This window comes from Micromys minutus (assembly GCF_963924665.1).
Source record: "Micromys minutus genome assembly, chromosome: 1".
NCBI lineage: Eukaryota > Metazoa > Chordata > Mammalia > Rodentia > Muridae > Micromys > Micromys minutus.
Window position 1 is genome coordinate 141,173,572 of NC_137969.1, and position 72,089 is coordinate 141,245,660.

General features: G+C 35.7%; 2 protein-coding genes across 2 annotated transcripts; both read right to left on the reverse strand.

Annotated features, from left to right (window-relative positions):
- Nucleotides 1-7,052: 7,052 nt before the first annotated feature.
- Nucleotides 7,053-19,413, reverse strand: SULT1B1 (sulfotransferase family 1B member 1; the record flags this gene model as incomplete). The annotated part of the gene is made up of 7 exons (XM_080919182.1): nt 7,053-7,174; nt 9,470-9,650; nt 11,986-12,080; nt 12,632-12,758; nt 15,636-15,733; nt 18,903-19,031; nt 19,266-19,413. 7 exons carry the CDS (start codon nt 19,411-19,413, stop codon nt 7,053-7,055), a joined length of 900 nt encoding a protein of 299 aa, XP_080775308.1.
- Nucleotides 19,414-33,301: 13,888 nt separating this feature from the next.
- On the reverse strand, nt 33,302-54,838 carry LOC308422534 (sulfotransferase 1 family member D1; the record flags this gene model as incomplete). Its single annotated transcript, XM_080919172.1, has 7 exons — nt 33,302-33,414; nt 35,303-35,483; nt 37,780-37,874; nt 39,144-39,270; nt 43,646-43,743; nt 45,096-45,221; nt 54,691-54,838. The coding sequence occupies 7 exons, from the start codon at nt 54,836-54,838 to the stop codon at nt 33,302-33,304; spliced, it is 888 nt and encodes a 295-aa protein (XP_080775298.1).
- Nucleotides 54,839-72,089: the final 17,251 nt, after the last annotated feature.

A 72,089-nucleotide genomic window follows, 5' to 3' on the forward strand; every position in this document is an offset into this window, starting at 1 on the left:
TCCTCTTGGTGTGTGTATGTTGCATATTAGGATGTGTGAATGAAGACACTGGCAAAGAATTTTGAGAATTTGAATTTTGAAAAAAAAATTGCCTCTCATGTTATTTGAACTGTATATCATAATGCTTTAAATATGCTTTGTTTATCTACTAAGTTAGTTACTTTTGCTTTCCTGTTTGCATTTCTTACATGGAAGAGAACACACTGCAATTCAAATTTACAGCCTAAAGTCAGATTGTAAAAACAATTCACAGCAAACATCTTGTAAGTACAGCTTTTATGTATACTAATCTCAACAGAAACTTAGTTTCTATACAATGAAAGGATTAATTTCTAGGGAAATAATAAAAGAAATCTTCAAAGAAACCCAATAGGTCCTAATTATCTCAGCTAAATAATGGGTCACACAGTGAGCAGGCTGTAGTGAGAAACTCACCCTTTGTTGTCTTTTGAAATGCACTGATCATTTGGTAAAAAGAACCAGCACTGAGCTTGAATTCACCAAGTCACTTTATCTTTTAAATTACATTAAGTAATTGGTTTCATGTTTTGCCTACTTTTCTCATTTTACTGTTTTTGTTTACAAATATGAATGCAATCAACAAAGCATGACATCTCAGTAGCTGTTCTCACCTGCCTAACAGTCATGTGAAACACGGTAGTTCACGTTTATCACATGGAAATATCATTTAGGAAATCCTGCCACTCAGCCTCTTAAAGTGATTATATAAAACAGAGTGTGTGGCCTCCTTTAGAGTTTCTGAATCAAAACCTCCGGAAAGGATGAGATTTTCATTTTCTTTACTGAGCTCCTAAAATGCAGAGCAGTTTTCATCTAAAATAATGAATAAAGGAATGTAAAGTGTGAAAATCTATTTTTTCTCTTTATACTTTTTATGTTTCCTGTATTTCAACTTACAAAAGAAGTTGCTTCATAAAATTTATGACAGTTTATTATTTTCTGCATAAATAAAGGAGAACAGGATAGAGGAGAGTCAGTAACTAATAAATATGCCTCATTGCAAAATTACCTTCTTAACCTTCTGTTGGGATAGTGTAAATTTTATCAGAAACATTCATTTCAAATAAATAATTTTTCAGATAGACACTATGAACTTGAATTAGCTTATACAAGTTTGAACAAACTTTAAAAAGAAACCAACTGTTGATGAGATATTTTACTATTGATAAAAACTGACTTTTCCTCCCAGTTTGCATTTGCTTCTAGAGCTGCGATTGTCCCACAGCCCTCTAGACCCAAAACCTGCCCACAGAGAACTGGTCTGCCAGGAATGTAATTACTTCTAAGCCCACAAGTGAGACCTCACTTTCTTTCCACTGAATTTTTAAAGAGCTACCAGCCAGGAGTGCACAGGGAACAGGAAGGTGATAGCAGCCAGGGATGGAACCCTTCTGACCTCCATCTGCACCCAGCGCTAAGGCTTTCTCACCGCCCTCCAGTTACACAACCTGCCAACAGAGAGCTGGTCACACAGGAGCTCTGTCAGTCCTAAGATAACAGGCTCACAGGCCCACAGGAGGGACAAGCTACAGTTAGAGACAACAAGACCAACTAATAACAGAGATAACCAGACGGCAAGAGGCAAGCACAAGAATCTAAGCAATAGAAACCAAGACTAATTGGCATCATCAGAACCCAGTTCTCCCACCACAGAAAGTACTGGATATCCCAACACACCAGAAAAATCAAGATTTGCATTTAAAAATCATATATCATGATGATGATTGACAATATTAAGAAGGGCATACATAGCTCCATTAAAGAAATACAGAGGAGAATGGGTAAACAAGTAGAAACCCTTAAAGAGGAAACACAAAAATGCCTTAAAGAGTTACAGAAAAACACAACCAAGCAGATAAAGGACTAAATGAAAACATCCAATATCTAAAATGGAAATAGAAACAATAAGTAAATCACAAGGATAGAAAACATTAGAGATAGAAAACCAAGAAAAGAGATCAGGAGGCATAGACTGAAGCATCACCAACAGAATACAAGAGACATACGGGAAAATATCAGGGGCAGAAAATACCATAGAAATTGCCACAATAGTCAAAGAAATGTAAAAAGCAAATAATTCCTAACGAAAAAAAACATTCAGGAAACAAGGAGAAGACCAAACTTAAGGATAATATTTATAGAAGAGAGAGAAAATTTCCAACTTAAAGGGCCAGTAAGTATCTTCAGCAAAATTATATTTAAAAAAAAAAAAACAACCTTACTCAACCTACAAAATAGATACCTATTAACATACAAGAAGTCTACAGAACTCAAAATAGATTGGAACAGAAAAGAAATTCTTCCCATCACATAATAGTCCAACAAACCAAAACCCCACAAATACACCAAAGAAAGGAAGAATATTAAAAAGGAATAAGGGAAAACGGTCAAGCACCATATAAAGGCAGACCTATCAGAATTACACCAGACTTATCAACAGAGAATATGAAATCAAGAAGATTCTGGGAAGATGTCATATTGACCCTAAGAGAACACAAATACAAGCTCAGGTTACTATATCCAGCAAAACTTTCAATTAACATTGATGGAGAAACCATGATATTCCATGACAAAACCAAATTTACATAATATCTTTCCAAAGTACAGACCTTTTAAGGATAATAGATAAAACACTCCAACAAAATAAAAGAAAATATTACCCTCCCCCAAAAAAACACAGAAAAATAATCCTCTTGCAACAAACCCAAAAGAAGATAGACACACAAACATAATTATACTTCTAACAACAAGAAATATCAGTCGCTTTTCTTTAGTATTTTTTAGGACTAGTAGATTCAATTTCCCAATAAAAAGAAATAGACTAACAGCCTAGATACATAAACAGGACCCAGCATTTTGCTGCATAAAAGAAACATACCTGAATGACAAAGACAGATGAGAGACACTACCTCAGAGTAAAAGGCTAGAAAAAATTTGCCAAGTAAATGATTATAAGAAACCAGCCTGGATTACATATTCTAATATGTAATAAAATTGCCTTTCGACAAAATTTACCAAAAAAATAAGGAAGGACATTACATACTCCCAAGAAATAAATCTACCAAGATGAACTCTCAATTCTGAACATCTATGTTTCAAATTTAAGGTCACTTACATTCATAAAATTAACTTTACTAAAGGTCACAGTATACACTAATAGTTGGAAACTTAATACCATTCTCAGCTATATTTTGAAAACAGAAACTAAGCGAGAAACAGTGAAACTAACAGAAGTTATGAACCACTTGATATCTATAGAATATTTCATCCTAAAACAAAAGAATATACCTTCTTTTTAGTACCTCATTGTACTTTCTAGAAAACTACTATATAATTGGTCACAAAACAGGCATCAACAGATACAAGATTCAAATAATCCTATGCGTCCTATCAGATCATCATGGACTTTTCTTCAACAATAACAATAAAAACAACAACAACAAAAAACCCACATATGCATAAAAACTGGAAAAATCTTTATCCAGTGACAACTTGGTCAAGGAAGAAAGAAAGAATGAAATTAAAGACATTTTAGAAGTTAGTGAAAATGAAGGCTCAACACATCCAAACTTGTGAGAAACAATGAAAGTAGTGCTAAGAAGAAAACTCATAGCTCTGAGTGTCTCCAAAAAGAAACTGGAGAGAGTATACACTAACTGCTTGACATAACACCAGAAAGCTCTAGAACAAAAAGAAGCAAATACACCCAAGAAGGCTAGACAGCAAGTAATGATCAAACTCACAGCTAAAATCACCCAAGTAGAAACAAGAGGAACTATACAATGAATCAACATAACCCGAGCTGTTTTTTTTGAAAAAACAACAACATAGATAAACCATTAGCCAGACTAACCAGAGGGCACAGAGACAATATCCAATTTAAGAAAATCAGAAATGAAAAAGGAGACATAACAACAGAAACAGGAAATTCAAAAAAACTATTATACTCTAGTACAAAAGCCTATACTCAACAAAACTGGAAAATCTGGATGAAAGGGACAATTTTATAGACAAATATTATGTACCAAAGTTAAATCAGAATCAGATAAGCCATCTAAACTGTTTCATAACCCCTAACAAAAGAGAAGCAGGCATTAAGTTTCCCAACCAAAATAAAAGCCCAGGACCAAATGGGTTTATTGCCGAATTCTCTCAGTGCTTCAAAGAAGACCTAATACTAATACACAATAATAATATTTCACAAAATAGGAACAGAAGAAACACTACCTAATTTGCTCTTTGAAGCCACAGTTACGTTTATACCTAAACAACAGGAAGACCTTACATAGAAAGAGAACTTCAGACCAACTTCCTTCATGAATATCAATGCAAAATTATTCAATAAAATTCTTACAAAGGGAATTCAAGAACAGATCAAAATGATCATTGACCATGATCAAGTAGGCATCATCCCAGAGATGGTTCAATATCCAGAATTCTATCAATGTAATCCACTATATAAACAAACCTGAAGGGGGGAAAATACATGATGATCATCTAAATTGATGCTGAGAAAAACATTTGACAAAATTTAATACCTATTCATAATAAAAGTCTTGGAAATATCAGAAACTCAAGGAATACCAGGAACCCATACCTAAACTTAGTAAACACAATATACGGCAAACCAGTAATAAACATCAATGAAAATGGAGAAAATTCTGAATCAAGAACCTCCGCATAAAACTAGATACACTGAAACTAATGGAAGAGAAAGACAAAGAGGAAAAAAGACTGGAATACATGGACACAGAGGAAAATTTCCTGAAGAGAACACCATTGGCTTACACTCTAAGATGAAGCTTAGACAAATGAGACCTCATAATTTTGCAAAACTTCTGTAAGGCAAAGGACACTGAATATTTCTTCAGGTTCCTCTCAGCCATAAGATATTTTCCTCAGCTGAGAATTCTTTGTAAAAGTGAAGGTAGATGATTCAGGCAACCCATTACAACAAAATTGCTCCCGGTCACAGATACTTACTATTTTTCCAGTAATTTGATGTAACAGATTCTGGGTCACTTTAACTTAGTAAAGATAATAAGTTAAATAGGCATATGCCTGCCTTAACTTACACTTTCCGTGAAAAGAATATTCTCCAAGGTAATGTATATTTTCATACCTGCAAATATTTTATATTAACTTCTATGAGATATTTCTAAGCACTAGAACACGTTTTATAATTAGAAAAAGTATAAAGCATGTTATGAAACAGCTTACTACTTAAGCAGAGATGTGTCTTTGATAGAAGATTGCACTTATACTGTACAACCGTCTTTAGTTTCATTAAAACAGGGCCCTGTTTTAGCTAATACTCACTTGTAAAAACACAAATTATTTAACCACTTACTATTTCACTTATGGTTGATGGATTTACATTGTAAATGAGGCCTCCATCCCTTGAACAGGTAAAGGCAAAATCTAGAGCTTATCAACCAGTGTTAGTTTGGAGACAGTTTTAGATGCAATTTTCCATAGGTTGACATGATATGACCTACAGGCAGAAAACCTTTTCATATAAGGAGATATGAATAGCCATGTCCAAGACAAAATTAGACAAGTATTGGGACAGGGATTCAGTAAGCTTCAGAGATAAGCTTCCTACTCAAAGAAAGAGTTCTAAACAAAATTATGTAACACTGTCATTTCTCAGAGACTTATAAATGAGATAAAATATAGAAAATACTTCTAACATTTCTGCTACAAAATTTGGAACAAATTATCCATAAAACATCTATTCATGTGGCCCTTCTGAATATTCCCCACTGCTTTCTGTGAATGGGACTGATGGTCCTCAGTCTAAAATTTCTTTCTTGGCCACAAGTTAGGAACATTTCAGCTGCAGTGATAATTTCACCTCGTGAAATGAACACACTTAAGCACAAGTAAATTGAGCAGCACACACAGTTCGGTCCCTGAAATTCAAAAGGATCAGTTTAGAGCACCCTCCATGGAGGCAGGTGGGGCAGGAATTGATTACTGCCCCTGAGCAGTCTCTCAGAGATAAGCTCCCATCTCAAGGAAAGAATTTTAAACCAAATTGTAAATCTTTTGATCTTTAGAGACGTAGAATAGATGAGATAAAATATAGAAATATTTCCACCTCTCAGCTACTCAACCAGGGATATGAAATACATTATTGAAGAACCATGGCAGAAGAATGATTGATCAATCACAGACTAGCATGAAAACCCGTAGATAGCCAGGGTGCACAGTATTCTAGATCAGATATTCAGGAGAGGGAAACCAAGGCAAGTGCAGAAGAGGCAACCAGACCCCCCAGAGCTCCGAGGGACTAAACCACCAAACAATAAGAACACAAGGTAGGGGGCACGGCTTCAGCCCCATATGTAGCATAGGATGGCATTGTCTGGCATCAACAGGAAGAGAAGCCCTTGATTCTGTGAAGGCTCCTTTCCTCAGTGTAGGGGAATGCCAGGGCATTAAGATGGGAGTGGAGGGGTGGAAATGGGAGCATCTTCATAGAAGCAGGGTGAGTGAGGAGGGGGAATGGATGACATTTGAAATGTAAATACATAAAATATCCAATAAAAAGTGGGGAAAAATGCAGACCACATGTGACCTTGCAGACTGTTCCAACAGCAAAGGGAACATAACTTTAAGAAGTATTTACTGTTCTCTAAATGCTTTCTCTAAGTACTACTACCTGAGAAACAGAGTGGGAAAGTACAGTCTCCTGTGAAATTTTCTCAAGAAGACAAGTGCAAGTTGCGTGTCCTGAAACAAGTTATAGAGGATGTTATGATAAACTCAGACCAACTTCTATTTTTTCAAAAATCACAAAATTATTTATTTAATTTAGTAGTCACCTAGGAATCTCCAGATATACCCCATTGAAAACTAAGATAACAAAAGGTGGTAGCTCTAGATAATTTGGAATGTTACCTATTGAGGAATGTGTAGGACAAATTTAATCAGTGTTTTAAAAGCACATCCATTTCTCCTTTCCAAATCTTTTTGATTTCCCTGTCAAATTACAATTTCAAGAAATCATATATTCAAGTTGCAGATTAGGCACTCTGACTGTCTGTACAGAACACAAGTGTTGTTCCCGACATTTTCTTCTTATAGACATCATCAAATTTCTCACTTTGGGCTTCTGTGAAGTAATTTTTCCAGTCACCAACAACACCTAAAAATAATAACGCATGAAAGAATAAAACTAATATACAACAATGGAAAGACTGGATACTTAAGGAATGAAGTTGAAATATACTGCATTTGGCTTCAAAGGTAATTGCTAATATGAAAGAACAAAGAAAAGTGCTATTATCTTTATTCTAATTTGGAACTTTGGTGATATAATATATGAAGTTACATTTATATTGATATAAAGGTGTCTGATGAAACTTTAAAATAAACTCATATTGAATAAAAATGACTGCTTTAAAACATTATTTAAAAATAAACATTATCATTTAAAAACAGGCTGACAGCTAAGCTCAGAGTTCACAGTTCAAAGGTGATTTTGAGAGACCTGATTTTCTTCTGTAAGTTTTCATGGGAGAGATGTTATATTTTTCTCACTGCCTTTGGTCATGGAGTTACAGCTCATTGTTCAGGGTTAAGAAGACATTTTATTTTTCAGTTATAAAGCCTGAAAAGAATGTGGACTGTTTATTGTCTAGTAGAGCTATCAAATGGGAAACAGATAGGTTTAATATTTTGTAATTTACAATTGAGAATTCCTTTTTCATTGGAAGGTATTTATCCCCTAATTCACAAGATTTCTACGTCAATTATAATTTAGATGAAAAAAAAACATTAAAACCAAACATATAAATAAGACTTCTAGGCCACCATGAGAAAAATATATGACTTTGAATATTTCAAAGAACAAGTGCCTCATGAAGGTATTCAAGAGGAGCCTGTAGTATACATGAATTATATGTGTATATATATATAAACACTCATCCTACTGAATAAGTAGATGAACAAATGAATCTAGACAATTGCCACAAATATTCTATATTTATGCATAATTTCTGTTTAAAATATAAATTCTTATATATCATTCCATGTAGCATTTTTCCAAACTTTATACCATAGTTGTTACGTTTTACATATTTTGTCAGTGTTGCAAGTAGAACATTGGCTGGATAATTGATGTATTTGATGCTATTGATTTAGAAAGTACTATAATCTAGATAAATTTTGGATCAGTCTAACCACAGGACATGCCATTTTCTTACTCTACAGGATATGTAAAGACAATATTTTTTAGGTCAGCAAGTTTTCCTTAATGATAAAATGTCACAGCACAGAACATAATATATAGACACGGAACTCATCAGTATTTGAATTATCATGAGACTATATCCATTTTCATATGACTGGAGTTAAACTCTTTGGAAAATTACATCCATGACATGAGTGATTTGAACTATTTAAACAAAAGAATTACTTGTTGTCTCTATTAAACAAAATGTATATATAAATAAATGTATATGCATATATATCAGTTCTTCCAAATTAGAAAAATACTAATAACACTTCTTATTTTGTTATATTATAAATTATCTTTGAATACAAATACACTGTTTTTCAAATAAATTTAAACTTTATAGTTTAATAAGATTAAAAGTCTTATTAAAATACCATAATATAATGCATTTCCAAATTATTTTGATTATATGTCTATATCTGCACAGATACTTGGGTTTATTTTTGAACAGCACTAAATGGGATTATATCTATCACTATTCTAATGATATTTTATTAAAAATAATCAAATATTATTGTCACTATTCTAATAAATAATAATCAAAACAGAGGGTGACATTATTAAGAAGAAAACTTTTAATTATTTAAGTTACTAATCTATGAAAAGTGTTGATTTATTATTACTGAAATGGACTATGAGGAAGGAGTCACAATAGATGTGATTTACTTCAGTGTAAACAAATAACTTCAACAGTAAATTCCTAGTCTTTTAACTTAAATTTTGACTTTGCTTACAGTAATTCAGATAGTACCTTGAAGTAGAAGAACTTTTCTGTGAGATAAAAAGACAAACAAACTTCTTTTTGGTGAATTATCTTTATAAAAATCACAATTATTTTTTAAATAATATGAGGATTTAAAGAAGTTACATTTTACTAGGTAGACTGTCATTTGAAAGAAGAGGGTCTAGGACAATTTGTAAAATGGAAGAGAATGATGAACGTGAAATTGCATGTTAATTGTGAAAGTCAGCTATATTTAGAGTAGCAAATGAAGAAGGTGTTTATCGAACCCTTAGGAACTATGTAGCTCACCCTTCTTTGTTAGATTGAATCTCATAAAGTTTTAACTGTAAGAATGTTTAGTTTTCATTGAGTTCCTATGAAGAACAGAAGCTTTACAAAGTTAAATAAAATAGTAGACATTATAGAACTGTTTCTTCACAACAAAGTAAAGGTGGGAGCTACAGCCAGAAGAGTCTTACCTTTTCTCATGAATGGGGACTTGCTGTGATCCATCATCACTGTGGGAATGTGGGTATAGTTGACCAGGGGATTTTCTTTCATCATTTCAAAGGAAGTGTGGTGGACAATCCTGTCCAAGGTTTCTTCATCCAAGGTCTTGTCCAGGAAGCTGGCAATCTTCTTGATTTCCTTCTTTGGGTTCTGTCAGGGGGTTAAATGGTAAATGCAAGAGAATAGAAAATATGTAAAGCACTCACATAATTTACGAAATGACACAATGTAAACAGCTCTGTTCTTACGGTTGAATCTTATGCTATTCAGAAGGTTGAGAAAGGGAGATGATGGACTCAAGGTCATCCATGCTACACAGAAAGGCAATAATTTAACTAAGAAAACAATGAGCTGGGGAGAGAATTCAGTGGTTGAAAAAATACAGTTCTCTTCCAGAAGACTCAAGTTTGATTCCCAGGCCCCTGCATTGCATAGCTCACTTCTCAGGACCCGGCTCCAATGATCTCTCTGAGCTTGTGCATTCAAGTACACAGACACATTCAAGCATAACTACAAAAAAATAACCAAAATTCATCTTTCTTCAGTTTATAGCATAACACGACTTAATATTTGTAATGTTAAGGTATTAAATTAAATCTTTATCGATATATCAAAATATTTTGAAAAGGAAACAATATTGAAACTAAACTTGAGAGATATGATTTAGAATTTAATAAACTGTACTAATTATTGAGATGTTGATGTTAATTCCAAAGAGAAGAAACAGCTTAAATTCTTAGTATAGAAATTTTAAATGTTCTCCAAAGTGATTTTTTAAAAAGTGGATATAGGGCAGAATTAGGTTTGAATAGTTTATATAAATGATAAAAAATTAAAACATGTAAAGAAAAATGTTTTGGGGAAAAATTATAACATTCTAGGACATTTATGAAGAAATTGGACTGTACTTATATTAAATAGGAAAAAATAACATTGTAAAATATTATTAGTTATGTGTGCACACATAAACACGTGTATGTATTGTCAAGACATCTCACATTAAGAGAAGTTTTACTAACATTTTCAGGAAGTGGAGAATGCAGTATCTGCAAAATTATAAAGAAAGAAGAGCTAATGGAATCTTCCCCTGCAACTCATTCTCCATAAACAAGACTAAAACTCTCTCTGTGTGTCTCTCTCTGTCTCTGTCTGTCTCTCTTTCTCTGTCTCTCTCTCTCTTTCTCTCTTTGTGTGTGTGTGTGTGAATGTATAACATTTTTTACGTGACTATATATAACCAAGCAAACTACATCCTACTTAAGAGTAATATATGTGACAGGTTTTAGGGAGATTGAAAAATATTTGGATATTCTTTAAGAACTTCTTGGGATAGTCCATGCATCAATCTGAACATGTTCCTTTAAATAAATCACATCAGCTTCATGAGGAAATTAACCAGTTTAACTCTTCCAAGGATAACATAGTGCCTCACCCAGGATTGGGGTTAGGGTTAGGGTTTCGATTCTCTTTGGAGCTGCAAGCTAACTACAACTTGGGTATAGTCAGAATTTTCAGTTCATTTGAGATAAAATATGAAATATGCTCTGAGTTCTCCCAAAGTAGATTCAGAGAATATTACCACAAAAAGGAGCATATTGCCACTAAGATTTTGGTTACTAAGTGAAGCAGTCAGAAAGCAATCATATTATCAGAGGTTCATTCCATGGATGACTACTGAAGCTTAATATCTGAGTTGAGCACCATATCAATTACTGTAAGCATGGTTCCACAACTGACAGAGTTTTACTTTCCAGGAGAGATTTGAAATTTGAAAGGTGTTCTAAGTTGTATATCTGGATTTTTTTCATGGAAACATTTCCATGTATTTTTCAGTGTTTTGTGAGGGTAGGTGTGATTGTCCAGTTTTGATAGAAAAGCCCAGAATAATGGCAAAAGATATTGCAGTAATATTGAGCCAAGTTACATCACACAAGACTAGCTAAATTCATGAACTAAAATGATTGAGTGAAAAAGTTCAAAAGAATCATAAGAGATATACAACAGAAAACATGATGGCTTGATCCAAGTCCAGAGATAGGAAGAGTATACTTTGTACTATATTCACAACCTAACCAAAATCTTGAAAAACAAAAAGGGAAGATAAAGTCAACATTGAAGGAAGAACATAAGAGTGGTAAAAAATGACATGTTGAAGAACAGAAGAGAAACAACTGGGGGAGCACTCAGATACCAAGCATGTGATCATGAATGAGACATCCTGATAAGTCCAGGACAGAATTTTTGGATGAAAGGAGGGTTGAAAAAAATCACCTAAAAGCTAAAAGAAGAAAAGAGCAAATATTGATAAATTATTTCAGAATTGCAAAGTAGCTACTGATCTGATAGACTTGCAGATAAGGGGCAATGGGTCACAGGAAAACCAATATTTCATGTTGGATTCCAATTTTAACTTGAAAAATAAAACTTAATGATTTTCCTATAACAGAGTGTACATATTATTCAGAATAAATATCTAATATGTTACCTGTTTCAAGTCTTCATAGTATAAAAAAAGTAATGGATGCCCTTCCCTCTTTTCCCACCAACTCTTAACATGATTGAACCATGAACCATAGGCCACTAAAAGAGAAAAGTAATAGTACATTCATGAGTGTTCATCAGATCAAACATTTTCTGGTGGTAAAAATAATGTGAATTTTGATAATCAAATAAACTGAGAACTAAGAATAAGCTTCCAAGAAGGTAAAATTAGCCAATAATAGATGTACAATCAACTTTAAAAACATACAATATTCTAAGTAAGAATAGATTGGTTTCCACTGAGTCATGCCAATACCCATGGAAGATATATTACATAACAGAGTTAGAATCTAAATATCAGAGGTATGGCATGTATATGAGACCTGTGTAATGATGAGCAAAGCATGAAGATGAACTTTTAACACTTGAAATGTGCTTATATGACAGTGATAATTATCATACTTTCAAGTTGAATTTTATGGCAAAAATTTAAATATATTCACTTGCTTACAATGAAATTGAACTTACTAAATTGTATCAAACTTGAACATTCTGACATAAAAATTATGAAAGGAAAATTCAATTATTTAAACTTAGCAATATTTTAAATAAAAACTATTTAATCTTTTAAAGCTAAGACTTAAGCCTACCATTTCCAGCTAGAAATTTCTCCAGATATTCTTCCCAGGTTCCAGGAAAAGGTTGAACATTATTCATTAGGTCAAAATGATAATAGGAGACAGCAACATCCTTGGCATTTCGAGCAAGATAAATCATCTACATAACAAAGGATGAAGAAAAGCAAATGGTGCTGGATTAGTAATAAAGAAATATAGTTGTAAGTTAATAAATCAGCAAAGGGCTTTTTCTTCTAAGAGTTGTGGCTGATAGTGAACTTCTACCACCACCTCTTTCTCATCCTTCTCCTCCTCCTCCTCCACCTCCTCCTCCCTCTCCCCCTTTTCCTCCTTCTTCTCCACCACCAATACTACTACCACCTCTTCCTCCTTCTCCTCCTCCCCCTCCTTCTTTTGGAGGAATGGGTTTATTTGACTTATATGTTATAGTTCATAATCAGAGAACACCAAGGCAGGAAGTAAAACAAAGGTGACAAAGGAACACTGCACATTGCTTATTGGCTTGCTTCCCTCAGCCTCTACCCCCATTTTTTTCTAGGTATCTCTTCTCTCTCATTCTTCTATTGCATTCCCCCTTCTCTCCTCCTAATTTATTCCCCCATACCTCCCTTCTCAACCCACCATGAACTATTAAGTCTCATCAGGACTCAGCACATGCTTTTCCACTGAAGCCAGACAACGCAGCCCAGCTTTAGGAAAGGGATCCAAAGGCAGGGAGCAAAATCCAATTCTAAGTCAGCTCCTGCTCCAATTGTTAGAGGACCCACATTAAGACTAAGCTGCACAGATGGGGTGAGGGCTAGATACAGTCCATTCTTGCTCTTTGGTTGGTTATTAAGCCTCTGTGAGCCCCAATGTGCCCAAGTGAGTAGGTGCTCTATAGATTTTCCTTTAGGGACCCTTTTGACTCTCTCAGTTCTTCCTATGATTCTTCCATAAGATGCCCTAAACTCTGCTTAATGTTTATCTGTGGGTTTCTGCCTCTGTTTCCATCAACTTCTAAGAGCACTGCTAACATAGAATCTCTTCTCATGAACTTACTAAGGTTTTGGTTAGCATACAAAGATAATGCTTTCATATACAAGCATGATTACACTTTGTTTTTACCTTATGCAGCCCAAATTCTTTATATAAACTCAAGTAAGAAGAACTAGATAATTGGCATAGTAGAGTTACCACCAAAGACACCGTGAATTTTTCAGGCAAATACATGGAATTTGAGAATAGAATTCTGAGGGAAGTAACCCAGATCCAAAAGAACATACATGGGATATACTCACATGGTGTGTAATATAAGTGGAGATTAGCTATAAAATACAAGATACCTACACTACATTCCACAAACCAAAATAAATAAATAAGAGAGAAGGTCCAATAGAGGATGCTGAATCTCAATTAAGGAGGGAAAATAAAATAGTTGTAGGATGAAAATGGAAGGGGAGAGAACCGTGGGAAAGGGGATGGGGAAGAAAAAAAGGAGGAGTTCAAGATCAGGTGTGGGGAAGGACAGGAGAAATGTCAAGATTGCAATGAGACTGAATGGAGATTTGTAACTGTCAGGTGGGAAGGTCAGAAGCATGCCAAGACCTGGGATAGGGGAGGAGCCCAAGAATCAGTGAGGGTGACCATAGCTGGGACACACATCATTGAGGTTATGGGATCTGAAGAGGCCACCTCCTTTAGCTATACAAAAATCCTATTGGAGTGATAGGGACACCAACCTACCCACAATGCTTTCTACCTCAACTTTATTCTGTTTACAAGAAATGTAGGGAAGGGAAGAGGAACAGAGACTGAGAGGATGGTCAACAAATAAGTATCTCAACTAGAGACACATTTTGCACGGAAGCTCCAATGTCTAACATTATTAACTCTGCTATGCTTGCAGACAGGAGTCTAGCATGTGTGTCCTGTGAGAGGCACCACCCAGCAGGTGACTCAGACACTAACAGTCAAACAGTGGATGGAGCTTAGGGACTCTTATGTAAGAAAGAACAGCAGGAAGGATTGCAGCCCTGAAGGGGATAGGATCTCCACAGGAAGACCAACAGAATTAACCAACCTAGACCCTTGGGTCTCTCAGAGAATGAACCACCAACCAAAGAGCATACAGGACTAGATGTAGGCCCTCTGCACATATGTGGCAGCTTTATACCTTGGTCTCCGTGTCAGTCCTGAACCACTGGAACTGGACTATCCCAAAATCTGTTGCTTGTATGTGGGGTATGGTTTTCTATCTGGGCTGCCTTGTCTGGCCTCAGTGGGAGAGGATGTGCCTAGCCTTGCTAAAAAGACTTGATATGACAGCTTGGGAGGATACAGGGGCAAGCCTACCTTCTCAAAGGAGGAGAGGAGGGGTGGAGATGAATTGTGGGGGGAGTTGACAGGAAGTGGGGCAGTGACAGATGGAAAGTAAATAAGCAAAAAGAAAGAAAAACAAATGATTAACTTTTGAACAACTTGAAATTTCTTGCTGAGTAAACAGTCAGTCACAAATACTTCACTAAATAATGTCAACAGACGTCAGGGAAAACATACACATTCTTTTCTTAATACTTTTTGTAGAATAAACATTACCATGGGGCAGAAAGGGGATAAAAGTGGAAATATGGTGCTGTTACATTAAGTTTAGAAACTTTATATATATAAAATGAAATTAATTTTAAAAATTTTAACCGTTGATGGTGGCAAGCACCTACTATTGTAGAATTTGGAGGCTTGGAGAAGGAAGATTAAGAAAGTGAGGCAACTCTGGAACATGTAGTGATAGCTTGTCTCAAAAAAACAAAACAGAACCAAAAGAAAAAAAGAGGAGTCAAGGAAAGGGACCAGAAGAGGGGAGGAGATGAAAAACAATAGATGAGAGAAACACTGCCAGCAGAGAGAAGAGAAAAAATGGAGCACTTTCTAGTGTAGTTTAGTTTGCTGTATCAAAAAGCATGCTACTACTTCTCATAACATGAGTAGATAAATGGAGAGGTTCAACTGGAAGCTTGGCCTGTAGTCCACCATGTACCTTGCACTTGTTCTCCCAGAAGGATTTGGGGAGTAGATCAATTGGAAGATGTGTCTTTATAACCCGAGGTGATGGAGCTTTCTTCAAGAGTTCAATACCTGGAAATTTCATGTTAGAACGTAGAAAGATCAGAGTATCAAAGAACCTAAGATTTCTTCATCTTCCCTACAAATATTTGTCAATGCTATTTTACTGTGTGCATGAACATGTGTGCTTGTGTGAGTGCATGAATGTGTGTGTGCTTGTTCATGTGCATGTGCGTGTGTGTGTGTGTGTGTGTGTGTGTGTGTGTGTGTGTGTGTGTATGCGTGGTTTAGATGTGTATATCTGTCACAGCACTCTTGTGGAAGTCAAAGAACAACTTTCAAGAGTCCAACCTTTCCTTGTGAGTTCCAGATTCCTGTATGTATGCAGCAATCACTGTTCCCTACTGGGTCATCTCACTGTCCTTCAACACACTTTTTCATTTTTGAGCAATATTAAGTACAGGTGAATTTTAAATCTACTACAGTCAGTTTTCAGAATTCCAGAAGGTAGTATCACTCAACAGGTAACAGTGTATGGTTTGACATTTACCTCACTGTGTTTTAATGTCTACTATCATTTTTCTCCTTGTGAGATATTTTAAAATTATTTGTGAGTCTTGTTCTTTTGTTCTGTTGCAAGAATTTGGTATAAAACACTTAGTAACTTAAAATTTTTCGGATCTATTTCTTCAGAATTTTATTACATCTATTTCTATTATGTCTTTCATATAAATCTTAAAGTCATACAAATACTTTAATTTCTGTATTACTTAAAACTACTCTAATCTTTAAAATAACTGTTAAGAAAACATACTCTTGATATTTTAAATATGAGTGCATTTTTTTCTGAAAAGAAAACACATATCTTATTAATCAACTCTAAACGATTACTTGTTTTAATCATTTATGATTTATAATAGGATGTACAGATGCAGTGTTCTGGATAACACTTACTTGATTGCAATACTGCATACACCTTGTCATCATGGCTCAAAGATTTTATCCCAATGCTCAAGACACTGAGGCATGAGAACCTTACATTCAAGATCAGCTTAGACTATTTAGAGATGTCCTTGATAGCCTATTCTTTATAGGGAACATTTTGCAAAAGAAATGCACTCTTTCCTGTGTTCTCATGCTTAGTGCCTATGTCCATTCTATTATATACATGATAATATAATAGACAACATATAATTATAATAGAATTAAAATTCAGAACAAGCATGTGATTTATGTTATTTACCAATGAACATCTTGTTGACTGAACTTCATGGTCACAACGAATACTAAATACAACCCTATTATAACAGTAGAAATAAGGTCATGAAAATCAAATAAAAAATCTAAGATGACCAGTTAAATTTGAATTTTAGATAAATGACATATTTTTCATGTGTGTCTTTCTAAAAATTATTTGAGATGGGATTCTTCTAAATTAAATGTTTTATTGTATGAATTTTAAATGTAATTGGAAGTTGGATGCCCTGAATTTATCTAAATATATTAACTAAAAACTTTAAAAGTTCCACGTCAGATCTCAAGTCTCCAAACCAGTAGTGACAGCCATGTTTGCCAGTACAGGGAAATCCAAGCTGTATCTCCTATAAGCATGAGTTCCCCACTGTAATTCTTAGGCTGTCTTTCCCATGCCTGTTTTCCTTGTTTCTCCCTCAAATTTCATAAAGGATTTGTCATTTTCCATTGTCTCAGAGCCATTTTTCAAATGAGGTGGTTTAAACAAGCCTTTTATATTATGAGTATGATGTCTTAGAGTTTATGAATGTGTCACAGGTATCCACAATTGACTCTAGAGTAAATCCAAACTACCACCTTCATCTCTCCATTAAACTTCAACAGACCTCTCTGTGGCAATTGACTTCACCCTTAACCCTGCCTTCAGCAGCAATCCCAGACGATCATGTCTACAATATTTGGTTTTATAATTTTCTGTGGTATTAAAGTGATTGTTATTTTTCAAGCTTTTATTTTCCCTTCTACTTTAGACAGCAACTACCAGCAACAGATCCCTTTCTTTGGGAGTTACAAACCTTGTTATGAGCCATCTCCAGGGTAGTAAGAAATTTAGATGTTTAAATTGAAGTATGGGGAGGAGTATTTCCATTCTTCTGTGTTCTTTTCTAGGTTCTCAGCAGGTTTACTTACAAAGACCAGGGTTTCCCAGTCCCTCCTAGCTTTTAGATCTTCTTTTCTCCACTATGGAAATAAACCTCTTCATGATGGCAGTTTTATGGATGACTATTATATTGTAATTCTATATTACACAGTTGTTGGTCCGCAGCCTTGCTTCCAAGGGTGAATTGTGCTAAAAGTTGCCAAATGAATATCCTCCAACTGATTATTTAAAACATCCAATACCCGAAATCTAACATTTTACAAAGAATTGTTAATAACCTTGCCCATATATCTTCTTCCAAAGTTCCAAAAACCCCTGGCTTCATAGTACACTTGGCAACCTAAATAAAAAAAAAACTTCTGGATTCCACCTTCATTCTTCATTTTCCTCATTCTTCTTAGGTTATCTGTCAGTCAACCAATCTAAAGTATATCTCTAAAATTATAAATTTAATCTTACATAGCCACTAGACTGGACTTTGTATTATAAACACCAAAAATGCTACTCAATGACTCCTACATGCCTAAAGCCATTAAATATCTTTCCTATCATGTTTAGAATAAAATTAAAGAAACTTTTAAGCATTTCCCATTTCTATATTTAATCCTGCATGGTATGATTTTAAGTTGCTTCCCACCCTGCTCCTTCCTTTAATTGCTACAATTTCTTTAGGCCACGTGTTACCCTAAGGGTTTTTATGCATCAGTCCATCAACATGTGGATGGTTCATGTTCCTGCATTATGTTTGCCCAAAATACCTGTAAAATTTTGGGCCTTCACAATGTGTAGATCAAACTGAATGTGCCATCTAAAACAATTTGTCCAGTGGTTATACCTCACACAGTTTTATTCTTCGGCTCTGTGCGAGTAGTAAAATTGATAAGATAATTTACTTTCAAATGTTACACTATTTCTTTACATCCCTTATAGATGCATATTTTACTAATAATTCTATAAACTACAGTGATTCATTCTTTATAACTATGCAAATGTCTGTTCTTGGTTTATTTTTTTACTCTTCCTTTTACGGAGTTGAAATTACAAATAGGAGAGTGTTGGTGAGAAAACTCTTGTAAGAATTATCATCACCAGAGGATCTGATCTTACCTGACACTCTTATTCCAGGGACACTCAATTCCAGCATTGGAACTTTAGAGGTGATAAAATCTCGCTTACATTTTTCAACATTTCCATCATTTAGAACCATGTCTACAATTTCACCAAGCCAAGTAGTACCTGTAACAGAAGGCATGATCAGTCTCTTTGCCTTAAAGGTTTGGTTTAATTATTTAATGACTTACTCTGTAAGAAACTCACACATGTAAACATGAAATGTTTATTTCTTCCTTCTAAATTCTAACATATTCCTTCACCAGTCCCCATACCAGCTCTGAACAGACACATGAAGGGAAAAAAATGTAAGACAAAAAAGGCAGGTTAGGCCTGCATGATTCAGGATACAGAACTCACCTGATTTAGGATAAGTGGCTATTACAATGTCATCTGGTTTGCTCTGGAACTCTTCAATCTTTTCCCAATTGAGCGCAAAAGCATAGACCATGGGGTAACCATGGATGATCGTCAGATCTTTTCTCCAAACATCTTCGGCGGTACTCATTTTTATAGCAGACTGTACAGATGTTGAAGAGGCTCCCTGTTAACAGTTAAGCTGAGGAGAAACAGAAGGCATAGAAGGAGCAAAAATCAGATCTATGTAACAAGTGTTATACTTAAGACACCACAGTATGATACAAAGTGAACTTTGACTTTATCACAGTGCACACAGAAAACACAATGGGTATCTTGTGGCAAGGGCAGTAGTTGACTCTCTGACAGGAGGACAAAGGTCTTCAGTAGAACCTTTTAAAGAAAGAGGACTATGTGTCTGTAAACTAAGTCTTTTTTTTATAAATGCAGAAAGTTCTCCATTTATAGTAAAATATCAGCAAGTTAGCTGTCCTCATTTTTCATTTATTGCCATTCTGATTTTTAAACTGAAAACCCTGTGTACATTTTGTCCTCTTCTCGGACCTGTTTCTTTGTCACTAGTCTTAAGGAAATGATTCAGGATGCTACAAATCTGTGTGCATGTCCACACATGTAAATGTAGACTTCAGCTATATTGAGCATCTTGGAAATGTGGATATTTTGATTTCTATTAAATTTGATTAAATCACCCATAAAGTCTTAATTTTTTAATTTAGTTTCTAGTACTGTTTTTTATAATTATAATGTAAAATAACATGTCAGATACAAGTTCTGGTCTGTGAATAAATACCTGGGCTATTGGTCTTTTCTGAGATCTCATTAGAAATCCAGGACACCCAGGTCCCAATGTAGACTTAGCATCTACAGTTTAACAATATTCTGAAATTCCCTAAAATAAGCAATTCCTGAAAATTTAAGAAGGATGATTACTCAGTTACTTTAGTTGTTAATCTCTAACAATATAGGTCATAGATATGTAATTGATTAAAATGGATTCAATGTCTTCAAGAAAATACGTTGCTTTACTGTTGCTTTACTTATGTTTGTTACCCATTATCACCATTCCTTATCCAGTCTTTTTAAAAGTTATTTTATTTATTAACATTTCAAATGTTGCCCCCTTCCCAGTTTCTCCTCCAAGAGTTATTCACCCCTGTCACCTCTCTAAGCAGTCTTAAGGCATACCTTTCATTTTGTATTCAGAATGCTGAAGCAGCTTTAACCTCTTTGATCCGAGGCTTACCAAAAAGGAGTGGCCAACAGGAATGGACTTTGGCCTGCTCACTGACTCATTGTGTGTTTACTCTGGGCCCAGCCCTGTGTTTTAAGAGGGCTGTGACTTAACTCACCCAAATAAAAGTCCTTGCAATTTGAAAGGGGATTTCTTTTCAGCCAAGGATTTAATTCTTCTCCACCTAAACCTCAAGTTCCTCTCACAGGAAAACACTGACTGAAGGGAATGGAGTGTGCAGTGTAAGAACAATGTATCCATTTGTGAGCCCAGCATCATCCCAGGGAAGGCATCCCATGAGCAGTTCTGCAGCCTGCCTGTTACCAGGCTGAGTGAACAGAGAGAATGGTTACTTCTGAGTTCAGTATTGTACAGGAAAAGGAGGACAGAGGACATAGGACAGAAAAGGTACCAGATGATCAGTATTGTTGAGCCAGACATGCCGATACATGGTGTTCCCTGTAAAATATGAAACCTACTCACAAAAAGCCTTTAAATCATGCAAGAAAAGAGATGGGGAATTTTTTCAGTTATAAATTACACAACATAGAACATCTTCCTTTAATTAAAGTACCTAAAATTCATTCTAGGAACAACCAAGAGATTAAAATAGGATTAAACAATGTATCTTAGGAGACAGTAACCCAGTCATCTGAGTCATCACTAAGACTGGGTGGTTCTCAGAATGAAAAGACCTGTCTCTGATCAGAAATATTTGTGAGGCACAGTACTGAAAAACAAGAAAGGAAGGAAGGGAGGGAGGAAGAAAAAAATTCCATTTCTGCTACTCACTGCCCCCCTACCCCCAGCAGAGTCTGTTTATAGTAAATAAATAGCAAAGTTTGTTTCTGTCTGCTACACATAAACCTAGCTCCTAATCACAACCTCCAGTTATCACATTCTGTGCTCTCCACAGCCTAAGCAAGTGCATTAAACACTGAATGTAAGGGTGGAGAAAGAAATAAACATTCCAGAAGGGTTTCCTTTTTCCTGAATGGGCTTAAAGTTCCTAAGAACCTCTACATAGCACCCCCCAAGTCCCAGCATGCTTCAGACTCGTCCTGCTGAACCTACAGAGTTAAAATTAAATACTTGAGGTTAGATGGTCTTAGCATGGTAAGACAATAAGTAAGACATTAATGGGGAATTAGACATTACCGAAAAGATACTCAAATTGCAACAGTGCTCAAAATAGACTCCTGTGGGTCTACAGTGCTCTATGATTATAGGACAAATGCCTGCGGAAAAGCGATTTAGAAATAAATTTCACTTTACATTGTGATCTCATTGCTTTACCTTTAGTCAGAAGGGGGGCTGCTGTGAAGAACCTTCCGAGTTGGAAGTGAGAAGGGTGGGAACCTCATACGGTGCTCCAGAAAGAAAGAAAGAAAAGTTCAACAAGGACCTAAGCAAAGCAATCTGAGACTTTACACGCAGCAAAGATTGGAAGGGTTGAAGTCCATGCAAACACACACTCAAAGACCTGCTGCTGTTTCCACAGCTGTAAGAAATAGCCATGTATGAGGAAGAAATAGCTCAGGGTGATGACTGGAAGCTAGGAATCCATAGATCACTGGGGTGTTACTTCTCCAGGACTTCAGAAAGTCTGACTAAAATCCCAAGAGGAAAGAGCAAATCTTCCAGTCGCTTCTCATTTGAGAAGCCCTTTCGATAAGTTTGACCACGGTGACATGTGATTGCGTTATAGTTATACATGTTTCTTTTTAATCTAAAACAAGTCTGAGTTTGCTATTCTTTTACCCCCCTTTTTAAAATTAGATGCTCTGCATTTACATTTGAGATGTTATCCCTTTACCCCATGCTGCTCCCATCTCCTCTCTCCCTCTAGTTGACTTCACAAAGGTGCACTCCCTTCTGATCCCCCTCTCCACCCCATTGCCTTAGCCTAGGAGCAGAAACACACGGGGCAGAAAGGACAGCTCCCAAATGACTGTGACTCTCCTCATCTCTGTGATTTTCTGAGTTCCATCTCTCCCACAGAAACATGCTATTGTATTCTGTTTCCAACCTTTTAACCACCCTACAAATTCCCTTTCATCCAACTGCCGAAAGGAAAGATTTGATTACAAACAGAACATTGGTGTCCAGTTTAGATGCAATGAATGGCACCAGATAGGCCTGGTAAGTATGACCCAGCTTGGAAGCATCTTAAAGGGTAGAAAGAAACTAAAACTTCTGTTTAGATCAACAATTTATATAGGATTTCTTAGGGAAATTTTTAAATCAAGATTTGCCTTTAAAGGATATTCCTGATTCCCAATGTTTGTGGCATATTGTTTTTGCGCTTTTGCTTTTACATTTTGCCCATTAGAAACTATAATATTGTATTATAATTATTAATTTTAAACCACAGTTTACTATTAAGAAAATGTGTTTTGTGTCCTTGGAAAGATTTTTTTTGAAACATTGTTAAACATTGTAACATTTGTGGAAATTTAAAATTCTATCTGAAAAAATATAAACACATTTTTCATTGTGCTGTCGAACAATGATAATAGCAAACTTTGGATGTAGTAGCACATAATCTTAAAAGATATTCTTGTCACATTCTTTAGATGACAGTTAATTGGACTCATCAGTTTTAACATCACCCATTAGTGTAAATTGTTTTAACACATTTTATGATTGTATATATTAAAGCATCTTTAAAATCGCTTTTATTCTAGGAATTGAACACATAATTCAAGTGGTCATTTAAAAAATGTTATAGTATATGCAATTTAATGTTTATATTATAGCCTAATGTATTTGAATTAGAGTTTAATTTATATATGCTTTTTTAAAATGATCTTTAATCTTTTGTTGCAGTCCAGTCATTTTCCCCCTCCCAGTCTGTTCTCCAACAGTTTTCTCATTCCATTTCCCACCTCACCCCACCCTGACTTACCCTGCCAGGCCTCCCTACTCCCTGTGGCCTCAGGCCCATTGTGGGTTAGGCACATATTCTCTCACTGAGGCCAGACTGGGCTGTACTGTGCTGTATATGTGTTGGGGGCCTCATACCAGCTGGTGAATGCTGCCTGGTTAGTGGCTTAGTTTCTGAGAGATCTCAGGGACCAGGTTAGTTGAGACTGCTGGTCTTCTTATGGGATCGCCCTCCTCCTCAGCTTCTTCCAGCCTTTCCCTAATTCAAGCACAGGGGTCTCCAGCTTCTATCTACTGTTGGGCCTCTTTGAGGGCAGCCATGCTAGGCTCCTGTCTGTAAGCACACCATAGCATCAGTAATAGTGTCAGGCCTTAGAGACTCCCCTTAAGCTGGATCCGAATTTGGACTGGTCTTTGAACCTCTTTTCCCTCAGTGGCTTGTTCATTTTTTGTCCCTGAAGTTCTTTTAGACAGAAACAATCCTGGGTCAGAGTTTTTGACTATGGGATAGCAACGCCATCTTTCCACTTGATATCCTGTGTATGATTAGAGTTTATATAAGTTTTGTAAGAAAATGAATTCTTTTTAGAGAGAGACTATTTTATACTTTTAAAAACTTGCATTTCAAAGGAACATTGAAACACTCTAAGTGCATATTCCTGTCAGGTGTATATTTGTGAGGAACAGGTTTTTGAATTTTAACCATGCATGACTTTAATTATCACAGTTTTTAATGTTTTCAAGGCAAGTTTTTCACAAATTGTTAATAACAGTACCCTGAATAGAATTACCCAAGGGCAATGGTGACATCTTCTAAACACTTCAAAAAGCATGTTACAAAGAATGGCAATTAGGCAGTAACCTAGAAGTAGTAACTGCTGTTTTGCTGAGTTGTACTGGAGTCAAAATCCACAATTGCTTTTCTGATCTATGAGTCAGCATTTACTCTAACAGTATGTAAGTCCTGCATTTCTCTGGAAAGTCAAAGCTTCTGTCTATGTGGTATCTTTTCTAAATTCCTTCTTATGGATCTGTGGACACCTAGAAGAAACCAGTTTGTTCCCAATATTTTCTATGTTATATTCTGACAATACAAAAATCATTTCACTTTTTAACGTAAACGATCATGTGACTTTGCATTTACATAAATGCAAATATGTACATAATCTGAAAATTATGCTCATATATATAGAGAAAATATGGTGTGGACTCAGAGAAACAATGGAGAAGGTGTCGTTAATAATGTTGATAGCTGTATTTTTCTAATTGGGAATTCCACATGAATACTACAGCACTAATATTTGAATGAGATTCATGGTTCATCTACATTGCAGGGTTATAGCATTTTCTGTACAATGTTCAAAATGTCTCATGGTCAACTGCATTATTGTATTAAAAATAGTAATAAAACCTAGCTTTATACCTTTAAGGTAAGTAAATATGCTGATGTGTTCAAAATCCAATTAAATACTTTCTATACAAATACAAATATATAATAGAATATACATAAATATGTAATAGAATTTGGATTAAATATTTTGAGATGACAAATGCTTTGATTTGATATTTATATTAGAGAAACAGATGCCAGTTATTCATGTGACAAAACAGATTTCATTATTTTATAAATTTATGATGGGGACACATTGCTTAAATTATTCATGATACATTATCTATATCATTAAAATGCTGGTAATGCCAAAACAAAAAGCAATAAAAGCCCTTCAGACGAAAGTAAATCAAATAGGAAACTAAATATGGATTAGGAAAATTTGTAAAATCAGTCCACAAATATAAGACAAATTTCTATATAGATCTTAACTATATGCTGTTAACAGAATTAAATAAGAGTTGAAAGAACAGTCATGTAATTTTATTTGAATGTTTTAAAACTTAGCAAATTTGGTTTTGTTCATATATATATATATACATATGCATATAAGTATACATATATATACATATACATATACTTCACTTTCTTAGAAGTAAGTCTGTAACTGATGGGATAATCCTTCTTACCTGTTGTCTTAAAGAAAGGCAAGACTTAAATGACTCAATGTCAAAATAAATACCTTACAGATTCCCTCACCCACAAAAACAGATATTTTCTATTTTAAGTGAGCATTTTAATAAATCATAAAACAAAATCAGCATTTGCTATAATAAATAATATTTGATTATGCACTTTAATTTGGTTTTAGAGTACAGAATTTTTTTATTCTCTAAGTCACAAAATGTCTTTCTCATGCGATCAACTTTTCATTTCCCATTTTTATTTTCTTTTGGTAGCTCATGTATAAATCTAAGATAATGAAAATCAAATTAGACAAATTTGTAATTCATTTTGACACCTATTAACAACCTAAACTACCAACATGGGCAACTAAAGCATCATTTGGAGTCCCATACTTCAAATACAGTACTCTAAAGCATTGGAATTTGATGCAAAGTAACTGTGTTTTCATAGGTAAGACAGTGGAGAATGTCTTGGTTCATGACAAAAGGTTGTATAAGATTGAAAAGAAGTGGAGTAACTGAGAACAAGTAAACAGCCATTGTCCCATGGAAGAAGGAAAAGATTTACCCCCTCTGACTTCAAAAGAATAGTCTCAGTTCCCCAGCATGGACATTTTGTTGTTCTTACTAGAACAGTCTGTACAGAGTTTCTTGTATTTTCACTTGGAACTCAATCACTCTAATCAGCTTACATTAAGTCTCCTTCCTTATATTAATAGGTAAGTCTCAATGAATCATGTTTTGGCTCCATTGGGATGCTACCAGAGTGGTGGAAGTCGATATTCTACCAACAAGACCTGCAGGCTTAGACTACTGAGAAAAACATTTGACCCAACCTTCCTTCCGATATAAACAAAAGCAAATGTCCAGACACAGATTCAATCTACACAAAAAGCATGCACTGAAGTCCAGAATAATCTTGAGACAAATTCTGCTAGTGCCATTCTGTAAAACGTGAGGTGAACTCAGGCTTGACAGCTACGAGTGATATTACTGGTGATATTAAATTCTTTTTTATTTTAAAAAGATATGTTGTTTTATTCAATACAGTGATTAAATCTAAACACTCAACTACCCACTTGTCCCCAAGCAAAGGGAAGAGGCATTTATCACACAGCCTGAGAATATGCTGACAGCCTTATAAAGTCTGTAATAAGATGACGTTTCCTTACTCCCTCCTAGCCTTCTTTATCTTATTCTGAAAGAGACCGTGTATGTGAAATGGCCTGAAGATATTACATGCTTTGCCTACAAGACATAGAGAAAACAAGCTGGAAATTTGATAAATATTTTTCCTGGATAGATTTCCTACTGGTTTTTGCTAAGGAAAAACTGTCAGGTGTTTTAGTCACCCATGGATTCCAGATGCTCCTGTGAAGACAGACTAGGCAATGCTTACAAACTGCAGTAGGAGAATATCTACATGGATCTGTCTGGATTTAAGGCCTGCTCAACAAGAGGTGTATGTTTGGTACTGAAAACCAAGTTAAAATGTGTTGATATGTAACATGTTAGCACTAGTGGAGAGTTGATGTCATATTTGTTAAATAGATGCAATATGCTCATTGGCTTCTAGATATTTATGTTTTTGTGCATATGTTATTATTAGTGAGAGATATCTCTATCTCTATCTCTATATCGATTTCTATATCTATATCTATATCATCACTTATATCTATATCCATATTCATATATATTTCACATATATATGTGTGTGTGTGTGTGTGTGTGTGTGTGTGGGTGGGTGGGTGGGTGTAAAATCAGTGACAGAAAAGTAAAAGAGGACGAGAGACGAGGGAGAAGGAAGAAGTGTAGAAAGAAAGATTAGGAGAAGAAGGAGGGGGAAAAAGGAAAAGATGAATGAGTAAGGAGGAAAAGAAAGAGGAAGAGGGAAGAGGGGGGAGGGAGAGGGAGAAACAGTTTTGCTTCATGGTACAGCTTGCTATAAGGGACCTTAGAAAAGTCAAAACTGGAGTTATATGACATGTGAGCCTTGTCGATATTTAAAAACACAACAAATATTCCTGGTCTGTGTCTTTCCACTTTGTTCCAGCCAAAGCCCACAACCTTCAGCATATTCTAGACAGGCATGTCTCTCAAAGTAAACAGAGTCAAGCTGCCACTTAACATCAGGAGATGGTGAAAGTTCGCCCCCTAGTGAAATTGGTGAGCAAGTGTATTTTCACACAAACAAGACAGACACCTGGATGTAGAAACCTATGTTCAATATTGATAGAAAACGTCTACTTCTGATAGTGTACTGCAAGGGTTATTATAACTTCCTTAGGGTTATTAAAGTTCAGCAAGATGACAAACATCTTGAAGAACTCATAGAGCAATTATATTAGCAGAAAGACTGAAAAAATGTAAAATGTTAACATGATTCCTGTCATTTTAGTCAATGAGTTCTTAAAGTAGTGCTGGCATTTTTAATAATTTATTATTTTATGTACATTTGTGTATTACCTGTGTGCATGTGTATATAAGGGTGTTAGGGCCCCTGATACTGTTGTTACAGACCCGTATGAGCTACCATGTGTGTGCTGGGAATTGAACCTTGGTCCTCTGGAAAGGCAGTTAGAACTCTTCACCACTAAGCCACCACTCCATCCCCTGACGTTTTTTTAATAGCACATGATGTGATAATCTACACTTTGATGACTCACAAACACCTCAGCACCTCATTCTAGAGAATATTCTACTGAATCACTGAGCCCTGTAGATAAAGAAACATGGCAATAGGTCTCCTGCCTGTGTTTCAATGCCCACACTATATGAGCATTGCTTATAGAGTTCTGAGCATCCTATTGCTGTTGTTTGTTGCAGGCTTACATTCACATTGCAAGAAGTGTGAGTAAAATGAATAGTAACATTTAAGAACAAATTTTCAGATGCTATCTCCTATTCACACTTCTTTAAATGATCACCTAGAACATAGCTGGTTTTTCCTAGGAAGAATAAAAGAATGAAAAGTAGTGCAATATAGATTTCTTAATGAGGTGTCAGAAAACTTGGTTTTATGACTTGGTAATTTTAAGCTCTTTTTGACACTGAGTTCACTTTACAATACTAACATGATTTGTAACATACTTCTTAGTCTCCTGTATAAAAAATAGCAAAACTTAACAATTTTTATTTTTCAAAGTATCAGTAAGTATGTGTTTATGAATACACTATAAGATTCAGCTGCATTAGACACTTCATTGTTTACTTATATTAAAATGTCTTTTGAAAAGAGAGTCCTCCAGGAATTCTGTAGCACAGTGAGGTAGATAAGATCCAGCTGGAGAGAATGTAGTCAACCCCGTGAACCTATGTTGGAAGCTGAGGAAAACAGAAGCAACTCTGTACTTAAACTTGACATTCTGCATAAAATATGTTAACCTTAAAAACCCATTGTCTAAAATGTATATATTTGGAGCAAATGAATACAGATTAAGGACAACGGCTGCTTTTCAGGAGGCAAGGTTTCTTTGGTTCCCAGATTCCACCACGGGTGGTTTACAGCACCCTATACCTCTAGTTCTAGGGGATATGATGGCTTCATGGACTTCATGCTAACAGATGGTTCATACACCTACATGCAGACATGCACATATACTATGATCATATTAATAAAATATGTTAGAAATTTTCTGTTCAGGATCATACTAGACAATATAGGAGGATAGCTACTGCTATCCCCACTTGTGTTTCCAAAATGAGATGTAGAACAGACAAACACTGATGGGACATAGGAAGATAAGAAATTATAAGAAATGCACCTTGACAAACAGATCAAAGTGATGGAGTTAACTAGAAGGTATTATGAGTCTATCAAAAGGAGAAAAGAGGTAAATACCTACCTATTAGACTTAAAGTTTTACTGAACACATATTCTGTACAGGACTGAGGATGCACAGATGCCATCTTTTGAAAAGAAGCTCACTGGAAAGTCATCAGGATAATTTTCTGATGAAATTCTGAAGAACTGGGAGTTTGGTGGTGATGGGTAATGATTGTATCAGGAGATACCCCCCAGGTAGGAATAACAGAGCTTTTATCTAAAAGCTTTTTATCTATGCTTCCGTGTTTTGTTTCACACCCAGATGTGTATCTTACTAATCTAGCCATCTTTATTCAACCTTGAAAATCAAGGTTAACTTTCACAAGAAGAACATCCCGCTAAACTGATGCAACCATGCTGCAGGGGATAACCTAAAAATTGACTCACACTTTTTCCCAGAGTAAATCTTCGTCGGGTTTTTATTCCTGCACAAACATCATAATCAAGAAGCAAATTGGGAGGAAAGGGTTTATTCAGCTTACACATTCACATTGCTGTCCATCACCAAAGGAAGTCAGGACTGGACCTCAAATAGGTCAGGAAGCAGGAGTTGATGCGAATGCCATGGGGGGGATGTAACATGTAATTACTTGCTTCCCTTGGCTTGCTCAGCTTGTATTTTGTTTTTTGTTTTTTGTTTTTCATTTTTATTGGATGTTCTCTGTATTTACATTTCAAATGTTATCACCTTTATCCCTACTCCCATCATCCTCCTCTACCCCTTGTTCCCATAAAGGTGCTCCCTCTCTTAATCACCCACTCCTACCTCAGCACTTTGGCATTCCCCTACACTGGGAAAATGAGCCTTCACTGGACTCAAAGACTTCTCCTCCCATTGATGCCAGACAATGCTGACCTCTGCTACATATGCAGCTGGAGCCATGGGTCCCTCCATGTGTGCTCAATGGTGGTGCTTTAGTTTCTGGGAGCTCTGAAGGGTTTAGTTGGTAGATGATGTTGTTCTTCCCCAGAGGTTGCAAACCCTTTCAGCTCCTTCAGTTCTTTATTTAGTCCCTTCATTGGAGTCCTTGTGCTCAGTCTGATGGTTAACTGCAAGCATCCTCATTTGTATCATTATAGCTCTGGCAGAGCCCTTCAGGAGGCATCCATATTAGGCTCCTGCCAGTAAGCATTTCTTGGCATCAGCAATAGTACTTGAGTTTGGTGGCTGCATATGGGATGGATCCCCAGGAGAGGCAGTCTCTGGGTGATCTTTTTTTAAATCCCTGCCTGTATTTCCTCCCATTTGTTCTCCCTTCTAAGAAGGACTTCTAAAAGGTGTCCCCATTCTGGCTTTCCTTCTTTTGATCATTACAATGTCTGTGAATTGTTTCTTAGGTATTCAGAGCTTTGAGGGCTAATATTCACTTATCAGTGAGTGCATACCATATGTGTTCTTTGGTGATTGTGTTACCTCACTCAGGATGATAGCTTCTAATTCCATCCATTTGCCTAAGAATTTCATGAAGTCGTTGTTTTTAATAACAGAGTAGTACTCTATTGTATAATTCAATTTTTCTATCCATTGCTCTGTTGAAGGACACCTTGGTTCTTTCTGGATTCTGGATACTATAAGTAAGGCTGCTATGAACATAGTGGAGCATGTGTCTTTGTTATATGTTGAAATGTCCTGCTTTCTTATAGAACCCAGGATGACAAGCTCAGGGATGGCACCACTCACAATTGGCCCTCCCACTTTTGATCACTAATTCAGAAAGTGACTTATGGTTAGATTTTATGGAGTCATTACCTCAAGGGAGGCTCTTCCTTTCTCTGTGATAACTCCAGCTTGTGTTAAGCTAACACATAAGCCAGAACAGGTGACATTTTTGACATTTTTTACCATCCTTTGCAAGACTCCTACAACTTAAATATAGTAATGTCAATTTGACAAAACTTTTAAATTATATTAACTCAGTGTAAAGTTGCAATACAAAGAAATAGGAGTTTAAGAAAGCAATAGCATTTGCTTAAAATTCTGCTTTAACAAAACTGGAAAAATACTCAGGGCAGTTATGATCTTATTTCTGTGGCTCTTCAAACATTCAAAAAATATAACTATTTTTGTTATATTCTTCCTTCTATTTTTTGGGGGGAACGTCATACTGCAAACATGAGATGTGGCTTTCTTTATCCACCCCTATTTTCACCTTAAACATATGCCACTCTGTACTTTAAGTCATTGTTGTTGTTGTTGAGGACTTCTTCCTCTGAAAGTTAAGTTTCTTAGTGTAAAGCAGAACATATTCGTGGCGGGAAGCAAGACCTTTGCTAGGGAAACATTGGCAACATCAATGAGAAATGCATCTCCTCTTCCACCTTCTGACTCCAGCATCAACAAATCTTGGCTATGGAATAAACTCTAATAAGTATCCAGATGCTGGTTGAGAGCAAAGATCCATCATTCTATCGGATCTTGCATCAACTCCAAAGACCATTGCTTCCTAAGTGATACACAATTGAGTATTTGAAAGAACATTCCACCATGAAAGCAAACTAACTACTTTAGCCAGTAGAAAAATAGGATAAAAACAATGGATTTTATAAGCATGAGCCCACTGCCGTGGCATTTAGTGAAGTGAGTTTCTTAGTAATAAGTAATTTTTTTCTGGCATATTATAACAATGTTAAGGGACAGAAGTGTATATTCACCACCATTTTATTCCTGGACTCCACTAAGCCTTGAACATAGTCAAGTCCATGCTAATTAAATGATGTCTTTAGTTGTGGGTCTTCCCTTCAGCACTTACCTATGTAAATAGCCTTAGAAACATTTTGAATTAATTCATTGCTGACTTTATTTAAAGAAGTTTTATTTTAGACAGCCATTACTCTAGCGTTAAAATTACTTTTACATTAGAAACTTTAAAATTAGTAAGATATTGATTTCACGTAATGGTAAAATTTAATGTAATCAGCAGAGAATAGTAAGAAATTATAGCCTTAACACATTTTCTCCACTAGTACCATCTGATCAACCTTTTATGGTTAACATTCTATTAACACCAGAATATTAATACATTACACACTAGTTGTTTTACAGCAATATTGTTCAGGTTGCTCTTTTATGACTCCTCTCATTTCCCTTCAGTTTTTTCATTAAATTACGTTAGCATTCTTTGGCTGTCTTTCTCATCAGTTTCCTTGTGTCAAGAATGCTATATATTGAATGAAATCATACAGTTCTTTATTCATTTAACTTTAAGTATTAATTTTTCACTGAACATTAGTTCCTGAAGACGAGTCTAGAGTGTTGTGAATTCATGTCTCTTGATAGTTCAAAAATGAGTATTTATCTTAATCAGAAATGGTTGATTCCAGAAGGAGCAAAATGAGCCTGATGTGATCCAAAAGCCAATCAAAAAGAAGGGAGATTACAGAAATTAATTTATTGTACGGAGTTTTTCTCTCAGGAGTGATGCTAAATGGACATAAACAAGACAATAGCTTAGTAACATGGAGCATTTTGAACAAATCTCAACCTGTTCCTTAATAAGTTTCACAGTGGTGTCAATATATAAAATGAAGGATGAAATAATTAGATCTCTTATTTCCTTGATTTAAACCCTGTAAAATATGTGCTATTGATTCCTTCATTAAAATTTAATATTTCTAAATTAGGCATAATGGAAAATGAGATATTCTTACATAATGAATTTAAATAATTTGGCAATATAAAGACATAATATTTTCAAATATAAAATAACAGCAGATGTAGTTGAATTAGAGTTAATGAAATGTAATATTCCTCTAGGGGATAACCTAGACCATATGCAGATAGGAAACTATTAGTAACTCAAAGTAAAAATATATTGTGTTAAAAGCTTCTTAAAATTGCACTTTTGATATCAGAATGTAAAAAAGGAAAATACTATATGAACCTTTCTATACAAAAGGTAATTAGAAGAGAATTATTACCTGATTTTTGTATATTTGAAGACCATGAGTTTTAGCATATACAGAAAAATAATATATAACATTTTCTTTCACTGAACCATGAATGTGCTTTTACTATAACTTTAGTGCCCACTAAGGAGACTGGCGAGATGCAAACGCTCCCTAGATCTCTGATTTAAACTTTAGTGTTGACTCTTCCATTTTCTTGACATAATCTTCTTCAAATTTCTCATACTGGGCTACAGTGAACTGATTCTTCCAATCGCCTGAAATGCCTGTAAAAAACATAATGCAAAAGCATTTGGGGTTACTATTAAATATCTAATAGAAGTTTGATTTCCCAGATTGAGTGTGTAACAAATTGGTTTTGAACTTCTGCTATGCCTCATTATTATATTCTTCAATTCCAACCATATCTAATTGCTAGACCTACTTCTTAACCTTCCAATTTCTATAGATTTTACAAATATCTTATGTTAAAAATAATAATTCCTAAGTATCTTAAAGAAATTCCACTAGTTGATACACTGCCTGATCATCTCAATACCAATACTTGGGCTGTAAGACCCTTGGTAGCAAAGAATAAAGGAGACTTCTCAATTGAAAGCTTTGGTTCAGAGGGTCAAATGATGACTTAGGAGGAAAAAAAAAACATAAAACAAGATAGAAAATTACTGGTGTGAATGTAATTAAGCATATTTGTTTACTATATTTACTGAGCTTTCCATATATTTAAAACACCACAAATCCTTATAGAAGGATAGAAGGAATAGTTGCTTAAATTATAGTTTTCACAGAATATTTCACAGTGACATAGAAGTCACAATTAAAAACCTAGTTTTTCATGTCAACTGGAAACATTTGATCCAGAAAATTCCTTGGATTTGAAGGGAGATGCTTCCAGCTAAACTGTAGATCATCTAAACACCAATAGCTGTTTCCTATCTGTACCAATCAACATGTCTTCTAATGCTTGTTTCCTGAGAAACAAAAGAACCATACTTTGAGACTCTGTAGTCACACTTACCCATAATTCCTTAACTGAGAGAATTTGTTTAAAAATCTAGAAAATCTTATGAATCATGTTTGTTTGTTTGTTTACTTGTGTTTATAGACCCTCACCCAAACTTCTAAATCTCAGGAAGTTTTCTAAACTTTACCACATTCTTCTGTACAATTAGAAAATGCCTCATTTCTACTCATTTGGTGTTACGTGACTGTTTCCTCAATCTGTAACTCTGCACTTAGGGTTGGGATGGTGAAAGCGTGTATATTTGCCTGATCTCATGTCAACATGTCGCAGCTGTGTGCCCTGCTTTTGGCTTTGGCTTTTAAAAGAGCATATACAAAAAGCTGAGACAGGAAAAGGAAAAACTGCAGGATCACAGTGACCACACCTATCAGCACATCACTTAAATAAAAAAAATCTTGTGATTAAATTATTGACTTAAAAATTCTTATGAATAAGATATTGACTTCTCAGAGTTGTGAGGTTTAATAGAAATGTTGGTTAATATAGATGTATTATTACATGTTTACTTAACTATCATGTAACTATATATTTGTCTGTCATTTATCTATTACCTATGTATTTATAACCTATCTATATATCTATTGTTCATATGGCATCTATCATTTATCTATCTGTTTATTGATCTATTTCTGTTCTCTACTCATAGACACAGATGCATATAAACATATACACAAAATTTTATATTTACTTTACACAAAATAGTAATATTAAGTTAAATGTGGAGGACATACTGACAATAACAAAATTTCAGAGTTAATAATTTCACTCATCAGATAACTTCATTTCAGTAGATCCCCAATACAGTCATTTTAACTTAAGGAAGATGAAACATATTTAGATAATTCAGAAAAATGAAGAGCATTCTTGGATACAGCAATGATATCAAGACTTATTATTGCACAGGACATTGAACAAACTTTTTCATTTTCAATCTCTCATTACATCTCACAGATATGATGTACAATAAAATAGATTTATTTTTCTAAGGCTTTTGTTATCTACTTTTTAGTTTCCTTTTCTTAAGCATTCTTAAATGCTTCTAATTTCTTCCAATTTCACACTGCTCTGATTATCTATACCTTCCACGATATGACCTGAAACTATACAGAAATAATTTGTACTTTTCTCACCCTTTCTCATGAAAGGCGACACAGAGTGGTCCATCTCCTCTTTCATCATGGTAGTGTAATTTGCACTAGGATTATTCTTCATCACATTGAAAGAGCTGTGGTAGAGGATTTTATTTACAGTTTCTTCTGGCATGTCTATTTCTAGAAACTTCAATAACTTTTGAATTTCACACTTTGGATTCTGAAATGGAAAAGAGAAAAAGGATTATTTCAGTTAGATTTAGTCACAAAGAAAGGAAAGCACTTACTAAGGTTCTCTTTAAGCTTAACTAGTGAGAGAGGTATTTGGGGGATTTATGCAAAGTGATTTCTTTGGTCATTCAATGCACTAACCCTGAGCTAAAAGCAAGAGTAGATTTTATTTTATGACATTCCAAAAAAAAAAAAAAAAAACCTGATTGGGTCGATTCTCAATATTAATATTTAAAATATAATAAAATCTCAGGATAATTGATAGTAATGAAATAAATTGCTATTTTAGGTAAGGAATATCTGCAAACATCTCGTTTTTATTTTTAAGATGTTTTTTTGCTTTTTGTTTTTTAAACTTTATTTTAAAAAACAAAGATAAAAAAAATTTTAAACATTTTTGCATAAATGTATACAAATACAATTGTGTCAGTGCTTGGCTTTTTTTTTCTTTTTTTTAAGGTTTGATACTCTGCATTAAGGTCTTACTATTTACAATGAGCAAAATGTACATGTAAAACAGGGTGTAACCCGGAATTAGTCAACGTGTTCTTGGTGTGTAAGGATTGAGCATGATGTTTTGTTTTTTTTGTTTTTTTTTTTTGTTTGTTTTCTTTTCTTTTCTTTTTTTCTTGAACTTCACATAGTCTGTGAGTTGTTTCTGGGGCAGTCTGAGCCTCTGGGGTTAGCATCCCACTATCACTGACTGCATATTATGTCTGTTCTTTTGTGACTGGATTATGTCACTCAGGATGATATTCTCTAGATGCAACCATTTTCTTAAGAATTTGGTTAAGTCATTGTTTCTGATGGCTGTCATTTTTTTTAAAATATAACACCAACTATAGATTATATAACTCAAGAATATTCTAGCAGTCAGTCAAAAACAGTCTATAATCTCTACATATACTTAATACATATATACATATATACACATACATACATATTAAGAATATGAAAATGAAGTGATGTAAGAGAGCTGTTCCAAGTCATTTCTATGTCAAGTCATTCAGATGCAAATGAAGGGGAAATCATGATGGATAAGGGAGAGATGATTAAGTTTAGAACGAAAATATTTGAGGTGGATCTAACGGTACAGAGAGTCTTTAATTGCAAAGGAATTCTGTACCTTCTCTGCCAACTATGTAAATTGTGTGTCTTTATTTATGAGATCTCTTTACCAAGAGATCCCTCTTTGATTTATTTTTTTTCTTTTAATTAAAATTTTTAGGATATATTGATTGTTTTTTGTCTCCACATATGTTGTCATGAATGAAATGAGCTAATGGTTTTAATGGCTGACTACTATTATATTCAGCATGTAAAATATATTATCTCATTTGTTTGTTGATGGACACTCACAACGATTTTTTATTTTGACTTTATAATAAAGATTATTTGCAGATTTTAAGAAAAAATTATCCTCCATATTTTAGGGAACTAAAACTCATTTTCTTGACAACCTCTTAGCAAACTAGGTAAGTGAGTTTCCATGTAAATTAATATATGAACACATAAAGACTCATATGTAGGACTCCTCATTTCCTAAAAGCTCATTTCCTAAAAGTAACTTTGGCACTATGTAATCATCGTGACTACTATAAACTCAACTTACTCTATAGGAGCAGCTATAAATTTGAGTATGCAGAAAAGGAACATGTGGAAAATGAGGTGATTTCCATAGAAACAGAACCAGATTCTGAAACCAGAGATGGTTTATTCTTTGTAAAGGATTTGGTAAAAGTCTAAGAAACAAGATCAGCTGAGTCAAGCCAACCAAAAACTTAGGGCTGATCAACTATAATTTCAGTTTTGCTTGCTAGACATTGTTTTTGAGAGTCAACATGCCTCATGAAATTTAGTTGGTATGTACTTCAATAGTCAAGTAGTGGTAATCTGAAAAGAAATACAAAGTTTTGTTTTTTAATGTATACATTAATGTATACATCATGAGAAAAAATGTTACAGAAAGAACCCAGCTGGATAGACATAAAAGGATTAAATAAAAATAGACTCTAGCAATATCTCAATAATTTTATATTTTAGAAGCTAATAAGCTATTTGAACACATAAGTGGAACCACACAAAATTTTTCAGATATTATTATTATTATTATTTTACTTAATTGAATAATCAATAGTAACAGGGTAGGTTTGAATTACTTCATATTGCATGACAGGACCAGAGCTAAAAGTAAATTAACTAAGCTTATAGATTAAGAAGAAAAGAAAAAATAGACAAACAAATTAAATTATAGGTTTAAAAAATATATTGAATTATCTACTTACTTCTTTCATATCTTCATAAAACAAGTAAAGGATCCGGTATTCTTTTCTTTTCTCCCACCAGCCCTTCACATGATCATACCAGGAACCAAAGCTCACTAAAGTTAAAGATAAGATGTAAAATTAAAAACTATTTTCATGAAGTAGGTATAGCTAAGTGTGTCTTCATGTCATAATTATCTGTTCATGTACAGAAATTCCTATAGTTCAAAAAAAGCAGGTTATAGAAGTAAGCATACATGGACTAAGCATTTTTCATAGAATTTGAAATCTACTTTAAAAAGTAAAAGTTATCTTGTTACAAGGTAAATCATGTAAGCTATATACGGCAATGTCTACACTTCATACCTGATAATTAAACTGTAGTTAAATGATAGGTCAGAACAGTAAGAAAAATGAGTTTCTGATCATGACAAATTTCCTTATGGTAAAGGAGTTAATCTAAGATGGACAGACTAATATAGAAGGCCATGGCAAGAACAACCACGCACAGTGAGCCCTGCAAAGTTATAGGAAAAATGCTATACAACAGTCACTGCACTTTCTCCTGTGATTTGAGGATTCTAAAAAAGCAAAAACATATATTTCTGTCATTTGAGCCTCTCATCATGATAATTTGTTATTGACCCCTTCGAAAATGAATATAACATTTGATAAATATAACTAAGACCACATAAGTAAGGCTGCAGGGTCTGACTATTTTAAAAAATAAGAGATACGTTGGAGTCATGAATAAATAAGATGACATAAATGGGAAGTCACAACAAGAATGGGGAGAGCAGCGTACATTTTTCTTAAGGGAAGCCTTCAGGCTTTTATAACGACAATGGCATTGATACCGCAAGCACATATAAGCTAAAGCAGTGACGGGTAACAAATCTGTGCTATATGTCACCTACACAATTTGTTTCCAAGAAGAGGTTTATATTGGGATTGATATGTCTATTGAGATATTTTCCTACATTTGCTATCATTAGATAGAAAAAGAGACTGTCTGTTAAAGAACTGTCACTAAAGAGATTTGGATGCTAAAGTATAGAATCCAAGTAATATGCACACAATTAAAATAGTACAACATAGGCATTGAGATTGAAAGTAGTTAAATAAATTTCCAGCAGCCATTCATAACTTACAAAGTGTTGAAACACAGAACTAGAGACCATATGAGCCATAAATTACCCAAAAGTCTCCTCAAAGACAAAAAGAACAACTTTTATTTCTCTTTCCACTCCCCAGTGTATTATTAGTACATGGCTTGATAAAAATTAATTTTATAATAAACATAAGATTAGTATTTTAAACTTTATGTTGCCTTGAAAAAGCCCAATTAGTAATAAAATCATGATTAAAGGAACACTTGGACCCACCTTTCCCAGCCATGAATTTCTCAAGAAACTCTTCCCAGGTGCCAGGCTCTGGGTGCATTTTTGCCATCTGGTAGAAATAATAGTAAGAAACAGCCACATCTTTGGCATTCCTTGCCACATAGATCATCTGTATGGGTGAATGAAAGGTTGGCATTTATTTTTATAATTTAATGGTTTTTAACTATTGCTTACACAACAGTCCTTTTATTTGTTCTTTATAGTTCCAATCATGATATTTGTGCACATATGCCCAACACAAAAACATCCACCTACAACCTGTCTGGCCTACAAGATATGCTGGGTTAATGGTTGCCCAGAACTTGTAGGACAGGCCAACCAGTGTTTCTTGCCACATCATGGGAGGGAGCCTGTGCTCTACAATGCATGGATGGCCAGGATCCTGAGACTAGGTAGCTCAGAGACCTAGGATAGAACCAAACACCACTGACAAAAGGAAAAACTAAGCAATAAAATGACATTCTGTTATAGCTATAGATTGGCACCTTGTCTAGTCATTATCAGAGAAGTTTCATCTGGCAGCAGATGGGAGCAAATTCAGAAACTCATATCCCGACATTATACAGAGAGAGGAGAGAGAGAGAGAGAGAGAGAGAGAGAGAGAGAGAGAGAGAGAGAGAGAGAGAGAGAGAGAGAGAGAGGAGAGAATGAGAATCTGTCAGGGTATTCCTGAGGAAATTGTTTGTAGCATTCATTTACTGAAATACCTTGAGCCTAGCACTCTTCACATGCATGGAGTAAATATGAAGACTCCTAGGAGATTAAGTGCAGAAAGAGACCTTTAGGCAGCTATGATTAGATTTTCCTTCTCTTCCAACGGATAAACAAAGTGAGAACTTTCACACTCTCAAGTCACAGATAGTAGCTTGTTTAAGTTTGGAACTTGACAAGGGTAGAAATGGAGTGGACTGAAATAAGTTTGGAAGGGATGTGGTCATAGGCTCATACAGGATGAATACTGTAGCTTATAAATTTTAGTATACATATTGAACCCTGTAAGCATTATCAGCTATTACTTATCCCAATTTCAATAAACTGTGGTAGTAAGTCCCAAACCATCTAGCAACATCATCTATATCCTTCTTGTAAGATGTTTGACTTGTTTTATAATAGAGAGGATGCTTTGAGGATGTCTCAAAAACTCCTAAAAATAAACCATTCTCTCTCTTAGGCTCTTGTTGATATGTGTCTCTGTGTCTCTGTGACTCTCTCTCTGTATCTCTCTGTCTCTATCTCTCTGTTTCTCTCTCTCTCTATCTCTGTGTGTGTGTGTGTGTGAAGATATAAAAGTATTCAATAAGCCACATTAAAGGCACTAATCTAATTATTCAGCAAGAAAGTACAAAATAGACCCCTGCATAGCCATCAGTGTGAATCAAAAGGTTTTACCTATTTCATGTTAATGAAGGGATGAAGTAATTTAGTTACCATTGTTCTTCATCCGTTTAAATACTTCCAATGCTATTTTAAAATATCTATTATTCAAATGAGTAAGAACATTAGGTTTTAACGATTCCATCTCTGAATATGTACCCAGGAGAAAATGTGCATATATACACTAAAAGACATATGCTATGCAAAGCAAAACTATTTCTATTGCTGACAGTTAGCAGGAACTCAACCAAATATCAACAGTACTCTTTGTCAGTAAACTCTTAAGGAGTCACACATTTTTGATGCTGTATCTTATTGGTCCTCACACTTTAATCTAAAATAAATTTAAATTTGCTTTCATCAAATTTTAGACTTTGAGCTTCATTTCCATAATTTATGTTTTAAATGATCAGAATAGAATCTGAGACTTGTGTATCTAAAAAAAAAAAGAAAGAAAGAAAAGAAAAAGAAAAAAGAAAAAAAGAACAAAAACCAAAATGACTAGTTTGCCTATTTCTTGTAATGCACTGGAACAAAAAATTTAGACAGAGGAATAGATTTCACATAAGTATTGAGAAAAATGAAAATGAATTTCACAATAGTTCCAGTTTATAATTACAGGACAAAGAGGAAAGTTACTTAATTTGAGAACAAAAAGGCTTCTAATTAGAAGTTTGTTGGGCTTGAACTTTTGGGATGCTGACAATAAAGTACTTTGAGTTTCATACATATGGTCATTTCTTAAATATTTGTGAAGCACAATTCTAAATGTTTTGTTTGAAAAATTTATTAAAATAAAATCACAAATGTATAAATGTATATAATTATAAATTATTTACAGTTAATAAAATGTTTACAAATTATGCTGGATTGCTTATAGACTACTAATCTGCAAATATATGCAATTATGAATATTAATTTATAACTGATTAATTTATAAAATTATATATAAATTTCAATTCATATAAATTTCAATCAATCTGTTCTAGTATTATGCAACTATCAATTCTTTAAAAGCAGTTGAAGGAGATGTGAATAATTACAAATGAGAGACAATCTGACAGTGACTCAGACATAATATACTGTTGTGCATTGTTCTGCAGCCCTTTGTATTTTGATGTTAATTCCACTTCCTCAAGTAGGGCTGCCTAGTCAAGTACTCAAGTGACTTCATCAGAACCTTGTTCCCATTTTAATTTGTAAAATAGAGGGGAGAGCATGTGATTGGGCAGGGGAAGGGAAGGTGGAGGTAGAGAGGGTCAGAGGAGGAGGAGGAGAAGGACACAGAAAAGAGATCAAGATGGAGCATGAGAAGGATGAGCTGGAGGTGGCGCCACTGGTCACTCAATTATGATCACATGATCACTTACGCATTCAAAGTTAGATAATTCCCCTTCTTCCCTTGTTACAAAAAACCTGGCAAAGGTTCTTGGTCATTATTTTTCTGTCTCGGATCGGACTTCTAAATGACGGTTCATAGAAATGGAGATGGGGACACCCACGTATCTCAAAGTCTTTAACCCAGAAATGTTTCTGTCCAAAGGAAGAACAGGGTCAAAAAAAGTGGAACAGAGACTGAAAAAAGGGTCAACCAGGGATTTCCCCACTTCGGGATCCATCATGACTGCAGATACCAAACCCAACACTTTTGCTGTGGTCAAGAGGTGTTCGCTGACAGGAACCTAGTGCGGTGGTTCCTAAGAAAATCCCAGCAGCAACTGACCAATGCAGATGTGAATACTTGGAGCCAACCATCTGACTGAGCTCAGGGACCACAGTGGGGGAACTGGCAGAAGGACTGGAGGAGAGGAGGGGGATTGTAACCACAATGGAAAAACAACATAGGCTGTCCTGACCACTCAGTTCTCCCAGAGTCTAGAACACCGACCAAGGAGTGTACCTGGAAGATCCATGGCTCCAGTACATATGTAGCAGAGGATAGCCTTGCCTGACAGTAGCAGGAGGGGAGACCCTTGGTCCCATGAAGGCTTGATACCTTAGGGGGGATGCTGGAGTGTGGAGCAGGAGAGTGAAGGTGGGTGTGGTAGCACTCAGACAGGCATAGAGTAGGAAGGAGGGCAGATGGGGGATGGGAGGCTGATGGAAGTGTAACTGGGAACTGGGATGTTATTTAAGATGTAAATGAGTGGAATAATTAATAAAAATAATTTAAAAATGAAATGTAGCTGGGAGGTTTTAATCCTCTTATATTGGGAAACCTTGAGGCTGCTTTGGTATTCTGTATTTGCTTTAAAGATTGATTTGCATATCCTGAATTTAAAACATAAAATATAGGGCTTGTGGGGAGCCATGGCTTTGTGCTTGGCTGAGCTGCCTTGAGAGGCATGCATGCATCATAGATTTTTCAGGTTAGAGTTCCTGGCTCCTGAAACACAGTGTTCCTTCAAGTTTGTGACTTGTTCTCACTCAGGCAGGGAAGTATTCAGGCCAGTTTGTTCCTCTGTCTGTCCCCTTAGTAGTCAAGGAAGCATGAAGACTTGGCAGGGAACTTGGTCTTTGGCATGAATCCTGTGCACCCTGTGTAGCTTGCAGATTTCACTGGATCCTGGTGACGATAACTACATTGATCCTGTAATTTTCCATCGTATTCTGTTTCTGATGAAGGGATAAAAAAATCTGATTGTTCTCAAAGAAATTGTCACAGGCTCTGTTGTGCTGTGGCTCCTCCAACCTGACCTGATTTAAATCCTTGTGGTCATATCAGGAGACCTTGGCCTTGGACACACAATGTCCGGGGAATTTTCTTCATCCTTTTATTGTATTTACAATATGAAAGGACTGCATGAAAATATTTTACATTCTTCTTTGATCTGGCGTGTATGTGTGTGTTTAAATTTGTGTGTGTTGGGGTGTGTTTGTGTATGGTGTGTGTGTGTGTGTGTGTGTGTGTGTGTGTGTGTGTGTGTGTGTGTAGAAAAACAGTTAAAGGAGTAAAGCCAAGAATTTGATGGACAAAAAGAAAGAGAATATGGGTGGAATTAATGGGAGGACATGGAAGGTGGAAATGTTATAATTATATACATATATAAAAAATTTCCAAATGAATGGAAGGAATGAGAAGACAAAGAACGATTATTTTCACTTGCTACCTTGCAGTCATTCTTCCAAAATGAGGATGGAAGCAGCTGAGCAGGTAGATGTGTCTTCACTAGTCGAGGAGACTGCATGTTATTCAGCATCTCAACACCTACACACACAATATAAATCGATTAGATGTTTACATTGACACGGCTCATTTCCAACTCAACCTACAATCTTCTAATCATTAACGGCTTAATAAAATTCTTTTTTTTTTCTTTTTCTTACTTCTACTCTGTTGGCTAAATGGACCAACAGCTTCACATCTTCTTAAAATCTCTGAGAATACAAACTGTTAAAAGCTATGGCTAAATGAGCTCTTTCATGCTTTGTAAATGTGATGGTATAATGGTCTTCATGTCTGTCTGAAAAACATTCCTTCTTTCTGATACAAAAATGGAACAGAAAATGCAACTTTGAGCCAGTCTCCAGGTTTCCTCTTTATTCTTTTATCTCATGTACAATAAAAAAAGGTTGGATGAAAGTACTTCAGATTTCTCTTCTATCTTTCTCATGTTCAAATTCTATGATGGAATTATGACATACTATCCATTTCTACTTTTTAAGACCTTACAAAATGCAAAGAAGTGTATCCCCATTTTATAATGTATAATCTTTTTCAGTTTTTTATTTTTTTTATTGGATAGTTTATGTATTTACCTTTCAATGTTATCCCCTTTCACAGTTCTCCCTCTTCCATTCCCCCTCCCTCTGCTTCTATGAGGATGCTTTCCTTCCCAGCCACCCACTTCTTCCTCACCATCCTGGAATTATTTTACACTGGGGAAATGACCCTTCACAAGACTAAGAGCTTCTTTTCCTATGGATGTCAGACAATGCCACCCTCTGCTACATATGCAGCTGGAGACATGGGTACCCCCCATGCGTACATTTTGGATGGTTTAGTTTCTGGGAGCTTAAAAGGGTCTGATTGGTTGATATTGTTGTTCTTCCTATAGGGTTGCAAACCCCTTAAGCTCCTTGAGTTCTTTATCTAGCTTCTCCTTTGGGGTCCCTGTGCTCAGTCTGATGGTTAGCTGCAAGCATTTTAATCTTTATCAGTGTGGCTCTGGCAAAGTCTCTGAGGAGACATCCATATCAGGCTCCTGTCAGCAAGTACTTCTTGGCATCAGCAATGTGTGTGTGTGTGTGTGTGTGTGTGTGTGTGTGTGTGTGTGTGTGAGAGAGAGAGAGAGAGAGAGAGAGAGAGAGAGAGACCTGTAATATGACATGAAAATTAAACAATAGGCTTTCATATATTAAATAATTTGTGGTTGATCAAGATGTAAATGTTAATTTTAAGTAAATGGGGCCTAATGAAATTCTAATGTCTCCTCTAGACACTTAAGAATTTCATAGTGATTGATCTTTCTGTATTATTGTTGTTCCTGGCCCCTTTACACACACTAAAACACAGGTGTATTTATTTCAATAGTAAAAATGAGTATTCTGAGAAAATACCATTTGTTATTCCAGGAATTATAAGCTCCATGAAGGGCACTCTTCTGTAGATTGCATCCCGCTTACATTTCTCTGCATCCCCTTTGTTATAAATCAAATCCAGTATTTCACTGATCCAAGTTGTTCCTAAGAGGGAAATGAGAAAAATAAGTATCTTGTTGAAAATAACATGAGAAAATCAAGAGATGCAGAGGTCTTTTGTAATATCTGAAACAAACAAACAAGAGGTATATTATTTTTCACATCCTTTATCATACTTCAAAAATCATTTTATTTAAATGAAAATATTCTAAAATACATTTGAGTTAGACCCCAGGTTGAATGGGCAGATGGAATAGCCAACTTTGATGAAATTATCAGCTCATGTATTTCCTATAAATATAAAAACACCATTAGCACTCAGACTTGAAGGGAATATCAAATAAAGATGATCAAAATAAAATGAAGGTGTGAAGAGAGAGCACAAAAAACTTTAGCCTGTAATGATCAGGATGTCTCAGTACAGTGATTCACTCTGACAAGTATGACACTATTTCTCACCAGTCCTTCACAAAAGTACATAAAATAATGTGACAACATTGTATACATGTGTATATCAAAAGCAAATGTGGTTTGATTATCAAGTGAGTGAAGCATTTCTGTTGAAAAAATATAATAAATCAGAAAATTAACTTTTTAGTTGTTCTCATAAGGGTAACAGAAACACTGAAATATACTACTCAATCAATGTTGTGCCGTTTTAATGAATGAAATGTATTTGTGTACACTTTTCAGTGGTTTCCAGACACTAGAAATGATAAATATACATGGCAGTATTAGAACTAAATTCAATGATTTGTTTGCTAATTAGGAAAATTAATTGAAATGAAAGTAAATGAGAGAAGAAAATGGCCCAAACTACCTTGATGTTTTATATTAAAGAGTCATATAGTAAATTTACTTAATTCCTAAGACTTTGTAATCATATGCTGACTGTTTAATCCTGGCAGATCAGAATATCCTAAATTCCAGTTTAGCTGTTTTTTCCAGTAAGAAATTAAGTAGAAATATAGAGAAAAGTTGATATTGGGGCATTTATTAGTTAGGAAGTTTGACTGATTGTGGGTTCAAGTACATTCCTAGGATACTTCCTGGCATTTCGGAAGTGAACGCACAGCCATATAATCTAAGGCAGCATTGCCCTGGAAAGACACAAGACTTCTTTAACCTGTTAGAAAATTCAGCTTAGGCTTCACAAATATCTGTAGGCAAAAAGGTTGGTAAGTATGGGTTATTGTCTAACTATTTTTCGTGAATAAATTAAAAGTTCTTACCAGGATCCAGGGACACAGGCCTGGAGATACTGTGCTGTGAGTAACCAAAGTGCACAGAGGGCTAGGCTGAGCACACAGAAAACACAGCCCTCTGGTTCAGTGGAGCTGGACTGCTGGCATAGGGGATCAAGATTCACCCAAAAAGCCCTGGCTCAAAGTCTAGACACACAGATCCACAGTAAGGAACAAGACCTTGTCAGTGGGAGCCGAGTTTGCCCAGGAAAGGCAGTGGTTGAAGTTCAACTCTACAGACCCTCTTACAACTGGACCAGAGAGAAGTCTGACACATAGAACCAGGGAGAGCACATCAGGAGTCCCAAGAGAGCGGAAAGTACTTTGCTATCAGGAAAAGTGTCTGTTGTGGCCTAGAGAAAGAGCCAGGTCCCTGCCAGTAGTACTGAGGGCCTGTGGGCACAGGGCTGAGCTACCAGAAAAGCACCACAAGAGCTCCCACATCTGAGCCCATAAAGACAAAGCTGAGTTACTGCTACCAGAACTCACTGTTTATCCAATAAAAGCTGAACACTTTTTAAAACCGGTTTTCTTGCTGAACCCACGGGCCCTCAGGTCCATGGGAGAGACAGCTACTAATCACTGACAAGATCACATATAATCACAGACAACAAGATGGCAAGAAGAATATGAAAGAATTTAAGCAATGGAAACCAAGAAAACTTGGCAACATCAGAACCAAGCTCTCCCATCACAGCAAGCAGTAGATTGCCAAACACTCCAATAAAAGAAGACTCAGACATGAAATCATACCTCAAGATGATGATGGAGATCATTGAGAAGAGCGTGAATAACTCCATTAAATAAGTACCGGGGGACAATCATAAACAAATAAAAGCTTTTAAAGAGGAAACATAAAAAACACTCAAAGAACTCAAAGAACTACAGGAAAGCAAAACCAAAGAGATTAAGGAATTGAAAATGGAAATACAAACAATAAAGAAAACACAAAAAAAGACAACCCTGGAGATGGAAAACCTAAAAATGAAATCAGAAGTCACAGATGCAAGCATCTCCAACAGACTACAAGAGATTGAAGAGAGACTCTCAGGGGCCGATGACAACATTGAAAACATAGACAAAACATTTAGAGAAGATGCAAAAACCAAAAAGCTCCTAACCTTAAATGTCCAGGAAATACAGGACACAACCAGAAGACCAAACCTAAGGATAATAGGAATAGAAGAGGGCAAAGAATATCAACTAAGAGGCACAGTAAATATTTTCAACAAAGTCATAGAAAAAAACTTTCCTACCCTTAAGAATGAGATAACCATGAACATAAAAGAAGCCTACAGAACTCCAAATAGAGTGGACCAGAAAAAAAAATTTTCCTGACACTTCATAGTCAAAACGCCAAGTGTTCAAAACAAAGAAAGAATACTAAAAGCAGTAAGGGAAAAAGGTCATGTAACATATAAAGGCAGACCAATCAGAATTACACCCGACTTCTCAACAGAGACTATGAATGCTAGAAGATCCTGGAAACGCACCATACAGACCCTTAAAGAACACAAATGTTAGCCCAGGATAGTATATTCAGCAGATATAGATAGAGAGACCAACATATTCCAGGACAAAACTAAATTTACACAATACCTAAACACAAATCCAGCCCTACAAAGAATAATAGAAGAAAAACCCAACACAAGGAGAATAACTACATCATAGAGAAAAAAAAGAAAATAACTGAGCAAGAAAACCAAAAGTAGACACACTGACATAATTATACCTCTAACAGCAAAAATAGCAGGAAACAGCAACCACTCTTCCTTAATATCTGTCAACATAAATGGACAATTCCCCAATAAAGAGACATAGGCTATCAGACTGGATGCATAAACAAAATCCAGCATTTTGCTGCATACAGGAAACTCAGAGACAAAGACAGACATTATATCAGAGTAAAACGCTAGGAAAAAAAAAAAAAATCGAAGCCAATGGCCCGAAAAAACAAGCTGGAGTAGCCATTCTAATACTGAATAAAGTAGATTTTCAACTAAATGCTATCAAAAAAGATGATGAAGGACACTTTTTACTCATTATAGGGAAAATTTATCAGTAGGAACTCTCAATCCTTAACATATACACTCCCAAAACAAGAGCACCCATATTCATAAAAGAAACCCTACTAAAGATAAAAAAACTACATTGTACCCCACACAAAAATAGTGGGAGACTTAGACACCCTACTCTCATCAATGGACAGATCATGGAAGCAGAAACTGAGCAGGACACAGTGAAACTAGCAGAGGTTATGAACTAATTGGGATTAATAGACATCTACAGAACATTTCACCCTAAAAGAAAAGAGTATACCTGCATCTCAGTACCTCACAGCACCTTTTCTAAAACTGACCATATACTCTGTCACAAAACAAGCCTCAAAAGATATAAGAAATACTCCAATGCATCCTATCAGATCACCATGAACTAGGGCAGGTCTTTAATAACAACAAAGAAAACATAAATCCCATATACACATGAAAACTGAACAATGCTCTACTAAATAATGGTATGGTCAAAGAAGAAATAAAGAAAGAAATTAAGGATTTTCTAGAATTTAATGAAAATGAAAGCACAACATACCCAAACCTATGGGATGCAACGAAAGCAATACTAAGAGGAAAACTCGTAGCTCCAAGTGCTTCCAAAAACAAACGGGAGAGAGTATACACTAGCAACTTGAGAGCACAGTTGAAAGCTCTAGAACAAAAGGAAGCAGATATATCCAAGAGTAACAGATGGCAAGAAATAATCGAACTCAGAGCAGATATTGACCAAATAGAAACAAAAAGAACCATTCAAAGAATCAGCAAAACCAAGAGCTGGTTCTTGGAGAAAATTAACAAGATTGATAAACCCTTAGCCAGACTATCTGCAGGGCAACAGAGGGTAGCCAAATTACCAAAATCAGAAATTAAAGTGGAGACATAAAAACTGAAACTGAGGAAATTCAAGAAATCATCAGATCCTACTACAAAAGCCTATACTTAACAAAACTAGAAAATCTGTAGGAAATGAATGAATTGCACCACAGATACCAGATACTAAAGTTAAACCAGGAACCAATAAAACATCTAAATAATCCTATAACAGCTAAAGAAATAGAAGCAGTCATCAAAAGCCTCCCAACCAAAAACAAGCTCAGGACCAGATAGATTCAGTGCAGAATTCTATTAGACATTAATTGACAACATAATACCAATACTCTACAAAATACAACACAGAGTCAGATGGAACACTACCCAATTTTTCAAGGCCACAATAACTCTCATTCTTAAACCACACAAAGATCCTACAAGGAAAGAGAACTTCAGACAATTCTCCCTTATGAACATTGATGCAAAAACGCTCAACAAAATCCTTGCAAACTGAATCCAAGAACACATCAAAATGATCATTCACCATGATCAAGTAGGCTGCATCCCTGGGATGCAGGAATGGAATAGTATACAGTAATCTACCATATAAAAAAACTGAAAGAAAAAAACCACATGGTCATCTCACTAGTTGCTGAGTAAGCATTTGACAAAATTCAGCACCCCTTCATGTTCAAAGTCTTGGAAAGAAGAGGAATCTAAGGCCCATACCTAAACATAATAAAAGCAATATACAGCAAACCAATAGTCAACATCAAACTTAAATGTGGGAAACTTGAAGCAATCCCACTAAAATTAGGGACTGGACGAGGCTGTTCACTCTCCCCCAACCTATTCAACATAGTATTGAAAGTGCTGGCAGGAGCAATTAGACAGCAAAAGCAAATCAAAGGGATAAAAATTGGAAAAGAAGAAGTAAAAATATCACTATTTTCAGATGACATGATAGTATATTTAAGTGACCCCAAAAATTTGACCAGAGAACTTTACAGCTGGTAAACAACTTCAGCAAAGTGGCTAGATATAAAATTAAGTAAAAAAAAAAAAAAAAATCAGTAGCCTTTCTCTACTCAAAGGACAAACATGCAGACAAAGAAATTAGGAAAAAGATACCCTTCATAATAGTCAGAAACAATAAGAAATACCTTGGTGTGACTACAACTAAGCAAGTGAAGGAACTGAATGACAAGAGCTTCAAATCTCTGAAGAAGGAAATTAAGGGAGATTTTAGCAGATGAAATGATCTCCCATGCTCAATGTTTGGAAGAATCAACATTGTAAAAATGGCCATCTTACCAAAAGCAATCTACAGATTCAATATAATCCCATCAAAATTCCAACTCAATTATTCAGAGAGCTGGAAAGAGAAATTTTCAAATTCATCTGGAATAACAAAAGACCTAGTATATCATAATCCATCCTCAACAACAAGAAAACATCCGCAGGAATCTCCATCACTGACCTCAAGATATGTTACAATGGAATTGTGTTAAAAACTACATGGTACCAGTACAGAAATAGGCATATTGTTCAACGGAACAAAATAGAAGATCCAGAATTGAACCCTCACACATATGGTCACTGGATTTTTCACAGAGGAGCTGTAAACATTCAATGGAAAAAAAATGGACTTTTCAACAAATGGTGTTGGTACAACTGGCACTCAGCCTGCAGAAGAATGAAAATAGACCTTATTTCTTATCTTCTTGTACAAAGCTCAAGTGCAAGTGGATCAAAGATCTCCACATTAAACCAGGTACACTGAAACTATAATAAGAAAAAGTAGGGAAAACCTTAGAACACATACGCACAGGAGAAAATTTCCTGAACAGAACACCAACAACTCATGCTCTAAGGTCAAAGATCTCCAAATGGGACTTAATAATATTTCAAAGTTTCTTTTTTTTTAAAAAAAAATTATTTTAAAAAACAAAGTATTGAGTTGTGTCTTTGTCTCTTTCTTCTTTTAGTGTTTTTCTTATGAGTTTTCTTGTTTTTATGAGGATGTAGTTCCCCTCATTTTATTGAGTTTTCTACCTATAATTCGTTGTAGTGCTGGGTTTGTGGTCAGAAATTGTGTAAATTTAGATTTGTCTTGAAATATCTTCATCTCTCCATCTATGGTGATTGATAGTTTTGCTGGTTATAGCAGCTTGGGCTGGCACTTGTGCTCTCTTAGGGTCTGCATAATGTCTGTCCAGGCTCTTCTAGCTTTCATAGTCTCTGTTGAGAGATTGAGTGTGATTCTAATTGGTCTGCCTTTATATGTTGCCTGACATTTTTCCCTTACTGCTTTTAGTACTCTTTCTTTGCTTTGGGCGCTTGATGTTTTTACTATTCTGTGTCGGGAGGTATTTCTCTTCTGGTCCAACCTATTTGGAGTTCTGAAGGCTTCTTTTATGCTCATGTTAATCTCATTCTTGAGGGTAGGGAAGTTTTCTTCTATGATTTTGCTGAAGATATTTACTGTGCCCCTTAGTTGATACTCTTCTCCCTCTTCTATTCCTATTATCCTTAGGTTTGGTCTTCTCATTGTGTCTTGGATTTCCTGGACATTTTGGGTTGGGAGCTTTTGTTTTTTCATCTTCTCTGGCTGTTTTGTCTATGTTTGCAATGTTGTCTTCTGCCCCCGAGATTCTCTCTTCCATCTCTTGTAATCTATTGGAAATGCTTGCTTCTGTGACTCCTGATTTTTTTTTTTTGGTGTTCTGACTCTAGGGTTATCTCTTTTAGCATTTTCTTTATTGTATCAATTTCTATTTTAATTTCCCTCTTCCATTACTTTATTTCTTTGGTTCTGTTTTCCTCTCATTCTTTGAGTTCTTTGAGTGTTTTTCTTGTTTCTTCTTTAAAAGCTTCTTAATCTTTTTGCTTTTTCTCCCTTTCTTGTTTAAGTAACTCTATCAGCATCTTGAGGCATGATTTCAGGTCTGTGTCTTCTTTTTCTGGAGTGTTTGGAGTTCCGGTGTTTGCTGTTATGGGAGAGCTGGGCTCTGGTGTTGCTAGATTGTCTTGGTTCCCTTGGGATATACTCTTTCTCTTTCCTCTTGCCATTTTGTTGTCAGTGATATGTTCTTACCTTTCCCTTGTATCTGGTCTGTGTCCCTGGTACTCCACTGGTCCAGGTGTCAGATGGGCCGAGCCCTGTTTTATGCCTCAGTGTAGTCGGGTGTGAGCAGAAGTTCCAACGTTCTGTTTTTGTTTGCTGGATCAGGCACAGCAGGGCAGGGCAAGGCAGGGGGTGCACTTTCCTTGTGTACTCCACAGAGATCTTTCTGCTCCCCTGCGGTCTAGGTCTCCCACTCACCAGTTGCTCAGCCTCTATGAGCCGCCGTTCTGCCTGGCAGGTAGGCCAGGCTCTGCTCTGCGTCCGGAAGTCGCCTCCGGGTGGGAACAGAAGTTCTAATTTCCTGTTCCCAATCACTGGATTGGGCAGGGCGGGGCAAAGCAAGGTACGGTGTGCACTCTCCGTGTGCACTCCGCAGAGATCTCTCTGCTCCCCTGCAGTCTTGGTCTCCCACTTACCAGTTGCTCAGCCTCTATGAGCCCCCGTTCTGCCTGGCAGGTAGGCCAGGCTCTGCTCTGCGTCCGGAAGTCGCCAGTTGCTCAGCCTCTATGAGCCACCTTTCTGCCTGACAGGTAGGCCAGGCTCTGCTCTGAGTCTGGAAGTCGCCTCTGGGTGGAAACAGAAGTTCTAATTTTCTGTTCCCAATAGCAGTTGCTCAGCCTCTATGAGCCGCCGTTCCGCCTGGCAGGTAGGCCAGGCTCTGCTCTGCTTCTGGAAGTCGCCTCTGGGTGGAAACAGAAGTTCTAATTTTCTGTTCCCAATCGCAGTTGCCCAGCCTCTATGAGCCGCCATTCTGCCTGGCAGGTAGCCAGGCTCCGCTGGTAGCAATAATAGCAAGAAACAGCAACCACTATTCCTTGATATCTATTAAAGTCTCAAACCCCTAATAAAGAGACATAGGCTATCAGACTGGATACATAAACAAAATCCAGCATTTTGCTGCATACAGGAAACTCATCTCAGAGACAAAGACAGACACTATCTCAGAGTAAAGGGTAGGGAAAAAAACTTCCAAGCAAACAGATCCAAGAAGCAAGCTGAAGTGCCTATTCTAATATTGAATGAAATAAATTTTCAACCAAAAGTTATCAAAAAAGTTAAGGAAGGACACTTTTTACTCATTATGGGGAAATCTCTCAGGAGAAACTCTCAATCCTTAACATATATGCTCCAAATACAAAAGCACCAACATTCATAAAAGAAACCCAACCAAAGCTAAAAAAAATACATTTCACCCCACACAATAATAGTAGGAGACTTTAATACCCCACTCCCTCCTAATATCCAAGGTATACAAAGAACTCAAGAAGTTAGACACCAGAGAATCAAACAACCCTATTTTAAAAATGGGGTACAGAACTAAACTAAAAGTTCTTAATTGAGGAACATCAAATGGCAGAGAAGCATCTAAGGAAGTGCTGGACATCATTAGCCATCTGGGAAATGCAAATCAAAACAACCCTGAAATTCTACCTCATACCAGTCTGAATGTCTACAATCAAAATTCAGATGACAGGAGATGCTGACAAGGATGCAGAGAAAGAGAAACACTCCTCCACTTTTGGTGGGTTTGTAAACTGGTACAACCACTCTGGAAATCAGTCTGGCAGTTCCTCAGAAAATGGGATATAGTACTACCTGAGGGCCTAGTTATTCTACTCCTGGGCATATACACCAGAGATGTTCCAACATACAACAAAGACACATGCACCACAATGTTCATAGCAGCCCTATTTATAATATCCAGAAGCTGGAAAGAACCTAGATGTCTTTCAGTATATTATTTGATACAAAAATTATGGTATATTTACACAATGAAGTACTACTCAGCTTTGAAAACATGACTTTATGAAATTCTTAAGAAAATGGATGCAACCTGAGAATATCATCCTGAGTGAGTTAACTCAGTCACAAAACAACAGACTTAATATGCAGTCACTGATAACTGAATACTAACCCCAGAAAACAACTAAGTGTATAGTACCCTCTCAGGGAGTGGTACACCTGAACCTTAAATCATTAATAATCCAAGAGCTAAGAATATAGCCTTGTGGCAATTTTTGGTATTTAAATGTCATTATGCTTAATCTATACTCACAAAAAAACTGTTTCCATGTTACATTCTGTCCTATGTGTACTTTATGCTTATGGGAACTTGTGGGATTTCAATGCATGCTATCAAATCTCTAAAAGAATTAAATACTGACAAAAATATTCATATAGTGTTATGCCAAAATGCTTTTAAAATCTGTATATGCATCCTCTTCTTTTTAAAATAAATTTGTAAGAGAGAGAAAAAATAACAGGAAAATTTTTCTTACCAGATTTGGGATAGGTGGTGATCAAAAGGTCATCAGGTCGGGCTTCAAATGACTCTATTTGGGACCATTGCTCAGCAGTGCTCCAAAAGAGGGGGATACCTTGAACATCCACTAGCTCCCTCCTGAAGACACTCAGCTTGTTATCCATTTGAGGAGACTAGATTTTAAGAAATGGTATCATCAATCAACTTTAAAATGTTACTAATTGATTAGTACTAATACTTCTCATACTCTAGAAACATGAACTCAGATTAGATGTATTATCATCAAAGAAGAAAATAAATTGAATGAACAAATAACCATTTATTTTCATCCACATCATTCACGTATAACATATTACCATACCCATTTGTATATCAATGGCATATGCTAAAGTAAATATTTTCAAATGTACAGTAATGTTACTACAAATTGAAGTTAAGAAATGACTGTTAAAATCAGAGCTGTCTGTCCATTCCAAGTCTCAGAATGGCATAGTCCTCTTTGATTGTGTTATATAATATAATTTCTTATCCCTTAGAAATCAGACACTGATTTATTTAGGAATGAGAAACGCAGTGTCTCCTACTCCGATATAGTTAGATGTCACCCAATGAGGCAAGTGAAACAAAATGTAAGCAACTTGTGAATCTTGGAAAAGGCAGTGCAGGGGTCTCCTGCAATACTTCAGTAAGGGCGAAATTTAGGTTAAAGATAGAAATACTGCATAAATTCTAGAAAGGATGTAGAGACAAGAGATCCTTATACACTGTTGGCAGGAAAATAAAGTGGTGCAGTTTATAGAATCATAAAGTAACTGTGGAGTTTCCTCCAACAATAAAAATTGAACTCTGACTCAGTTACATAAAAACAAAACAACAACAACAACAAAAGACAGCCTAAATTACATTAACAATGACCTTCCTTTAAACTTTAAGGTAAATTGATAAATTATTTAAATTATACATGGTAGGCATCAAATTAAGAAAAGATGCAAATGTGGGGTGTGAACAAGATTTAGCAGGGAAAATGGAGATTATAAGCAAGACACCAATGACATGTCAAATGCACGGGGAAAGGCTCACAGGCCCCATTCCTACAAAGAACTATAGGCAACTGAGTCAAACTAGTAAAACTAGGTCTTCTCTGGGAAAATCACATGAAAACATGCATGCAAGTATTATTAGAATGACTTATCTGGTCATATTAATATTCATGCAATAACGGTTGGTGGAGTGAGTGGCCATAGATTTGAAGGACAGCAAGGACGAGTCTTAGAGAGTTGAGGGAATCAAGGAAAGGAAGTATTAAAATAAAATATTAAGAACCAACAACAACAAAAAGAAAATAAACTTAAAATTAGGCAATTGAGGATACATTGCACATCTTCCACTAAACTTTGAAGCACTTATTATAATGACCCTGATTTTTCTTTTGTTTTTTTATAGGGAGGAGGCATTTTATTTATTTACATTTCAAATGTTATCACCTTTCCTGGTTTCCCCACCACAAGCCCCCTTTCTATTCCCCTTCCCACTGCTTCTATGAGTGTGCTCACCCACCCATCCACTCCTGCCTCATGCCCTGACATTCCCCTAGCCTGGGGCATTGAGCCTTCACAGGACCAAGGGCCTCCCCTTCCACTGATTTTTTTTTTTCAGCAGGACTCTAGATAAAGACACTTTTCTTTTTTCTCTTACCTGTTATGGGTAAGGGAAGAACTTGAAATTACCATTCCTCATACTCCAAAATACACCTGCCTCCAATTTAGCATGGGCTAAGAAATGTTTTATTTCCTCTAAAAATCTATCTTTAAAATTTCCTCTAAACCAAGACTTTGTATTACTCTTTGAAGAGTATACCTAACAAGCAGTATTAATAATAAGTTTTTAAAAAGATCCCCAGCAATTAGTACTGTGTTGGATAGAATATGCTTAGCCCAGGGAGTATGTGGCATTATTAGGAGTTATGGCCTTGTTGGATTTGGTGTGACCACATTGGGGTAAGTGTGCTCCTGTGGGTGTAGACTTGGGAAGACAGGAAAGACCACTGGTGAAGGTGCAACCTTAGTTGCCATTGACAGCTCAGGACAGAAGGGGCCATGCAAAGAAGTTGAGGCTTGGCACTATGGAGGGAGCCTTTGTGAGGCTATTGGTGAATCCTAGGTGCAGGGAAAGACTCCAACAAATTAAAGATTCCAGTACTATGGGATGATCACCAAGAAAGGGAGCAGTAATGAATTGTAGTGAAGCAGAACCTAGAGTGCTACAGAGGGTAGAGGTGGAAAAGTGTGACCCAAGGCTGGAGGAGCCCAGAGGATCGTGTTTGGATTCTAGACACTGGAATAAGAAACTGGAATGTTGAAGTTGCACTGATGTTAGAGATGTCAGAGCCATGGGATAGAAGTCTAGGAAAGATTCTAACAGGGAGCAGAACCTGCCAGAGGAACGAAGTAGTTTTGCAGTCAGCAAAGATGAATGGAGTGGGAGATATGAAGGTCACTGTTACATAAGAACTGGAGATGCAGAATTTGGAGTTTCCCTAGCAGACTTGTGGCTTTTACTTTAGTCCAGTATTTCCTCACTATGACGTTTTGGAATGTTAGTTCCAAACATATCCTATGTTATTGGAGGTATGTGATCAGCTTTTTCTATTTTGATTTTATAGATTACAGCTAAGTGTTTGGACAAATCTCAGAAGAGACTTTGAACTTTTGACAATTAACGTTGTTGAGACTGCTATAGACTATGGGAACTTTTGAAGTTGGACTAACCATATTGGTATGACTTCCATAGGATTCATGTGTTTGAATAAGCCTATGGGGGCCAGAGCATGGAATGTGACAGTTTGGTAAAGAGAGTAAGTGGCCCTATTAGGTGTGGCCTTATTGAAGTAAGTGTGTCAATGTGGTGGTGGGCTTTTAAAAACCCTCCTTCCTGCTAGCTTCCTGGAATCCAGTCTTCTTATCTCCTTTTCCAGCACTGTGTTTCTCTGAATGATTCCATGCTTCCTGCCATGATGACAACAGACTGAATCTCTGAACTCGTAAGCAAGCCCCAGTTAAATGTTGTGACTTATAAAGTTGCCTTGGTCATAGTTTCTCAGGAATGGAAACCTGAAAGTAAGTACTTTTTCAGCAGGATTCAAAGTCAGAAGTCTAAAGTCTGTAGATAAAATAGCTAGACCTTTTAACCTGTCGATTCTACATAGACACACTCAATCACCAATACTTCCAGATATTTTCCTTCCATTATATAATCAGCAATATGATATAAGAACTATATGTATGCTAGGTATTGTAGGTAGTATAGACATGATTCAACCTTTCAACAGGATACAACAAGATATATGCAACGATTAGACGATAATGTAAAGAACCAAAACACTTGACCATTTTGAGCCTTGAGGTCTCGAACCAATTCAGTTTGGATATTAAGAGACTTTCACCCAAATTGTGTTTCATTGCCACTATTTTATTCCCTTAAGCCTTCAAATTCTCTCCAAACAATCCCCAACAGACACCAATGGAATATATTTTTAAGGTGTGGCACAAAGTATTTGAATAATTTATTTCCCAATTAAATATCTATACTATGATATATTATAAAAGATTCAAGGTCACATTAAACAACTCAAAGTATTAACACAAAAACATTAATTTAATGTGTTGGCCCCTGGAGATTTTGTGTTTCCCAAGCAATGATATCTTCTCTCCCCACCAAAAAATAAGGATTGGCCTGAAATGGCAGTCACACACACACACACACACACACACACACACACACACACACACACACACACACACAGCAATTGTGTTTTGAAAAGTTAATTCTTAGTCTGATTGCTTTCCTACTGATTAATATTTCAATGTAGATAATATTTTCTTAATTATTAAGCATCTTTGCCCATTTATTCATAGTTCCATTAGATTCAATCTCAGTTGGTTTGCCTTATTTCCCAGTCATTCACAGTTTTTCCAGTGCCCATGAGATATAGTCAAGTGTCAACTAAATTAAGGCATAGTTGTGACAAAGCGGTCAGTTGATTTTGTTGCTGTGTTAAACTTTAACAGTGCATTTACCAAAACTAAGACATCTTCAGTGTCCTTCTGAAAGTTAGTGTAGTCACTTTGAAAATCAGTCTAGAAGTTTCCCAAAGAACTAGAGACAGACTTTTCACATGACTCAGAAATAGTACACCTGCACATTTGTTTAATGTATCACTGCAGAGACATTTGCACATTTAAATTTATTGCTGATATAGTCACAGTATCTAGTAAATGGAATTAATTTGTGTTTCCATCAACAGATAAATGCATGAGGAAAGTGTGATATATATATACAATGAAATATCACTCAACTGTAAAAAAAAAAAAAAAAAAAAAAAAAAAGAAATTTGAAGGACAGGGGATGGAACTGGGCAAAGATATACTGAGTAATGCCACTTAGGTCCAAACAAAACTTTATGTTTTCCTTCATATGCAGACCCTAACTTCAATTACTTTGTTTTGAATGCTTAATTTAAAGCACACAAGGAAGCTAGGAGACTAAAAACAATCTCCTTAGAGGCAGGGGCATATAAAGGTAGAAATAATAGTAGATTATAGGTAAAACAAAAGAGGTGGAATACTTGGGGAGTAGAAGCTGAAGCAAGGGCAAATACTGGAGTACATGAGGGAAACAGAAGGTAGAGCCTTGGACTAACCCAAAAGAGGGTATATGTACAACTATATGTAAACCTACTGTGCCCCAGAAGATTTTAAAAATATTTGGAGAGAAATTAGAATATATGTGAACTGAAAAGTGCGGACTCCATGGTTATAGAGAATGGGAAAAGCAGGGGATAGTGAGTGCTACCTAAAACCAAGAATGTACGAAATGCCTATGGAAACACATGTAGTAAACTAATCTCCAGCCACAACTTTTACATGTTGCTTTTAGGAAACAAGTTACCGAATGAAACATTGCAGTGAAAGACACGGGACACCTACTGCTGACTTACTGATCTTGATGGACTCAGACATCTCTATACAACAGAGAATTATGCCAACATTTTCAGTAGTAGCTCCTGGTAGATTTTTTTCTCTTAACTTTTATTCTTCCATCACACATTGCATCACAACTGCAATTTTCCCTTCCTCCTCCCCTAGTCCTAATTTTCATTTCAGATCCACTTCTCCATTTCACTTCTGGAAAGGACAGGCCTCCCAGGCATATCACTAACCATGGCATGTCACATTACAATAAGAATAGAAACCCCCCTTCATATCAAAGCTGAACAAGACAACCCAGTAGGAAAAAAGGAGTCCACAAAACAGACAAAAATTCAGTCACAGACTGGGAACAGCAGAGATCCAGGAACACAGGCCTGGTGAGACTGCGCTGCAAGTAGCCAGGGCACAGAGAGGTCTGGGCCAAGTTTGTGCAACGCATCCCCCCCATTGGTTCAGGGGAGCAGGAACTCTGCCATAGGGACTCAGTTTCCACCTGGAGGGCCTGTGCATGCAGACCAAACGCTCAGGCCATTTGTCACCGGAAACAGTGGAGATCCAGGTACAGAGGCCTGGTGAGACTGTAGCCAGGGTGCAGAGAGGTCTGGGCCAAGCACTCGAAAAGAACACACCCCAGTTGGATCAAGGGAGCATGAACTCTGCCGTATTGACTCGGTTTCCACCCAGAGGGCTCTTGCTTTTGGACAAAACGCTCAGGCCATCTGCCACCAGGATCAACAGAGATCCAGGGACAAATGCAAGGTACACTGGAGAGACAGGAACCAATCACTGACAACAAGACCATGTATAATTACAGACAACAAGATGGGAAGAAGAAAGCTAAAGAAATTACACCAAGGGAACCAAGACAACCTGGCAACATCAGAACCCAGCTCTTTCATCACACCAAAGAGCAGAATGACAAACATTCCAGAACAAGAAGACTCAGACCCAAAATCATACCTCAAGATGATGATAGAGATCCTTAAACAAGAATGGGAGGAAAAGCATAAAGAAATAGAAGCTTCTAAAGAGGAAACAAGAAAAACACTTTGATTTAGAAATCAAAGAACTAGAGGAAAACAGAACCAAAGAGATGAAAGAATTGAAGAAGAAATTTAAAGTGGAAATGGAAAAAATACAGAAAACATTAAAAGAGACAACCCTGGAGGTAGAAAACCTAATCAGGAGTCACAGGTGCAAGCATCTCCAAGAGACTACAAGAGATGGAAGAGAGAATCTCAGGGGCCAAAAACAACATGGAAAACATAAACAAAACAGTCGGAGAAGATGCAAAAGACAAAAAGCTCCTACCCAAAATATCCAGGAAATCCAGGAAACAATTAGAAGATCAAACTTAAGGATAATAAGAATAGAAGATGGCGAAGAATATCAACTAAAGGGCACAGTAAATATTTTCAACAAAGTCGTAGAAGAAAACTTCCTTACGCTTAAGAATGAGATGACCATGGGCAAAAAAGAAGCCTAGAGAACTCCAAAGAAAGTGGACCAGAAAAGAAATTTCTCCCAACACATAATAGTGAAAATGCCAAGTGGCCAAAGCAAAGAAAGAATACTAAAAGCAGTAAGGGGAAAAGGTCATGTAACATATAAAGGCAGACCAATCAGAAACACATCTTACTTCTCAACAGAGACTATGAATGCTAGAAAATCCTGGACAGACATCATGCAAACCCTAAGAGAATACAAGTGTCAGCCCAAGCTGCTATACCCAGCAAAACTCTCAATCACCATAGATGGAGAGACCAAGAATTTCTAGTACAAAACTAAAATTACACAATATTTGACCACAAACCCAGCACCACAATGAATTATAGGTAGAAAATCTAATACAAGGAGGAAAACAACATCTCAGTTAAAACAAGAAAATACCTAAGCAAGAAAATCAAAAGAAGAAAGATACACAGGCACAATTCTACCTCTAAAAGCAAAAATAGCCGGAACCAGTAACGTCTATTCCTTACTATCTGTTAACATAAATGGACTCAGTTCCCCAGTAAAAAGACATAGGCTATCAGACTGAAAACATAAACAGAATCCAGCATTTTGCTGCATAAAGGAAACTCATCTCAGAGAAAAAGACAGACTCTCTCTCAGAGTAAAAGGATAAGAAAAACCTTCCAAGAAAAAGGACCCAATAAGCATACCATGGTCAAAGAAGAAATAAAGACAGAAATAAAGTATTTTCTAGAATTTAATGAAAATGAAAACACAATATATCCAAACCTATGGGATGAAATAAAAGCAGCACTGAGAGGAAAACTCATACCTCTGAGTACTTCCAAAAAGAAACTGGAGAGAGCATACACTAGCAACCTGACAGCACAGTTGAAAGCTCTAGAACAAGAGGAAGCAGATACACTCAAGAGGAGTAGACGGCAAAAAATAATAAAAATAACAGAAATTGACCAAATAGAAACAAAAAGAACCATCGAAAGAATCAGCTAAACCAGGAGCTGGGTCTTTGAGAAAATTAACAACATTGATAAACACTTAGCCAGACTAACTAGAGGGCAAAGAGAGAGTATCCAAATTAACAAAATCAGAAAGGAAAGTGGAGACATAACAGAAACTGAGGAAATTCAAAAAATCATCAGATCCTACTACAAAAGCCTATACTCAACAAAGCTGGAAAATCTGGAAGAAATGGATGGATTCCTAGACAGACACCAGATATTAAATTTAAACCAGGACCAGGTAAATCATCTAAATAATCCCATAAAACATAAGGAAATCGACACAGTCATCAAAAACCTTCCAACCAAAAAAAGCCCAGGTCCAGATTGGTTCAGTGGAGAAATCTATCAGACATCTATTGAAGACCTCATACCAATACTCTCCAAACTATTCCACAAAATAGAGTCAGATGGAAGACTACATAGCTCATTTTTCAAGGCCACAATAACCCATGTTCCTAAACCACACAAAGACCCTCCAAGGAAAGAGAACTTCAGACCAATCTCACTAATGAACATTGATGGAAAAATACTCAACAAAATCCTTGCAAAATGAATCCAAGAACACATCAAAATGATCATTCACCATGATCAAGTAGGCTTCATCCCTGGTGTGCAGGGATAGTTTAATATACGGAAATACATCTATGTAATCCACCATATAAAAAAACTGAAAGAAAAAAACCACATGGTCATCTCACTAGTTGCTGAGAAAGCATTTGACAAAATTCAACACCCTTCTTGCTAAAAGTCTTGGAAAGAACAGGAATCTAAGGCCCATACCTAAACATAATAAAAGCAATATACAGAAAACCAATAATCAACATCAAACTTAATGGTGAGAAACTTGAAGCAATCCCACTAAAATCAGGGACTTGACAAGGCTGCCCCCTCTCCCCCTACCTACTCAACATAGTATTGGTAGTCCTCATCAGAGCAATTAAACAGCAAAAGGAAATCAAAGGGAAACAAATTGGAAGGGAAGAAGTAAAAATATCACTATTTGCAGATCATATGATTGTGTACGTATGTGAGCCCACAAATTCCACGAGAGAACTTCTATAGCTGATAAACAAGTTCAGCAAAGTGGCTAGATATAAAATTAACTCATAAAAAACAGTAGCCTTCCTCTATTCAAAGGACAAACATGCAGAGAAAGAAATTAGGAAAAAGATACATTTCACAATAGTCACAAACAATATGAGATACCTTGGTGTGACTCTTACTACGCAAGTGAAGGACCTGTATGACAAGAACCTCAAATCTCTAAAGAAGGAAATTGAGGAAGATCTCAGAAGATGGAAAGATCTCCTATGCTCATGCATTGGAAGGATCAACAATGTAAAAATGGCCATCTTACCAAAAGCAATCTACAGATTTACTACAATCCCCATCAAAATTCCAATTCAATTCTTCAAAGAGTTGGAAAGAGCAATGTGCAATTTCATCTGGAATAACAAAAGAACTAAAATAGCAAAATCCATCCTCAACAACAAAGAAACATCTGAGGGAATCACCATCCTTGACCTCAAGCTATATTACAAGGCAATTGTGTTAAAAACTGCATGGTACTGGTACAGAGATAAGCATGTGGATCAATGCAATTGATTAGAAGATCCAGAAATGAGCCCATTTATGGTCACTTGATTTTTGACAAAGGACTTGTACATTCAATGAAAAGAGACAGCCTCTTCAACAAATGGTGTTTGTCCCACTGGCACTCAGCATGCGGAAGAATGAAAATAAACCCTTTCCTATCTCCTGGTACAAAGCTCAAGTGCAAGTGGATCAAAGATCTCCACATTAAACCAGGTACGCTGACACTATTAGGAGATATAGTAGGAAAAAACCTTAGAACCCATAGGCACAAGAGAAAATTTCCTGAACCAATGGCTTGTGCTCTAAGTTCAAAGATTGACCAATTGGACTTAATGAGATTACCAAGTTTCTGTAAGGCTAAAGACACTGTCAAGAAAACAAAACAGCAGCCAACAGATTGAGAAAAAATCTTTACCAACCCCACATCTGATACAGGCCTAATATCCAAGGTATACAAAGATCCCAAGAAGTAGACACCAGAGAATCAAACAACCCTATTAAAAAGTGAGGTACAGACTTAAACAAAATGTTCTCAATTGAGGAATATGGAATGGCTGAGAAATATCTAAGGAAGTGCTCCACATCCTTAGCCATCAGGGAAATGTAAATCAAATCAACCCTGAGATTCCACATCACACCAGTCAGAATAGCTAAGATCAAAATTCAGATGACACCAGATGCTGGCAAGGATGTGGAGAAAGAGGAACACTTCTCCACTGTTGGTGGGGTTGTAAACTGGTACTACCACTCTGGAAATTATTCTGACAATTCCTCAGCAAATTGGACATAGTACTACTTGAAATCCCAGTTATTCCACTTCTGGGCATTATACCCCAGAGACGCTCCAACATAGAACAAAGACACATGCACCACAATGTTCATAGCAGCCCTATTTATAATAGCCAGAAGCTGAAAAGAACCCAGATGTCATTCAGTAGATGAATGATTACAGAAATTGTCATATATTTACACAATGAATATATTTACACAATTCAGCTATCAGAAACAATGACTTTATGAAATTTTTAAGAAAATGGTTGCATCTAGAGAATATCATCCTGAGGTAACCCAATCACAAAAGAACAGACATAATATGCAGTCACTGATAATTGGATACTAATATCAGAAAGCTCTGAACACTCTAGAAGCAACTCACAGACTATATGAAGTTCATGAAAAACAAAGGCCAAAAAAAAAAAAAAAAAGAAAATGAAAAAGAAAAACCATTATGCTTCATTTTTACACACCAAGTAAACTTTGACTATTTCCTGGTTACATTTTGTTTTACATGTACTTTCTGCTCATTGTAACTAGTAAGATTTTAAGGCATACAATCAAACCTTTAAAAAAATCAAGTACTGACCAAAATGTATTCTTATACTGTTATTCAAAAATGCTTTTAAAATCTGTACATTTATCTTTATTTTTTAAAATAAAGTTGTTCAATTAAAATGAAACAAAATTCAGAGACAATCCTACTCCCACTGTAAGGATTCAAATAAGAATATCAAACTACACAACCATAACATACATGCAGAGAACCTAGGTCATAAGTCCTCACAATCAAAACTCTATAAAAATATATATAGTATATTTTCAGTATCAATTATGTATCAATTCCAACTGTCCAATTTCAGCCAAGGAGGAACAGAACAACGAGAAAATTAAATAGTCTTTGAAAAACCTCCCCCAAGCACTTTCTTGCAAAACAAATTGGCAGAAATTGGTTTAGAGTAAGATAGTGTAGGTCCTGTAGTGTTACCTATTTTAAATTTGAATTTTTAGGACTTGGATCAATAAATAATACAAAGTCTTACAAGAGAAACACCAAGTCATGCCAAGACTCTGGGCTATGGAATAATAATGGTCAATTGGCATGGAATTTTTGTTAAGAATCTGGAGAAGAATATGCTATCTCAAATAGATTGATTTTGCTCAGTGTATTCTATAATAATCAAGTTCACATATATGTATTAAATGCAGTATATTAAATAGCACATGAAATAATTTAGAAAATATAAACCAAATTTACTAATGATTTTTTAAGTAATATCTTTGTCCTTTTAATACCCATATAGTCTACTTGATTATGTAAAAAGTTAGATTTCATCTGGAGTCATTTCTGAGTAAATATTAAAATATCATAAGATAGTTTAGGTACTGTTCTTTGGACCTTGTGGAATATCTATGCTTTGATCACTATCTGATAATCACAGAACCCAGGACAAGGTACCTAGATCACAAAGTATGTTTTATCACTTTGAATATTTCAAATGTTAAATATAAATTTAAGACTCCATATTTGAAATATCTATACCTTAAAGGCTCACAGCCAACATATTTCTGAAAGAAATACAACAAAGATTTTTTTACCTTTAAATCCTTGGAGTTTTAAATGAATTTTCTCAGATGAAGACTCTTAAAAATTCTTAAAAGGATGATGCCCCTGGGTAGTACACAACTTAATGTGAGAAAGAAATTAAGTTGTAAGCTCAGGAAATGTTGAACAAGGTTCAGTTCCCTAGGGCCACTTCCCTGTTTACCTACCTGAAAATGTCCAAAGAGTATAAACTCCCCAGGGAGACCATTATAAAACCTTAGAAACACCTTTTTTTTTACACATTGTTGACAGTTACTGCTAGTCAATTATTAACTGACCAGTGAACTATGGTCTTCCAAAGTTACTGGTGAACTGTGTTAAACCAAAAGATGTTTGTGTCATATACTTCAAAGCTAATATCAAACTTATGATAATCAAATTTGCACAATTTCCTCCTAGTGCTATCTTGACAGTACATAAATCTCTGTTTGCTCCACTGTCTAATCCACTTGGGTGCTGTTTTCCTAACTGAAGTTCCTCTTCATGGGTAAGGATACTTGTCATGCTGAGAAAATGAAAAGAACAACAAACCAACCAACCAGGAGAGTGGTATATATTTCTTTTTTATAGAGAGTCTCAAGCAGTTCACTTGTTCATGCCTACTTTCAAGTACATGGTAAACATCTTACCATAGTTCAGAGCAAAAAAATATACCACAGATAAGAAAATTGAACAAAATTGACATTTCTGTGGTATATATATTTTATATATATATATTTTATGAATATATATATATATTCATAAAAGCTAGGGTGTTGGTAATTTACGTATAATTACTCACTTGAGAATTGTCCAGATAAAAAAATCTGGAAATGCAAGACGTCCCAGCATCCTCTGTCTGACATGTATGTCAGTCTAATTATTTTACATTGACTTCTTTGCTCAGAATCCAGTAACATAAAATGCATTCTCTGGACATAATAAAACTAGCCTTAAGATTTCTCAGAGAAACAAAGAATTTCTTTGAGGAAACACTTGTGTTTGAAAAGTCTGAAATATGCAGATTTTGGAGAACAAGACTTCTTGTTAAAGGCTTCCAAAAGCAATTTAGAAGTAAATGTTGAACTTAGTTGCAAAGGCTCTTGTAGAATTAAGCATGTGAAATTTAAGAAAACAAGACTAAGTTTCTCTTAGTTTCAAAGAATAAATGCACAAATTTACTAGCATCCCAGGAACAATGGGAATAGGGATCTGGTTTAAAAAGAAGCAAGCAAACAAACAAACAAACACAGTTGCTTTTGCGTAGGACTCAGGTTCACTGCCCAGCTCCCATGTGGCAGCTTGCAAAATTCTGTAACTGCTGTTTTTGGGGATCCAGTACTCTCCGGCGACTTCTCTACCCTCAAGCATACATTTGGTAACAGATGTAAATGTACAAAAAAATCACCATATACATTAAATAAGTGAATTACATATATAATTTGCATATATGCATATATAGTAGGCACTCATAGAGTGGGAGAAGACTCAGGAAGATCAGAAAGGAATCGAGCCTTTAAAAAGATTACATAAAGCCTGTTCATTTATGGGAAAGTAGATATTACATGACAGCACCAAGTTACTTTAAAGGAATATCCCAGCGTGATGCTACATTGGAGATGCAGTCATTTTAAACTTTATGATAGCTAATAAATGCGAATAGCTGACATATTGGATTTTATTAAAAATAAAAATGTAATTTCCGACCATTATTAGAACACTGGTTTCAAATTTTTAACTATGCAAATTTTCATATAACTGAGAAAAGCAGTTGTGCCTTTATTTGAAAAATAGTAATTATGCGGCATTTATCCCCAGATAAAAATTTAGGATTATTAACCAAAAATGTCCATTGATTTAGTAAACTTGCTTTACTCTCTCATATTTTTGCTTTAACAGACATGTAAACTCTCACATTTCAAACATCCCCATGGCTACTGTAAGTAGGGCAGCACACATCTCTTGATCTGCCAGAAAAGTTTGTTCCGTGTAACCTTGTTAGCATGGTGCTTTGATAGTAAACTGAATCCAAGGAGAAAGAAATGAATAGAAAGAATAGTGAATAAGGAATCCTTACAGTGACAGGGCATGTAAAAGATCTTTCAGAAAATAAGAAATCTCCTGAAAGTCAAGAAGAATCACCGTACTGGTTTATAGTGTTGTTTTTTTTTTTTTTAACTCTATGACAAAACAACAGCAACAACACACAACACACAACAAACAAACTAAAACCTACCTAAGTAAAATATACCAAGTATTCAAGATATTTTACAAAGCAACATGAACCAGATCTCAGTGGCAAATGCACTTGACTAGGGTTCGCAGTGTTTCATTGCAGAGAGTTCTGAGGATGATACAGAACCCAGCTTGTTTCTGTTGCTCTTGCCTAGTTCTTGTTTTCCTGTTTCCAACCACAGCCCACAGGGCTCAGCCTAATAGCATTCCACATATGAATATTTCTCTGGAATGAACAGAAACACTAAAAAAAATGAAAACTAATACACTTTAAATTACTTTAATCTTTACAAACCTAAAATTTAAAAGAGAAGACTATTTCAACAAACCTTAAATATTAAAATTAATCTTTTTTTCTGTAGAGATAGGAAATCTAAAATTAGAATTTCCAAAAACGTTTTCCTATCTTGTAGTTAAAAAAAATACAAGAATATTTCAGGTATTAGTCTCTTGTTTCTCATTGAATGTGGCATTCAAACAACAGGCATCATAAATTACTTACCAAGTACTTCTTAACAAGAACTGGAGGGCTAGACTGTGTTTCTACAGAAGCTAATTAATGAAGGCCTCGTTCTCTGAGTTGTTTTGAGAGTGAAGCTTAAACACTAAAACTGGTTTAAACCGGTTTACTATGCTGTACAAAGCTGATTGCTGTTTTAAGTTTGAAAGACTCAGGAGAAGGGGCTGTGGATGTTTGCTATAATAGTAGGTAGGAAAAAATGAATAAAAGAAGACATCTGTTCTAAACTTACTGCTCTGAAATAGTTTCGATCGACAAGAAAGTCCTTTGTCTCCAGTCTAAGAACTCCTGGTTTCAACTGGAAAAGAAAAACAGAACACTGGTGCTTTTCTCCATTCTCTGCAAAGGCAAAAGCATGCTCACTGTGAAGAAAGGGGAAAGGGAGGGCAGCCAATAAAACACGGAACAAATTCCAGTCCTTAAATGGTGCGATGGCAGGACAAGTTGGAATATCTACCACCACCGAATCTTCTAAAGTGTAATTACATCTATTTCCAAATAATAGTAGCAGAGAACCTTTTAATTTTCCACATGACCAAAATATGACCTTGTGCTTCCCTACTTCTGTACCCAGTTTTCATGTCTGATTGCTGATGTGAATAATTCAGTTAAAATTAAAGCCTCCCATTTTGTTATATATTATTTATAACTACTTTTTATTATTCTCCTATATGTTTATCGCAAGAATACATATTATTTAATACAGGTAAAAGTAGTATTCTTTTTTTTCAGTCTACTTTTTTGAAGAAGCCTAGCATAACCCAAACATTGTATTTCTATAAGGCAACAGCACAGCAAAGCACCTGAAAGCAGATAAACATTTTTAAAGGTCAATGAAATAAACAAGGAAAATATATTCCTAGATTGTTTCTCTTAAGCCTTGCAGTCAGAAAGTGATCCAGAGCCTTTTAAAAGGCTCCCATGTTTCCCTCCCACAGGAGCCTGATGATTTATGTTCTAGTAAAATTGGATTATGTACTTACTACTTATAGTCATAGGACAAAGCAAAAACAAATGCACCATTATAAAGCCAAGAAATTCAGAGATAAGTCATATCTAGTTCATTTCACCGAGGTGCAAACCCTGATTAGTTTGGTCTCATTAGAATGAACCAGGAAAGTCAACAACCATCCATTTGACTTCATGATCATTCCTCTCTCTGTCACTTCTCCTGCCTCCTGCCCATAGAAGTTGGAGGTACCAGGATCCTGAAATGTAATCCATAAACATTATCCTCCCAGACATAGAACCAACATGGAGAAAAGGGTTCTTAAGGAATACATTAGGGAAAAGCCAACCCAGGACATTTATAGGATTTTCAGACCGGCTACTTTCTTTGACTCTAATCACAATTCTTGTTTTAAGTTAATGCCAGTTTGACTGATTAAAATTATTTAAAAAATTTTATGTACATAAATGTAGAGTTTATAGCTACCAGGGACAATATTTATGAATTAGTCGAATCTATGTTCATGATGTGTGTATGTAAACACATTTGTAACAAATGAACAATATCACTATACAGACAAAAACCAGAAAGAACACATCATATCCATTGTACATGGCACAAAAACTGTGAGTTTGGAGAAGGGTTTTATCAGCCTTACACATGCTCTTACAATACTAAACCTAGAGAAAAAGCGTAGATTTCCCCTTCTCTTCTTACATGTTGTGTACATGTGCAATATTAAGGGGTAAATTTTGGTTTTACCATGCACAGGTATCTCAAAGGAGTCAAACTTAATAAAGGTTAGAGGCTTTATTGCAAACACCCACAAGATAAATAAAGTATTTCAATAGGAAGTAAATGAAAGAAGAAAAAGATGGGGTGTTAAGTATATCAGGAGGTTAAAAGGGTGATTCAGAAGCAGTAGGACTTTTGAGAGCCCAGTTAATCTTGCAGGTCATCAAACACAGCCAATGGTTCATATTATAAACACCTACAGAGCAGTAGAAACAGACAAGAGTTGCGACTATAATAGTTACCAAATATTTCTGTCACAAGCCTGGAATCAAGTGGCTTCACAATGTAACTTGTACATGGAATAACAACATGTTATTTACATATGAATATAAATATTTATATATAAATACATATTATTATAATTGATATATAGTATGTATTGTATATGAATACATACATATTCATATATTTATATGTAAATGTATTATATATTATATAAATTTAAAATATGTAGACTTATATATTATATGAATATATCATATAATTATTATAATTTATTAATATATGTTATATGATAAATATGGTAACATATATATAATACTATATTATATATAAATAAACATATAAATAGTCATGCTGATTAACAACCATATGTTTTTATGAATAAATCTTTAGTTATTTTCTTGATTTTGTGGGGCCCTAAGGAACAAGGAGAATCTGGTGAGTCAAGCATGTATTTACTGTGAGAAAAAAAAAAAAGCAGAACCAGATGTGGACGTGCCTGAGGACCCCATTTTCTACCATACCCCCAAATGTCCAGATAACTTTATCATTTCTCAAAGGGTCTCCACTTGTGGACTCCATGATGCTAGGAACTTCCTGCCATAACCCCCAAATGGGTGTGACAGCTGAAGCCAGATAACTATACCACTTCTCCGGGGGTCTCCAATTGTGTGAAAAGTCGACACTGACTGCAAATGGAAAGTAGCCATCTCATACTGTGTTAATCCTACCTCAGTAATGGACCTCAGTAACCTACTCATGCTGTGTGTAACCAACTCATGCTGTGGTAATCCTACTTTACAAAAATGTATAAAAGGGGTGCATTTTGGGAACTCATCTTCATCACAGTCCCAACTACAAGACGTCCCCAGTATACACCACCTCTGGCTATTGCATTGCTCTCCCTCTCTGTGTCTCTATGAGTGTGGACAATCTCAGATGTTGGCCCCCCGGGTTTCTTCAAATAATTTTACATATATTTGACTCCAAATACAATAACAATGTTATCTGGTTTCCAGTTTCATAGCTCTTTGTTGATCTGTGTATCATATATATATATATATATATATATATATATATATATATATATATATATATATATATATATATACATGTATATATTAATGAATGAAAATAAATGAGTGAACATTTAAGTATGCCTATATCAAATTATTTTATTAGAAATAATTGAACACTCTTGGGGACAATTCTTATGTTATATATTAGAAAAAAATGATTTGGCTGCCAAAATATTTAGAAATTACATTGACATA